Consider the following 72,089-nt stretch of genomic DNA (forward strand, 5'->3'; position numbering starts at 1 on the left):
GGTAAAAATGGCTGTGGGAATTAAGATAGAGAGAGGGAGAGAGAGAAATGTGGTGGTGGAGGTCAGCGATGCGATGGGTGCACCGATAACAGGCAACAAAGAGAGACGTGAAGATAAACATGACACTAAAACAGACCGGCATCGCTGAAACTGAAAGAGCGGGTTAATGAACAGAGAGATGGGAATCGAGCAGAGGAGATGCGGGTGGGATCGAGAGAGTTAATGGGGGATGGAGAGAGAGAGAAAACTCAAAGGATAGAAAAGGAAGAGTGAGGCAAGAATTGTGGATCGTGACGGGAATCGTGGACAAATAGATATACGGAGGAAAAGAAACAAAATAAGAGAGAGGTCAATAAGTAAGTCGTTTTCTCCTCCTTGGGAGTACAAAGATAAACATATGACAATGTGTACTGGATAATTGCGATGTCACCAGATCAAAATTTATTACTAGCTTCATAACTGATATCCCGGGCGTGAAGTGGCTCACAAACCGTCCATCCACTGAGCCCGTCTCATTCATTACAACCTGATTTAAGCTTTTGCCTAAATTGTCTCGGAACCGAAGGAGAAACGAAATTCCGCTAACAGTCGCGGTTACCCGCAGACAGCGTTAAACGCCTCGGGCAGAGCTGCTCTGATCGGTGGAGTTTTGAATGTCTCCCTGCTTTTTTTTTGTTGTTGTTACAGAATCGAGTAACAGATACGTCCAGATGTGCCTCCGGTTGATCTGAGGATGTAAATTAGATACCTAAAGCTGTTCTCCAAATCGAAGAAACAGAGAAATTAATCTGTGCAACTATCAATCATAGACTGTAATAAAGCAACAGACATGGATGAGACAGATGATATGATTAAGGAGCTGTGGTCGTTTTAATTAACTTTTTGCTGTCCTGTAATGATCAAACTGGTCAACAGACCCGGTCAATAAGCATGTTAATATCAAACAAATAAAACTGGGGATGATTAAAAACCTCCTGGTTTATTAAATTTGAAATTCAAATGAAATTTATGCTGCAGGCGCGTGCAGAATGCTAATGTATGCTTTCTTTATTAGAAGGGAACTTGCCTTCTGCTGGAATGATAAGTCTTCTGCCACTAAAAAAATCTGCTTGGAAGTATTTCCTCGTGAATTATTTGCACTCACTGCAATTGGATAAAACACGGAATAACCCCGGATTCTAACTTCCATTTTTTATCAGCTTGTTAAAGGTATTACATGCAAGATTGCGAAAAATAAAACTTTGCTCAAAATGCCTGAATTGCATTCATATGTTTATTTTAAGAAAAGCGCGAGCCATTCGTGTTCTTAACGCTTTATGTAAGAAAATCGTAAAGCAAAAACAAAACATATCGATACGAAGCTTCGGTTTTTAATTTACTTAGTGATTTCTGAATGAAAGGTCGCAGAAATAAAATACTAGATGGAGAAACCACAGGTAAACAAAACTGAGATCGCGAGCGACATAGGTTAGATGGACGGAATTTCCCTCTCATTAACCGCAATTCTATATTCATGATGAATTTGAATGTCAAACACAGTTTGGTTGCCACCCCAACCCCTTTTTTTTGCTAGTGCCCCTTTTTTGTTGTTGTCTGTGGCAGCAACAAATGAAACAGTGGCAAAACCCCGCCGGCAGCTTCAGTGATAAATTCATAAATTGACAACACCTCCAACTTTTCCTAAGTGTTGGATGAGTTAAACATAGTTGGGGCAGGAGGGGCGCGGGGTAGGGGGAGGGGGCGGATACATCACTTCGCAATAAAGCAATGTACAAATTTAAGCGCACTTTGAAAAATAATGTCAATTACAACAAAAGATTTAACAGTACATGTGCGCAAGTAGAAACTGCCACGTAATTCTGCAGTTCGATTGTACGGATCTAGAAAAGTCCAATAAGTTGTTGTACAGTTTATTGCATTTTCTATCTTTCAGTTTGTGCGTGTGCCGTCTGAACACCACCCCCCCCCCCCCCCCGCCCCGCATCCGCTATAAATTTTGCTTGCACCTGTGGTTCAAATGTTCAAAGCTGTAATTATTATATATAATTAGATGTCACACTTATGATATAACGCGTAGAGTTCTATGCCATCGGGAACTTGTTGAAAGGGTCAGACAGGGATAAAGCTTGAGGTGAGAAACAGTTGGAAACAATGCAATCGTTCACCAAAATCGATCACAATCGATTGTTCCGACGAGAAACAATGTTTTAACGACGATTGTATTTTCTCACAACACTCAAGGTTGCGGCTGGCTTGTCACACTGATTTACGGCCACTCAGCTCAATTCTTTGGCAGGAGCGTGCACCTACATTTTTTTGTGTGTGTGTGTGTCTCATGCTTTACATATTTTTTCTCTCTCTTCGCGGACCTGTTTTCGAACAGCTTATGTTGATGTTTTGCTAAGTTGAAAAGGCGGATTCGGCGTCTCCTTTTATTGCTGGTTTACTTGCTGTTTCTGAAAGGTAAGCACGCCGTTTACCCATGTACTTGTCAGCTGTTCTGAAACAAGCTTGAACCACACATGTTTGAGCAAATAAGATCATTGACAGGAGCACGAACGGGAGAAGTAAAACAAATAAGATGGGGCTAATTTAGGGGAAATATCAATTATATACGTTTTAATCCATATATTTATTATATATGTATCATTAAAGAGGTCGGGAAGGCAAAGTTAATTCTTTTATTTGTTAAACGGAGTTCCCTCCTTTTCCCACCCCTTCCTCCTTCTGGGCCGTCCAGTCACGCCTTCTCAACATGCTAAAATCATCACCATCAGCAAGCTCAAATAAACATGGCATTCATTTTCATGAACACGATCGTTTCAACAAAGGCTTAGCAGAGCTTCTTTGAAATATCCAGATATTAAATATTGAAACAGAATCCAAACGCGTTCGGTAAACTGTGAAAACCCAACTTGAAACCGCTTTCTAGAAACGCTTGCGTCCCCGCACACGCTTTGACCTGGGCATCCTTTCGACTTCCTTCATTGTCATTTGTGGATTTTAAGAACAAAAAAATCGGCAGGCGATTGAGTACCTCAGAGAGACTTCAACGGCGGAATTGGTTTAGTGCAGAGCTTTAAAGCGACGCCTGCTTTGCATTTTCGTTTTAACAGGTCGTGGAGAGCGAGGGAGAGAGAGAGAGAGAAACGGTCAAACGAGTCAAAACAAGGAGACCTCACTAAGCGATTACTTCCGTGGAACTTGAAGTCAAGCACCATTTCAGAGAAAGGAGATTTTCTCCAGAGGGGACTCAGGTCAGGATGAGATCAGATTGGTGACGCTCTGACATAATGTTACTGATCTGGTGAAATTTCTGTTTTGTTTTTGGTTTGGAGGTGGGGGAGGCTGCTAAATACTGAAGGGCTCAAAACAACAAGAATAGGAACGAATGAAGCGCCCAAGCACAACAGAAAAGCAACGGCTTTCACTCGGGACAAGTGGCTCAGGTCATATTTATTTAAGGTATATCAGAACAACATTGGAAAGGCAGCGATTTGTTTCGCCTTCAACACACACTCACAAACACGTCTATAAAACACTAACTGGTGAAACGTTTGTAAGAAAGGCTTGCTGCTTTAAGTGGAAAGAAAGGGGAACAAGGAACGAAAGCCCATGGAGGCTTCAAGTGGTGGTGGTTGAGGTAGAAGACAAGCATGAGATCAAGGGCAGCTAGAGGCGCGTTTGGAATACAAGGTGCCGGTGCACTGGGAGCCCGTGTCAGCTGAGCTGGTCTCTGCGCTGCGAGCCCCGGCCGGCGGCACGCCAGCGTTCCGCTGGTGGCCCCGACCGCTGTCAACTTGCCCTTCCCGTCCCACCGTGAAGAACGCCGCGAATCCCCCCCCCCCAAACTGCGCGCTGCCCTGCCCTGCCCCAGCCCCAGCCCCACTCCGCTGTGAGTTACGCCGCGCTCTCCGCTCCTTGCTCCGCTGTGAGCTCCGCTCCTGTTGATGAGCGGAGTGGAAGTGTGGCGCCTGACGTCACAAAGCGCAGTGTCACGGCGCCCGCGACGCTGATTGGCTGCCGGAGGCTTAGCGGTACTTCAAAGGCGAGAGACGCTACAATTGTGGTTGAATGGGCGGAACTGATCATTGTATTGCACACCTAAAAAAAGTGCTCTGATTTATAAATAATAATAAAAAAAAGGGATCCTCTGAGGAGGGCAGTTTTTTTGTGATGGCAACTTCACTTCTGGGGGTGAGTCTAAGGATTTTCTTGCTGGTTTAATTAGCTCTTTGTTGTTGGATCGAGGTGGTTAAAAAAGTCCCAGTCAAGGGAGGACTATCAGTCTCCTGTTGAGTTTTTTTTTATAAAGCAAGAGGTAAAAGAAGGGCCGAGTCACTTTTTAGTTTGGCACCGCTCTGAGGGCATTTGCACCAACTTCCTCTAAACGCGATCCCACGGAGAGGCAAAGGGAGGCCTTTTTTGTACATTTCAGCAGAGTTACCTGTGAATTTTTTTTTAAATTGCCTTCTGATTTATCCTTGCGATCCTGCAGGTTCTACAGGTATGTTAGTTCTATTCTTTCTGATGCAGTTTGTCGAGTTGGATGAGGCCCAATTCTGTGCTAAATCTTGAAGTTTGCCTAATGTTAAGAACGACTAACTTGTTAAAAAAAAACTGCTTTCGTTGGGATCTTCATCAAGTTGCCTTAACGCGTTTAACTGCCACTTTTTTTCGCTTCTAACTTTAAGGACTTGATCGTATTTGAACGAACGGTTGCAACTTTTAAGCCTGGCGGTGTCACGGCTGGCTTTGTAAGATCATTGCTGTGTTGATGTGCTAGTATCCAACCGAGCTTTATCGCAACTGTGTGTATTGTTGTGTTCCCCCCACCACCACCCCCCAACCCCCCGTTTGCAGGAAGAGCCGAGGCTAGGATCAACTCCTCTAGCGATGTTGGCCGCTACGTGCAATAAAATCGGCAGCCCGAGCCCGTCCCCGTCTCTGTCGGACAACGCGTCTTTCGGGAAAGGCTTCCACCCTTGGAAAAGATCCGTCTCCAGTTGCAACAGCGGCTCCAGCCTCTCAGGCTTCGGGGCGAGGAACGGCGCAGGACTGTCCGACTCGTTCAGCGTCAGCTGCTCCTCGGGAGGCGGCGGCGGGAGCGGCGGAGGGGGCGGCGGAGGGCCAGGAGGCAGCAGCGCTTTCTCGCTCACCTCCAACCCGGCTTCCAGCTCGCCGTTTGGCAACGAGTACTCGGTGTTTCCGTCGGCGAGCAGCAGCGGCGGCGGCTCCCAGGACGCCGGGCAGCCGGTCTTCATCTCCAAGGTGCACACCACGGTGGACACGCTGCCCAACAGTCTGCAGGGCATCTACCCGCGGGTGGGCATGGCGCACCCGTACGAGCCCTGGTTCAAGCCGTCGCACCCGGGCATCGCGGGCGAGGTGGGCGGCGGTGCCAGCGCCTGGTGGGACATGCACCCGGGCGCGGCGGGCTGGCTGGATGTGCAGAACCCGAGCGGGCCGCTCGCCTCGCCGCTGGGCGCCTACAACTCGGACTACCCGGCGCTTGGCCACTCGGCCTTCAGCACGGCGGCGGCTATCAGCGGCGGCTCGTCCCACCTGCTGGCGGCCGGGGGCCAGCACCTCATCGCCCAGGAGGGCTTCAAGCCGGTGCTGCCGCCGCCTTCCTCGTACCCGGAGCCCGCCCCGTCGCCGCTGGGCGGCAGCAACCCGGCGCTGGCGGCCGCCCCGGCCGGCTTGGGCTCCGCCGCCCGCGGCTCTTCGGCCCGTCGCTACTCGGGCCGGGCGACCTGCGACTGCCCCAACTGCCAGGAAGCGGAGCGCCTGGGCCCGGCCGGGGCCAGCCTGAGGAGGAAGGGGCTGCACAGCTGCCACATCCCGGGCTGCGGCAAGGTCTACGGCAAGACGTCGCACCTGAAGGCGCATCTCCGCTGGCACACCGGCGAGAGGCCGTTCGTCTGCAACTGGCTGTTCTGCGGCAAGCGCTTCACCCGCTCGGACGAGCTGCAGCGCCACCTCCGCACCCACACCGGCGAGAAGCGCTTCGCCTGCCCGGTCTGCAACAAGCGCTTCATGCGGAGCGACCACCTCAGCAAGCACGTCAAGACGCACCAGGCCAGCGGGCTGCCCGGAGCGGGAGCTGGGCCAGCCGCCACGGGGCCAGCCGGGGCTGCTCCCGCCGCCGCCGGGGCCACCAGCGGCGCCGCCGCCAGCGGCAGCAAGAAAGGCAGCGACACCGACAGCGAGCACAGCGTGCCCGGCTCCCCACGCTGCCCGTCCCCGGCCGAGCTGCTGCAGGCGGCAGCCCAGGGAGGCTCCGCCGCCGCCGCCCTCAACGGCCTGGATTGAAGCTGCGAGCGCACCGCCACAACCACCACCACAACAAAACATAGGGCTTTAACTTTGCAGCAGAGATTGACGTGTAAGTACAACTTCCAAACTTACGGGGAGAGCTCTGTGAGCGGGAAATCAGCGCCGCCGGACTCTGCTTTGCCCCAAGGCTGGGAGGCTGAGGACAGAAATAAAGAAGGCACGCATTTCAAACTCCCCTCCACCCCCCACCCTCCTCCACCTGGTTGTCTTTTCAGTCCCCTTTCCCCCCACCCCCCCCCCCCCCCCCGATTCTGTAAACCCCACTTGCAATGCAGTTTAAAACTTCTGATTTTGTTCACATCTCTGCGCACCCGTTTTCAATTTCCTTTCCAAACCCATTGCCGGGACCGTGCACTGGCATCGATGGTCTCTCACACACAGGCCCATACTGACTAGAAGTGAAGCATGTGTATGGCACGGTATGTTTTCGCCTCTGCACAGCGACTGTTCAATCGGCCACCTTTTTTTTGGTGGGGGGGGGGGGGGTGTCCAAAATCGAATATCTTGACTTCCGCAGTCGGGAAAGATTTCTCTCAATGCTTACCCATTTCCCAAATATCTTTTCATCCGATCAATATTCACTCAGGGTGAGAGGATCCGGGTTCTTTTTGTTTCTGTCCTCAACCGCCTGAAAAAGTTCCAACACTTGTAGCTGCAAGTGCAAATTCTGCTTGTGCAGGAGACGATTTGTATGTATAGTATTTTTTCGCGTGTAAATTCCTTGACGAGTATTTCAACATGTATATTAAGGTACTTATTCCTTTCGTTGTCAAAAACAAGAAATAAAATGACGGACTGATTTCAAATACGATTGACGGCGCCGTGTAGTGAAAATAATACGGATTACAAGTTTGTAAAATATCTGCAAGACTTTGTAAAACTGTGGTCAGAATTAAGAATAGTTAATTATTAAATAATTACTCCACCAGTATCTAGGTGAGAGACGTTATTTGTCCAGGAGACGATTTGTATAGTATTTTCCTGTAAATTCTTCTGAAAAAAAAATTGAACATATATAAGGGTAAATTTAAGGGTTTTTTTTTAGTTGTTGTCAAGATAAGTTACAGTGATATGTCGCTGCAGAATTCAGTGCGATTTTTCTGAACTTATATATCTTCTATATCCAGAACGCACTTTGAGAACTTTATTTCTTCTTTTTATTTTGGAATTGTGTAAAAAGAAAATCTAATAGAATGAAGCAGACGATGTTTGGTAAATGTTGAATGGCTTTTTATTTTATTTAATGGAGCATGTATCGACTTCTTTGCATATACTGGCAGTCAGATAGTTTAAAGGCAAATTTCGCATATATTTCGTAACAAGTGGGTTTTGCAGGAGACCCCGAGTTATAGAATAAATCCTGGAGTAGATCTGACCGGTTGTCTGCGTGGATCTGATTTTTTTTTAAAAAGAAAAAAATATTTAAACGATCATTTAAACTGGAAAATATAGGAGAAGATCTTTAAATAAACCACTCTATGACGACAAAACTTGTAAAGTACAATTAGGTACACCTCTTAGAGTAACCCAGCGCTATTAACAGGTCGAAAGACACAGAGAGTACTATAGGGTTTTGAACTCTGTCATGTTCTGGGCACTTTTGAAGTGTTAAATTCTCTCCACTCGAGAGTAATTGTCCTGAGGCTGTATTTAATACATTTTCTTTGTATCTCGGCACAGACATGGAATTAATTGTACCTGAAATGTGTGTATCAAAATAAAATAATATATGTACAGCAATCCTCAACGATCAAGCGATATTTTAGGCATAATTTTACAAAAGATCATTTTTTTAATATAATGAGACGTGAAATAACCTGCTTGTCTTTTCAGCACCTTTGTGTTTTATTTGAGTGATGTTTGCAGCTCCTGGTTTACAAGCTGTTGGGATGGACTGTATGAAATAATACTACGATCGAAACGCTCCAAGAATGATTTCAATTCAGACCGAAGCTTTGCACTTTGTTTTGGTTCCAATGAGCTATGGGAAGAGACCCGGAATATGGATTGACAGAAGCAAAGCAAATACCTTCAGCAGAAATGCGAAATACATTACTGTACGTTTATTCATCCTATTGTTGTGGTTTAGCAAACATCCCGAAGGGGGAAAAAATCAACTCTGAGTATCGTCTGCACGTCGAGTCAACTTGATTAGAGAAAACAAATCTTCAGAACTAATGCTATAACTTATTTCGACATTCCAGTTAAAATTGTTTTTGTTGTTGTGGGGTGCTGGGGATGGGGGAGTGGGGGGGGGGGGTGGTGGCAGGGAGGGGTTGACTTTGTAAGCAACGCTTTTCCTTTTAATTTGCTGCAGGAAAACTGTATACATTAACATGAGGCATTTGTATGTTAAACGTCCCCAGAGCTATCTCAAATGACGAGGCTGCATTGCAAGCATCACCCGTTGCTATCAAAGGGGGGCTGCTAAGTTCAAAAGCCTTGTGTATGCGTGTGGAACATTTCAAAGGCATGAGACGATGCGCGGAAGTGATTTGACTATCGTTAACTCCCGTTGTAAAAGACTCAAGGAGCGATCGGCGGGCATTACAACGCTCATTGTGCCGTTTAGATAAAGATACTGCCGCAGTAATTGCCAATTAACTAGTAGCGATGGGATTTGGCCTTTAGAGGCTCAGTTATAATCGCACACATTTCATGTCACGATAAATTAAGGACATTTACAGAAAGGTGTAGAAAAGTTGTAAAGTCGGACCAATTTAAATTGTTTCTCGCTCTCACTCTTAGGTGTACGTCTATTTTAATTTTCTAATTAAATGATTATACTGTCCGGGCCACGGTGCAAACAAAGGAATATTCTCTCTGGTCTGGACTTATGCACACGACTCATTACAATAAAAATGAAGAGAATCATAAAATATACCCAGTTCACCTTTTCGTCTTTTGTTCCCACCCAGAATCCCACCGGGGGCCGGGTCGGGTTCCAAACAAATGTAGCCTGTTTGACAATGTTTGTGGTGCCAGACCTCATTGCTGCCCCTTCCTTTTGGAATGTGCCGTTTTCCGAGGCGTTTAATCCCTGTCCAAGTATAAAACATCGATCGTGTTTTTCATTGGTTTTGAGAGTGTTTCAAAGCGACCTCATCGTACAGCATGCCCCTGCAATTATTTTTCTTTCTTATGAATTATTTGAAATTGTTCAGGCTATGTTTTGTGACACGTTCAATCGAATTCAAAGCTCATTATACTGTAATATAAGGTGTGTATAGAGACGGGTGCAGAGATAGTAGAAAGTAAACGGTTTCTTATGTGCTTTGAGACCAAAGGTTGCAGATCACAGCTCACAGATCAAGGCAAGGCTGAGATCACTGTTGGCCTTTGGGTCAACCTGTTGTCCATCAACAAGTAAAGTCCCGACTAGTGGACAATGTACAGCCTTTCTTCTGGAGAGGTCACTTAATGCAAGCACTTTGAAATCGTCCTGTGATTAAAATTACCTCACAAAGCAGCCGTGATAGAGACTTAAAGCATCAATGTAACTGCACAGCCTCAAACTCTACGATTTTCACTGGAGTTTCCCTTCAACTTGTGTAGACTGAACGGCCTGTTTTACGCAGTAAACTTGGCAAAGTTCACTTCACCGTTGTGGCTCCTGATTTCAAAAAAACTGTGAAAGCTGGTTCCACTGAGAGGGGTTAATGATGCAGTTTGCGGGAAGCGACTTGCGACGCTAAGATGTTGTATAGGACAGAGCGAGCCATTTATTGCTGAGGCTAAGAGGGGTGCTGGTGGTGTGGGAGAGTGGCTCGCCTTAAAATAATTGGCACGGTCAACGAAGACGGGCAAAATAGGGCCAAATCTCAGTTTTATTTTTCTTTAAATCGCTAAATATTGGTTTATCTACTCACTGTTTTGCTTGAAAGACGAGTTCCAAATTTAGTTTTTCTTCTCCCCCCTCAATCGACATTTCCTTCATTTGAAACAGTGATTCCCTGTGATATTGAAGTCCCAGGATTGTGTGTTGGGAAAAGGGGTGGGTAGTGTGGATCGTCACACCTTTTGGGAAACTATTGTAATCCAAGTTTTCAAATCGCCGAACAAATTGTAGCAGGTACGATACAAATACGTGTTACATTCAAAAGCCGTTAAGTTTGATCATAAATCTGCGTAATTTTGTAAGGGCAAAAAAAAATCAAAATGGAAAGGTTGCGATTCGATTTATTTCCGACTCTTTCTCTTCCATATCAAGCGAGAGCTTTTGTTTCCCCATTCAAAGTTTCCAATGACAAACTTCAGGTGCAAGTTTCTTTGGGGAAAGTGAAATATTTGCAAAAGTGAACTTGAAGGTGCGGAAACCTATAAAGCAACTTCTGTTAGTTTACAGTTCGAATTGAAATAAGTGGTGTTGAAGCGCTCACATAGACAGAAAGCTTTCTCTTAAATTGAGCCTGTCATTTTATTTTGCCGAGTTTACACAGTAACGTTGATTTTTTTTTAAAAAAGAAAAAACTCAGATTCTTGCGAGATCCGAATTTCCACTTCAATGCTTTTGGCCGGGCATTAGCGTCATCAAAAGGAAAACATCTTCCCCAAAATTAGATGAAAGTGGATACTTGGACGCAAAACAATGGGAATTTGCGCCTTCTTTCGGCAAATGCATCAAACTGATCTCCACTAATTATTTATAATGGTCCAATTTAGTCGAAACGCAAATGGTTTGAAACCATTTTCAGTCATTGCGCCAATCAGTACCAGCAGACTATAAACTGCTCCAGAGAAAGCTTTCGTGCTATTAAGCGTTTATTAGGGCACCAGAAACATACAAAGAACCGCAACGATTTATAGCGAAATAACTGACGCAAAGCTCAAGCAACATGTGCATTTCGATCCTGCACGCTTGGCTTGGGATGCATAAAATTTGAAGAACTGTACTGAATGGGTGATGTTTGTTCAGGTAGGTTTAGCTGGGGAAAATGGCCATATTTCAGTTCTGTTGATTTTTCTCAACAAATAGCAGGTTCGATTTTTGTTCACTCATTGATTTTTTTTCAGCACCTCCAATACGTTAAAAGTTGCGTATAGCTTGTTTCAAGAAAATAAAATGGAGATTGCTTGAAGTTTAACATAAAACGCCTGATGGGTTTGTGCACAGTCATGGTTCTTGTCTCTCTACCCTGGCTGGACAGCGTCACCTCGCGGTTCTATCGGAATCCTACAGCCACACTCTCCCGGGTCTGCGTGCACCTGCCTCCCAGACACCCTGAGTTTGCAGGTTGTGCAGTGATTGTGTATTTTAAGGAACATCGTGTCTGCGTGAACGTTCTGCATTGTTCGAAGTATGTTTAAAAAAAATAACTCGGAAGTTCTGGAGATACTGCCAGGCAGCAGGTCTGACAGTCTCTGTAGAGCGAGAAAATGATTTAAAGTTTCTAGCCTGATAGGACTTCTTCAGTTCCCCCCAAAAAGGGTCAGATCGGAGTCGAAATGTTTCAACCGTTTCTCTCTGCACAGATGTTGCCAGAGCCGTCGAGGTTCTCCAGCACTTGTTTTAAATTTCAGATTTCCAGCGTTTTTCTCTTAACTTCTGCATGGTTTGTTTAAACTTTACAAGAGAAAACAAAATATGTCCCGGGAACATCTGTGTACCCCTTACTTTATCCTTTGAAATGACGGTTTAAGTCTTTCAGTACATGAACAAAAAAAAAGCTTTAATGCGTTTATTTCGGCTGGTTTCCAAAAAAAAATTCATAATTTCAGAGGATGTTGGAATAAAAAGTCGAGATTTGAGGTTTTGGATAGAAGTATTGTCGCAGTATGATAAGATAAAATCTGCTAAATAAAGTTTAATGCATTAAATGACCAGAAAAATGCACACACTACTGGGACACTTCGAAATTTTTTTACCGTTTTGTCAGACTTTTTTTGTTGATTTGCAGGAGTACTGAAAGACCCGGAACAATGCACAAAGATAGACCGATTTGCTCAATTCTTATTGTCTCATTCTTTAAAATGGTATCTTTTCGATAGTGTATGAAAATATTTATATTGCAAAAATGGCAGGTTCGAAATTATTGCTTGTTGTAACTTGTTTGTAAGGACACATGCAAGCTGATTAACAGTGGAGCATTACCCACCCTTGTCGACACATTGTAGGCTGTAGTTATACAACAGACCGAAATATGAAGTGTGTTGACCCAGAGTTTTACTGTTCTTCGGATAATACTTCATGTTGCGGTGATGTTGGTATAGGTGAGTTTGCACCCATGTTGAGACGCATGCACACACATTATAGCTTAGTATAGGCTATTTTTTTAAATTTGAGGCATAGCAGACGAAAGTATTAACTCTCCTCTGATGTAAAAAAAAGATTCGTACAGTGATGCAAATACGTACATGATATCCAAACTGAACTAATTTAAAAATCAGGGTTTGTTTTCCCGTTACTGTTCGTTTGATCGACGTACATTTCGAATCTGATGATTGTCTTTATTCATGCACAGTCAAATATAATTCATATCCACAATTCTACTTCTGAAATTGTACCGCTCACCATCAATCTTTCATACTTGAATCTGAGTTAACATAGCCAGAAAAATGGAAACGAATTGACGGCAAACATTTTAGATGTCAGCAGATTACTGTCCAATGGTTTGATTTAACTGATCCATGATTAAACCTATTATATTTAGGATCATTCTCCCTCAAACTTTGCGAATTTCTGAACTTATAAAGACGAATTGCTAATTAATTATGTTAAAGATTTCAGATCAAATTTAATCTTCTTTGAAAATGCTAATGAATTTTTTTGGAGTTTGTGACTGGTCCAGAATGTCAGAAAAGCAAGTACAATGTTTTTGCATTGTTTTTATCAGACTGTTTTCTTCGTGAATTATATATTTTACAACAGTTTTCGTAAATTACTGCAAAAAATATTAATCCTATTTTCCAGTACAAGTCAAAGCAAAACAAACAGTAAAATTAAAACGATCAATTGTAGAAATCTACATATTAGAATAACTTTCGTTGTTTATGTATTATTATTTGAACTGTTTTAGTCCCATATACTTTCTGCTCTCGTCTATATGTTACACAGTCTTTATCTTTTATTTCTGAAATGCTGTGCCAAATGAGGTAAATGTGAATATAAGAGATAAAGGAAGATGTAGGAATTGAAAATCTAAAATAAGAGCAAAAAACACAAATCACACAGATCTGTCAGAATTTGCCAATATCGTATCATTCAAAGTTAACCATGAAAAATAACTTATATTCTTCCTTCCCTGATGTTATTAGGTCTGCTGACTTCATGAGAGATTTGACAGAAAGAAATATTTTGTGATATGTTTAATTTTTGCTTTCACCGTGAAACTTACTTTGTTTGTAAGAGAAATTGAACTTTAATAATTACTCAATAGTAACTCAGATGTGATTTATACTGATGCAATAAATGTAGACTTACAAAGTTGGCAGATGTTCACCCAAAAATCTGTTAGTTAAGCATAAAACTCAAAGAGAATGTAAGGCAAATCTCAGAAATGTATAAAAATGGGTCAAAGAGTCAAAAAAGTTAGGAGAAATATGTCAGAATGGGATGGAGGTCTGTGTGAGCTGATTTAAGGGTTAATCTTGGGACTGAATCTGTTTTATTGTCAAGAAGTCAAAATCTTGCCATGATTTAATGTCAAGAAGTCAAAATAAATTGGTCAAAATTACAGATTATATCAAACTAGGAAAAAAGTTAGAATTGGAGCAGAAAACTTAAACATTACAGTTCAGCATAATGTATAAGTGGATAGGTTGATGACAATCAAATTTAATACTGAACTTTCGAAAGTACCACCAATTTGAAGGGAAAAGTTGTGATGTATATGCTTTGTAAATGGTTGTGATAGAACTAAAGTTAGAATTGAAAGAGACCTCATGGTTTGGATAAAATTGATGCTGAACATGTAGAATTACATCATTAATTACCAAAGGCAAGAGAACACTATCTTTGATAACTGATCAGCCCATATCTTAAGTATCATGTCTGATCCTGATTGTCCAGTCACAATGAGGACAGTTTAGAACTGGAGGCAGTGTATAGAACAGCAACGGCGCTGATTCCCAGATCCCTCGAGTTAAAATCTTAAGTTTGTGTGTAAGGCTAGAGAAGTATTTTCTTTTCAGCTTGAAAAGTCAGCATTTAAGAGGTGATCACTGAGCATTAAAGATAACAATAGGAATCTGGAAGTTTACTTTAAAGTTCGTAATGAGTAGATAAAGTAGTCTTTAGCAGTAGGACAGAACAAGTGAGGATAAATCAGCAGCCCATTTTAAACCGTACATATTTTTATTTTATTTTCAGTGGCTTTATGGAAAGTAGCAGGGAGTAAGACAGACTGGTGATTTGCTATCACTTTACCCACTGAAATCCAATTTCATGGTCATAGATTTAAATCAGGAAAGACAAATTTAATAGTGATGTCAATAAGTTTATTTTCAAACCAGAAATGATAAACTGGAAGTAGAAACATTGAAATATTTGAAGAAGCAATTAGATGCCGTACTTGTGTGAATTTTGAAACTTTTTCACTTTTTGAGTTAAGATAGGCTAAATTAACTTCCAGGCACATAATAGAAAGAGTACTGATTATAGTCTTGAAACTGTTTAAGCAAAATAAATAGAGACTAAACAACATTTGGAAATATAACTAATTATTCATTGAAAATCAATTACACATTTTTCACTGAAATGTAGGCATTGCTAAATTGAAATCAATCCTGCCATTAACACCATTTTTCATCTTCACCAATATGAATGATGTTCCAGATAATTTTTACAGCGATTACATTTCAGAGTGAAATGAAGATCTGGTGTAAGCATTATTTTTAAAATTCGATTTCTTGAGTCCATGTAAACTTTCCCAAAGAATGTCTAGTCAAGGTACTAAAACCAAGGTACTAGGTCTAAAAGTTATTAAATATACATAAGAACTTACATTTTAGTAATTTTACTTTACTCGAATCTGTATTATTTTTGCAATCATAGCCAAGCATAGAGCCATAGAGATGTACAGTATGGAAACACACCCTTCAGTCCAACCCATCCATGCCAACCAGATATCCCAACCTAATCTAGTCCCACCTCCCATCATCAGCCCATATCCCTCCAAACTCTTCCTATTCATATACCCATCCAAATGCCTCTTAAATTTTGCAATTGTACCAGCCTCCACCACATCCTCTGGCAGCTCATTCCATACCTGTACCACCCTCTGTGTGAAAAAGTTGCCCCGTCGGTCTCATTTATATCTTTCCCCTCTCACCCTAAACCTATGCCCTCTAGTTCTGGACTCCCCGATCACAGGGAAGAGACTTTGTCTATTTATCCTATCCATGCCCCTCATAATTTTGTAAACCTCTATAAGGTCACCCCTCAGCCTCAGACGCTCCAGGGAAAACAGCCCCAGCCAATTCAGCCCCTCCCTAAAGCTCAAATCCTCCAACCCTGGCAACAGCCTTGTAAACCTTTTCTGAACCCTTTCAAGTTTCACAACATCTTTCTGATAGGATCTTTGGAAAGTGGAATGAGGTGCCCAACAGGATATTGGATGCAAGACCTGACTAATTGAATTTTAAGCTTTTCGTACAAATAGAAAATTCAGTGGAAAGCTGCAGAATGCCATCTACTACATTTTTGAAACCTTGATAATGTAATACTTGACATAATTTTGTTATTTTCTTATGCTTAAAATGGTTCACCCTTATACTTATCAATTAACCTCTCACTTTAAATTGTATGGCTTAGTTTCTGCTGGAAAGATTTAAGATGATAAAGTGTTTGCTGACCTTCTTGTTATTGGGAGTGGCGATTAGGTTGGGTTGAATAAAAATCATTTCGGGAGGGCTAATAGAAATAGGAATCATTATATTGATAACATCACAGTGCATGAAGTAATGATGCACTTTTGTGCAATTTTCATTTCACTTCATACACATACTTGAAGATAACTAAAGAACATTAGCTACACACATTTTCATGACTGCCATATCTCTCTAATTAAGACTAACTTCTTTGCATTAATGTATGAGTTATCTAAGTTTCACAGAAGCTGTTACATCATTGTTACTGCTATAGGTACAAATGACACAATATATTTTACAACACAAGTAAATTAAAATAAATTGATAGGCTAAGTAATCATACCTGATTAGCAACTTTAATTTCCATTGTTTTGATTACATATTATGTGCAAACTAGCCCTTACAAGTACATTACTTAATGCTTTGTTTCCTTGCATCATTGCTCTATGTTATGAGTATTATTTTTGTGAGTGTTGTGAGTGATAGCAGAAAGCAAAAAGATATCTAGAAAATTTGATAATTAGGCAGATTTGATTAGGCTTATGGAGCAAGTTATTGACATGTATGTTGAGTGCTGATTTCCTGTGGAACTGGAAGATTGCTGGATCAAGTTTCCAGTTGGGACAATATTTGCACCACACAATAGGTAGGTACAAATAGAAGAGTGACGTTTGACTTGCAATGTGAATTCAAGTTATGTCTCTTCAGATGCTGCCAGATCTGCTAAGCATTTCCAGATTTCAAGTATTCACAGGATTTTGTTTTGATCACTAAAATAATGAAAATAGGTAGTTTTGATCGCCTCGAGGCATTAGAGAGAGATTGTCCAGAATTATCTTCTAATTGGTCTTGGATTTCCTTTTATTTCACCACTCTAAGGTGGTAAATCCTTGAAGGGTAAGGATTTCCTGGACATGATGCATAAGAAATCATTTCTCTATGAGCCAGGCTGGGTTAGTATTTGATCTTATTTAATGTTTTGAATGCTATAAAACCAGTGCTCTACAAATTTGCCAACATTGAATCTACTTAAAATAGACTTCTAGCACACAAATGAAGATGGTTAATTTTATTTTAGCCAAATAACAGCCATATAATGGTGCAAGTGCTGGAGTTCAAGGCCATTGCGATTTTTCAGTTATTTTGTTCTTTAAGGCACTATACTGACTGACTTTAGTTTTGTACCAAGATAAAATTACATTGATGAAAGTGTTTTGGATGAGCTCTTAAATGAAATGATGTCTTGAAGAAGACAGAGAATTCTCCCCAATGACCTGAGCAATATCCCTCTGCCAACATCACTAAAATAGGTTATCTGATCATTAATCCTTTTCTGTTTTTGGAATCCTGCTGTAAGCAAATTGGCCATTGTGCTCCCTACATTGCAAAATAACCTATACTTAAAAGTATTTAATTGGCTATAAAGAGCTTTGGGATGTCTTGAAGTCAGGGAAGATACTATATGCTATATTTAGGGGGATGGTGTCATTGGCACAGTAATCTAGAGGCCCTGGGTAATATTCTGAATCCACAGCTTCAAATTCTACTATGGCTGCTGCTGGACTTTTGATTCAATTATTAATTTGGATGAAAGAAGGAACTGGTTTCTATAACAATGGCCATTGTTGATTGTCATGAAAACCCATCTGGTTCTCTGGTGATCCTTGGTGAGGAAATATGTCATCCTTATCTGGTCTGGTCTACATATGTCTACAGATCCACAGTAATGTGGTTGACTCTTAACTTCCCTCTGAAACGGCCTAGTAGAGAAGTCAATGCAAGGGTAACTAGGGATGGGTGCCAAATACTGGCCTTGCCAATGAGGTCCACATCCTGTGACAGAAAAGAAATGCATGTCCTTTCTTGCTTTTTTTAAATCTTGTAAAATAAAAGAATGCTTCCATGATGTGCTGAAACTATTAAGTGCATTCTGTTCTATATTTTCAGTGCTGTTCAAGCATTGACAGGCTTCCCGGATGTAACATTAACCTTTCAAACATAAATGATTGAAAAAGAAGCATTATAGTTCAGTGGTCCCTCCGTCATCTAAAAACTCAAGTGATCACAAATCGTTCAAGTTTCCATCTATTAAACTTTTGATATTGCTAACAAGTACTCATCTGGACCTGTAACTTTGGCCATATTAAGAATAGCATTCCAACGTGTGATTCTATGTAATGAGAAATGGTTTCTTTAATTCCCAGATGTATTTATTACACATGCTCTAGAATGTATTCACATCATTAGATGGGTTAATCACTGTAATTTCAATTGGTATCGTAAATGGCCATACATTTTCCTGGAACAATAATGTTGACATAAAAAATGCAAGGGGTGGATTACTATGTAATCTGAAAATTTCTTTTAACGGGCTAACACAGTACAAAGTAACACCCTCCTGTGATCACGTTACGTGTTTTACTGGCATAAGATGCAGTCAGACCACATTTTTCCACCTTTGCTGGGGTCTGGTAAGTTAAAAGCACTGAGAGAGAAAGAGAGAGAACATTTCCATTAACAGTAGATATTAAACCAGTCTGATGTTTTGAAGAACTGACAAAACATTTTAGGATTCTACCTATGTTAGAATATTTCTTTAAGCACTATTAAAGAGATCATCAAGTGACTGCACCAGGGGAAAGCATAGGTGAAAAGATAGAAATGGACTTAATCTTCTTGCAGTCATTTTAAAAGCACAAAGGAGGCACATCAAGAGTCCATTCGGCAGCAACATCCTACATTTAAAGTGCACATGAAAGGGAAATGAGCCAATATATCCTGAACCATTTTTTAGGCAACTCTGGCTGCTACTCAAAACACCTTGGGCTTTTTACAAATGTAAGTTATTGGCTAATGCCCAATTTTGTCCTGATCTGAGAAACTGGCTGTCCCAGAGAAGTGTAAGAACCAGCGGCATAAGAACCTTCCTTAGGTTCTCTGAATGACTAGCCATAAGTCACTAAACGTTAATCTTAGAACAAGGTAACACAGCATTATTATTGTGGATTGAGGCAGAGCGGAACTGCTTAATTCCTGATCACTCCTATCTCTATTGTTGCTTTACCCTCTAATCAACATTCTCACACCCATCACCTACTTTTTATATACAGTAGGCAAAGTCCACAGCCTAGTGTTGGTTTTATTCAATTAGTAAACATGCTAAGGAGATATTAAGTGTTGACAGATGACCTAATTAGTAATAATGAGGGCTGACCTTACTTTCTTTGTATCACATTAATTTAAGGTATAGAATCAGGTCAAACAGTATCTAAACTGCATTGGTCAAACTTCATTACAACAAATCTATTTGCAGATTTGGCGTTAGAGAACTTTTTTTTACAGCAGTAGACTTTGCTCTAGTTACTTAATTCAATTCAGACACCGAATGATTGTTAACTTAGTGTTTTCTTGCCATTCAGAGTGTGTGTGTGTGTGTGTGTGTGTGTGCACGTGTGTGTGTGTGTGTGCACGTGCGCGTGCGCGCGCACGTGTGTGTGACTCTGACAATGGAAACCTCACTAGTTAAGGGGATTCCAGCAGCATTGCATCCAAAATTGCTGCTGAAGCCAGGAGGAAGGCGAAGAATGCAAGGAAGATGTGTGTTAGACTACTGCTTGGGTTCTCTGACATTTCCTTGCAGGTGTTGCTGGAGGAAGCGATGGCCCAAAGAGGGTGTTCTATGGAAGTGAGGAAGAGGTTAACTGCACAGACTGAAGAAGTGTGAGTGGCCATTTTGGTTCCTAGTAGAAACAACTATGTGCCCCTAAGGATGTGGATTCCTTGTCACAAAATAGGTCCTCACTAGGTCAGGAAAGGTGATTAACTTTCTGATGTTAACCACCATTCTCCAACACCTTTGGCAGGCTCCACACAGCATTCTTCAAAACAACAACCATTCCGTTCCACACATTCCTCTCTCCCCAGGCACCTCCTGAAATCCCCATCTAAATAACTAATACTGACATTAACCCCCAACATTTAACATCTTACACCTATCCCTCACAGCCACTGTCCACAAAGGTTATCATTCATTCATCTACACTCTCAATTTAGAAGAGAGTGTATAATTTCAGGGAAATTGAATGAAGGTTGTGTAGGGAGAGTATTAGGCATCTTGAGTATTGCTGCATTGACTGCAGTGATGGATGATGTTCTGGAGATCAACGGGGATACAGAGTCCAAGGGCATTGATGGTAGAGAAGTGTCTCTATCTGAAAACTGAATTAGCTTTATAATCCCAGATGGCACATGGAATTCACTCATTTTGTTTTACCATCACTGCAAAGTCATATCAGAGGTATCATTGGATCCTATGGTGTGGAAGCTAAATCTTTCAGCCCATTGAGTTTGCACTGATCCTCTTGAAGAGCATCCCACCCGGACCCAACCCCCCACCCTATCCCCATAACCCTGCATTTCCCATGGCTAATCCACTTCACCTACATATCCCTGGACACTAATGACAGTTTAGCATGGCCAAACCATCTAACCTGCATATCTTTAGGTTGAATGAACATTAATATTGGCACAAAGTGGACTTTATTACCATTTATAAGTTCTAATCTGCATCTTTTATCTCTCACAGGTACTTTGAGAGGATCTGAAATGACAATAGGCTAAGAATTCCTCAGAAGAGGCTGCACATTTTGAAGATGCGTCATCACAGGCCTACATAAGTTCAGATACACATACCCTTGGTGGGAGCTACACCTTCATTATCATATGTTGAATTTCACACCTCATTAACAGGACCAAGTATGGCAGTGGAAAGTCTTCCTCGAAGCATACAGGACCTCCACTTTCTATTCAACCACCCGTAGATGATGATTCTTGGGTCATCTATGAGAAAGGAATTGATGGAGCAGAAATGGGAAACATGTTTTGTTTTTGTCAGCATTTCCATATGTCCCAACAATTGGTTGTTAGGAATATATATCATGTTCTCTCAATTGTCTATAATAAATGGAATACAGAGTATACTCAACCAACCATGCTTCAAAAAACCAGAAACTAATACCTGCTGTTAAATATCATTCCAAAATTGGGTGATAATTACTGAACCATCGTGAGTCGCTAGTAGTTATACTAACAATCAATTTAAGATAGTAGTTAAGCTTGTAATTCATGTAAAATTGCTAGAAATAGCATACCATCAAGCAGAGGGACTGATTCTCAGCAAATGAAAGGGATATGTTCAAGCCTTGTTCCTTTTTGAAATACATGGCAATATGGGCAGCTCATAGCTTTCCAAAGCTTTCTTTATGGCAATGCCTCAAGTAATCAGCATCCATTTTCTCCTGTGATATAAATTTGATATTCTTACATTTGTCCTGATAAATAAAAATGAAAAGCATCTGCAAAATAAGTCTCTTTTCAATGGTATTCAAATGATTGAATGTTAATGGCATTTTGTAAAATTGACAAAAATGCAACAAACACTTTAATTAAATTCTTCATGATCCTATCATCTATTTTGAATTCCAAATGGACAGAGTCTTCGCGAGAATAAAATGACCAGTTTGGAAGCTGAGCCAAAGGGTCTGAAAGCAATGGTTGATCTTTGGCTGTGGGAATGACTTTGTTGGGGGCAGGCCAGGGCAGATAGTTTATGGCAGAATAGCAAATGGCCTCCTACACCCAGATTAGCTGATGCATACCTTACTGAGGTGTTCACGACACTCCTCGGCAGCCAGTCAAGTGGCCACAGGAACCTTGGCCATGCCTGGCTCCTCCGAATTCTCACCTTCCCCGTCCTCATGGATTCACAGACACTTACAGTACAGAGGAGGCCATTCTGCTCACTATGTCCATGTCAGTCATCAAAGACCTCTCTGCATTAATCCCATTTTCCAGCTCTTGGCCAATGGTTCTAGAGGCTATGGCAATGCGAGTGAATATCTCAATACTGTTTAAATTTTATAAGAGTCTCTGATTCAATCGCTCTTTCAGCCAGTGATTTCCAGACGTTAACCACTTTCTGGATGGAAAAACAAACTCCTTTACTCTCCTCTATGCTCTCTGCCTCTTAAAAGTAAGCTTATGCCCTGATTCTGACCCCTACACTAACTTAAAAAGTGCTTTCATATCTGCCTCTTTCTATGCCCTTTATATTCTAATACACCTCTAACAGGGTTCCCTTCTCAACCTTCACTACTCTAAGGGAAAACGCCCCCAGTTGATCCAATCCTTCCTCCGAGCTCAAACCCTCCAGCCTAGGCAGCACCCGGTAAATCTCTTTTGCACCTTCTCCAGTGCAATCATATCCTAGAATGTGGTGACCACAACTACGACCAGAATTTTGTATCATTCCAGCATTCCTTTTCTGTTTGGCTGGAGAATTCCGAGTGGTTAGCAACTCCCTCTTCCTGCAGCTCCATGCCTGTCTTCACTGACATATTGTGAATGGCACAACAAACTGCAAATACTCTGTACATTCTTTCAGCTCCATACTGAAGGGCACTCCTATGTTTGCACAGACATCTGAATCATATCTTTAGGAATTGATGATGTCACTGCCCAGAGGCACAGGCTTATATTTGGTGGGCATAGGTTCAAATCTCACTGAGGAAGGCAATAGGATTTACATTCCATTAATAAATCTGGAATTTAAAGCTAGTCTCAGTATGGCAACTATAAAACTATTGCCAATTTTTGTAAAACACGTCCCACTCAGTAACTAGCCAATGAGTGACATCAGTCGTTATTGTCAAAAAGTGTGGTGCTGGAAAAGCACAGCCGATCAGGCAGCATCTGAGGAGCAAGAGAGACAACGTTTCGAGCATAAGCTCTTCATCAGCAATCATCGAAACATTGGCTTTCCTGCTCCTCAGATGCTGCCTGATAGGCTGTGCTTTTCCAGCATCACACTTGTTGACTCTGATCTCCAGTATCTGCAGTCCTCACTTTCTCCCAGTGAATTACACCAGTCTTACAGCAATGTGGTTGATATTAAATGTCCTCTGATGTGGCTCAGCAAGTTAACCAGTTTCAGGTACAAAGGTAAAGAGGAATGATACTGCAAGAGCCACTCAGCATTGACATAAGAACCAGAATCAAAAATGCTACATTCTTTCCTGTCAACTCTACAAATTTCTCCTTACTAAAATCTGAGGGTTTGTGCTAAAATTGGATGAGCTGTTCCGACGGTTTGCCATAATCATTACCTTTAATCCATACCAAACAGAAAATGTGCCAGATATCAACATCACCTTCGCTGTGTATGTCTTGTCACACTGGCAGGACAGACATATCTGAGGTGGCAGCACAGTTGTACACAGTCAGCAGGGAGTTGTCCTGGAGGCTTCAGTATTGACTCCAGTCATACGTTTCATGGTATCAAGTCAAATATGGGCAAGGAAACTTTCTGCTGAGTACCAACCATCATCCCTTTCAGCTGATGAATCTGTATTCCAGCAACTGGTGCACAGAGGATGGCAAAGACATGGAATGTACTTTGGGCAGGTACTTTAATGTTTACCAACAAGTGCCAAGTGACTTAAAACATTGAACAAGCTAAACAAGGAATTAGAAGATTAGAGCAACAGGGAGAGACTGAATAGGCTGGGTCTGTTTTCCCTGTTGTGTCAGAGGCTGAGGGCTGACCTTATACAGGTTTATAAAATCTTGAGGGGCATGGATAGAGCGAATAGCCAGGGGAGATAAAGTTGCAACTTTTTCCCTGCATAGGGGAGTCCAAAACTAGAGGGCATAGGTTTAAGGTGAGAGGGGAAAGATTTAAAAGAGACATAAGGGGCAACTTCTTCATGCAGAGGGTGGTGCATGTATGGAATGAGCTGCCAGAGGAAGTGGTGGAGGCTGGTACAATTGAGCATTTAAAAGGCATCTGAATGGAAGGATTTGGAGGGATATGGGCCAGGTGCTGGCAAATGGGACTAGATTAATGTAGGATATTTGATTGGTGCAGGTAAAAACAATGCCTGCAGATGCTGGAAACCAGATTTTGGGTTAGTGGTGCTGGAAGAGCACAGCAGTTCAGGCAGCATCCAAGGAGCAGCAAAATCGACGTTTCGATTTTGCTGCTCCTCGGATGCTGCCTGAACTGCTGTGTTCTTCCAGCACCACTAATCCAGTATTTGATTGGTGCAGATGAGTTGGACCAAAGAGCCTGTTTCTGTGCTATATAATGCCCTGACTCTATGACTGTAAGTGCTAAAGGACATTACTGCAACTAAATCTGTGACAGGTAGTGAGAAAACCAACAAAACTCCTCAACAATCTATCTGACACAGGTGTACCTGTAACCACTGCGCAGTCTTTGTTGAGATGAGATCCTGTCTTCAGATTGAGGATGGTATTGTACAATCCTTCTACTGTGCTTTGATGGTACAGATCATGGAACTCAAAACTTGGCATTCACGAGACAATGTGGCACATCAGCAGTATTAGAATTGTATTCAACCACAATCTGTAACCTCTGGCCTGGCATATTCCCACTTTACTATTGTCATCAAGCCAGGGGAACAATCTGATTCAATGAATTCAGAGTGCAGGAAAACTTGCCAGGCAGACCTAAATCTGAGGTGTGAACCTGATAAAGTTGCAACTTGAGGCAATTTGCACACCAGACAGAGGAAGCAGCATGTAATTGACAGAGCCAGGTGATCCCACAGCCTACAGATGAGATCGAAACTCTACCGACCTCCTACAACCAGACATGAATAGTGGGGGGTAATTGAAGAACTCGTCGGAAAAGAATTTCTACTAATATCACCATTGTCAATGATCGGGGAGCTAAACATGTCAATGCAATAGACAAGACCGAAGAATCTGCAAACTTCAGCCAGAAGTGATGAGTGGATGATCCTTCTTGGCCTCTTCCTGAGGTCAGCGTCACTGATATCAGTCTTAAGCTGATTCAATTTAGTCCACGTGATAACAAGAAATGGCTGAAGGCACTGGATACTGCAAAGGTTGAAGTTCCTGACAATAGTACTGAAGACTTATACTCCGTAAATATCCATATCACTAGCTAAGCTACACCTACATCAAGGTCAACTATGCAGCTAAGTAGAAATTTACTTAAGTATGTCCTATCCACAAAAAGAAGGACAAATCCAACCCAACCAAGTAGAGCCCTATTAGTTTACTCCATATCATAATCAAGTTGCTCAACAATAATCAGAAAAGTGACAACAACGTTGGGGTCCACCAGGCTGCTCAACTCCTGATCTCATTATAGCTTTAGTCCAAGCATAGTTAAAAGAACTGATTCCAATAAGAGAAGTGAGAATGATTGCTCTTGACATCCAGACAGCATTTAACTGGGTACAGAGTCAAAGAGCATGGACAAAGCCGAGTGCAATGGGAATCAGTGAGCAAGCTCTCCATTGGTTGGAGACATACCGACCACAAAGGTTGTTAGAGGTCAATAATTTGAGTCCAGGACATTGCTGCAGATGTTTTTCAGGGGTAGTGTTCTAAGCCTTCTTCAGCTTCTTCATTCATGCCCTTCCTTCCATCAAAAGTTTAGAAGTGGGAAAGTTTGCTGATGATTTGCATAACACTTGGTACTGTTCATGAGACATTAATGACACCTCAGACACTGGAGCCATCCATGTCCATGTGCAGCAAACCTGGACCACATTCAGGCTTGAGCTGAAAAGTGGCAAGGAACAGTCACTGTATTTCAGTCTCAGATGTTGACCATCTTATCATATCTAGTGGCATTATCATTGCCTGAATGACCCCACTGCCAATATTTTACGGGTTATCATTGACAGAAAATTAGACCAGCTACATAAATGCTGTGGCTGTAAGAGTAGGTTAAAGGCTGGGAATTCGGTCTTGACTAACTTGACATTGTAACTCACCTGTTAAAGGCTGTCCAGAGTCAATAGTTAAGGAGCATATTGGAATGCTGTCCACTTTCTCAGATAGTTGTAAGTGTAACAACTCTCAGGATGCTTAACATTACTCAGGACAAAGCAGATCCATCACCAAATATTTGCTCCATTACTGATGCAGTCAGTACAGTGCACTACCTGCAAGACACACTGCAATAACTTAATAAGAGGCCTTCAGTAGCTCCTTCTAAATTCACAGCCTATACCAGAAGAAAGACTAGCGTACTGGATGCATGGAAACATTGCTATCTCCAAGTTTCCCTCCAAGCCATTAATCATCTTGACTCAGAACTATATCATTTGTTCCTCAGTGGTGCTGTTTCAGAATCTTGCAATTCTTCCCCTAACAGCAGTGTGAGTGTCCCTACACCAAATAAACTGCTTCACTTCAAGAAGATGACTCAAGACCACTATCTCAAAGATATGATGATTTGGAGATGTCGGTGTTGGACTGGGCTGTACAAAGTTAAAAATCACACAGCACCAGGATAAAGTCCAACAGGTTTATTTGGAAGCACTAGCTTTCAGAGTGTTGCTCCTTCATCAGGTGGTTGTGGAGAATAAGATTGTAAGTCACAGAATTCATAGCAAAAGTTTACAGTGTGATGTAATTGAAATTATATACTGAAAAAAAACTTGGATTGTTTGTTAAGTCTTTCATCTTTTAAAATAACCATGTTGGTTTCAGTTTTTTCATGTGTAAATAGCAAAAAGTTTTAAAAATTACATTCTCAAGTGAACTTTAACAGTTGGTGTCATGTCGGTCCAGATAATGTATTGAAGGTGTAAGCTTCCCTGTGTGAAGCTGTCTGTGCCAAAATGGTCATACTAATTCTAATCTAAAAATCAGATTTCCAAAATCTTACATGGATTCATGCAGTTTTTGGGCAAAGTAAAATCTAATTCTGCAAGTACAAATTCACCCCACAAACGTGTGTGTGTGTGTGTGTGTGTGGGTGTGTGTGTGTGTTGGGAGGGTGGGGTGGGGAGGGGATTATGAGTGTCTGTGAGAGAGTTTGTGTATGTGAGTATAAAGGGGTATAAGTCTGTGAGATGGTGTGTGTGGGAGTGTATTTGTAAGCGTATGAGAGAGGGTCTGTGTGAGTGTGCGTGTCTGTAGGACAGTGTGTGTGTAGAAGTGTGTGTGTGTGTGTGTGTGTGTGCGTGTAGGAGTGTCTGTGTGTGTGTATACTGTAGTGGGGTTACCTGTAGTGTGACATGAACCCAAGGTCCCAGTTGACACGTCCCCATGGTACTGAACTTGGCTATCAGTCTCTCCAAACCCACTTTCCATTGTTGCCTGTCCTAAAGTCTACAATGGAGGACGGTCACCCAAAGGTCGAATGTCTCAGACCTCTGAAGTGTTCTCCAACTGGGAGGGAACACTGCTGTCTGTTGATTGTTGTGCAGTGACCATTTATCCATTGCCGTAGCCTCTGCTCGGTTTCACCAATGTACCATGCCTCAGGGCATCCTTGCCTGCAGCGTATCAAGGATAAATAGCATTGGGCAATAAATAGTGACACCCACATACTGCGACTGAATTTAAAAAATTGTTGGTAATGAATGGAAACAGCTGTATCTGGTATTTCCTTCACCAACGTTAAGAATTGTACACTTTATAGTTACCTGCCAGGAGTAGAGATCCTCATTGTCTCTTATTCTGCATCAAAAGCACTGCACAAATGTAATACTTCTCTTTCAACACTGAGGGACCTGAGTTAGAGCTTTTCTTTTCAGTGATTTTGTGTGCTTGTTTGCCTGAAAAGAGAGAGAGAGATCTGTCTTGGCTTGTTGGCTTTTTGGAGGGTTGTATGTATTTACCCATCTTCCAGTCTGTGTGTTCTGACTCCAGATAGCCAGCCAAAACAAATTAGCCTTATTGGATTCACAATGTAGTGAAATTAAAATATTCAATGATTCTCAAAATTAGCCCAATTGCCTCTAGCTGGATTCTGCAAATGCCAGATCCTTGACATCAAGGTTATAACGTTTGTAGAACAAAGCTAATCTGTTTATTATTTATGACTTAAACCCTATCACCCTTGATCATAACCCACTCACAAAAATGAAGGACTTACAGACAAAGTTAAGTGATAAGTTGAAAAGAGATATAAAAGAATTAAGGCTTGGCAGTTCAATTAAATAGTTTCAAATGATGGATGCCAAGTCTTTATGCGATCCTTAGATACTGAGTTGTTCAAAGGCATGACTTTTTGATGTCACTGGTGAATGCAAACACATTCACTAAACCTCTAGAAGTATTTACTGACTTCTTACAGACTGGGATTCTTTTCTTAGAACATTCAACAATTCTTTCATAGGACAGAGAACTACAGAGAATAAAAAAAAGCAGCCAATCCCAAAGCTTCAGAAAAGAAGTTACTGCACCTGCCTAAACCAGTCAGATCAGGTTTACTCCCTCCTTTTCTTTTCTTAAAATTAATGCTCTCTGTGGTTGGTTAATTAGAATCAGTCCTTTCTTGATTGCCCAACTCAACATTCAACCAGTTGCCAGTGGCAAATCGACCACACTGTTTGTTTTATCTGTAATTAAATGACATTATCTTCAAGGCCAGTCACAAACAGCAATCATCTATGTCTGTTCTCCACCTTTCTTAAAGCACCCAGATGTTGAAAGTTCAATTAACCCCAACCTCAATTCACAGTTCAAACAAAAAAATGAGAAATATCAAAGACAAATAGTGAGGATCTCTCCATGTGACAACCTGTATGCACTTTTATTTTAACCCAAAGACATTTGCCACCAGTGTGTCTCATAGAAACTTCTCCAAAAGTTATGTAACTTTGGATACTACATGATTCCACTTTCTTTGAATTATAAACCAAATCACATACATTCTCTGTACTACAGCAGTACACAAGTTCCATATTCCATGTTTCCAAATAAAATTTATGTAGTTCTTATTTGGGTATGGGATAGAATGGAAGTAGATGGAGATTATGAATGGGTATGGGGGAGGGTATTCTGGTGGGGGATATGAGATGGTCTGGATTGTGGGTGGGTGGCTAGAGGGCCATTTATAAAACTGGCCAAATGTCTTAGAGAACTGAGGCAGACCTTCCAGCTACCTTGCCTTAATACTCATCAATGTCCATGGCCACCTTTGAACATGTCACTGGAGATGGCAGGCCTCACTCAAATATTGCCTCAATCACCTGCAGCAAAGGTCATGTGCATGAAGGAAATTTCCACGGAGACAGGTTTGCTGAGTTGGGAGCTTATTGCCTCCATGACTAAAATCCAGCCCATTCATCTAACATGGCAGTACTGTGACTTGGAATGCTGAAATCACAGTTTGGGAGCATGAATTCACATAGTTCTGGTAATTTCTTATTTATTTCTATCCTTTCTTATGTAATTTTACTTGCATATGCACAAGGGACAGTATACAGTGAAAAAACTTAAGCAAAAGTAAAACAAGAAATCGCATTGAATACAAATTGCTAATATTTGAACATAAACTAACCCTCCCTTTAAATCTAACACGCACTCACACTACATAAAGGAAGGAAACATATTCTTAATCTGGTAGTACTGTTTATATTTTGATACAGTTGGTTCTACACTTTCAGTCAAAAAAATGATAAATCTGAAGTGACAAAAACAAAGTTTCATTTGAATATAATATTTTTCGCTCCAAGAATCTTTCTAGTTGAAATAAAATTTTTTACAGTAAAATTGCTGCAAAATGTCTGTCAATTTTTATAGTGTCTCCTACTGTAATTTGGTTGAAATACTGATTGCGTTGCCAAATTAGATTGTGCTCTGAACACTTGCATCTGACTGGTGTGACAAGAAAATGATAAAGTGTACCTGTTCATGACAGTTTTGTGTAAAAAACTGACAACAGATAAGAACTGACAATAGGAAGTGACATTATTAGAGAGAAATGAATAAGTTTAAAGAAATGTTGCAAATTTGGAGACGATACCAGTGAGTGGCAAATAAAAACATGTGAAGCTATGATAAAGACTGAATATTAAAAGTGATATATCCTTTCATGCCAATCTTCATTTACAACAGGCTGGCTGTAAGACACCTCTTTCATCACATAAAGTCATATGGCTATGAGCCACAACAATACAACAATTGCCATTTAACTACTGTCGGTTTTAAGAAATTTCATTCGCTCAATTATTTCTCAGACATTTTGCCTAGAAATTTTAGTTTTGTTCAATTTTGTTTAAAATTTGTTAAATAAAGGTAACACAACAAGATCCTTAAGGTAGGCATTGTTAAACATTGAAGGAAGAGACAAATACTGAAGGAAGCAAGGAAGTTCACAGTTTGGAGGTGCTAGAAAAAGGTGAGTTAAAGTAACAGGCTTAACTTAAACATAAAGTAATGCAGGGAGGAGGAAGGATGTAGAGAATGGCCCACTTGACATTTAGAGAAAGAAAGCAGTAGTATTCACAAGAGAACTAACTGCTAAAGTATTGATATAAATGATCAGACAGAAGAATGGAGCAAGTTTGAAGCTTAAGTGCATAATAATTTGATTATACAGTTTTTAAATTGTACTATTTATCATGCACATTTGGAACAATAAGGTAAACCAGATTGTAATATGTAAAGACTTCCAATCATGACTTACAACTAATGTGCTAATTGCTCTGCAAGATCATACTACATGAGAAGCGTACTTGTGATTAATTCTTACATTTGGGCCAGATGACCTGCCTTCAAGTCCTACCTCTCCCAGAGATGTGCTATAACTTGTTCAGACAGATTGATTAAAATAATTATAATGGTTCATAATTTCATATCTTGGCTCCTGCTAAATGAACAAATTGTCTTTCAATTTAAAATACCTCAATACCTTAAATCATAACTTTCTAACTCCATCATTATGCAATATCAATATATGTGGTAGTTCCATTGAAGAGATTTCTGAATCCCTCAAAAACCACTATGTCATGGACTTCTGCTTTGTCCTGCTCTTGATATGGAATTGTGTCCCTCAAGCCATTTATTAATTTTTCCTCTCTCATGGATTGAGACACCTATGGTTCCTTGTCAAGAGAACACTTAATTAACTTTCACACCTTCTAAAGTCAGTACATCAAATAGACAAAAATAGTAATAAATTGGTGTCAGTTTCCAAGTTATACTGAGAGAATAAATGGTAAGATGGAAAACAAAAACCATATTGTGTCAGGGTATAAAGGAATGAAATGCTAAGGTATGTATTAAGCATCAACCAATATGATGCTGCTACCTGAAATTCATCAGGTGGGGAGGTGGGGAGTGAGTAAGGACTTCAGTGGTGGGCTAAAAGGAGTAAAACCGAATGTAAAGGTCTCCCTCTACCTGTCAGTCATAATGGGCTGAATTTTACTTTTAATTTGGCTAAGTCAGTTTTGTCAAGTTTCATGGAGGCTTTCTCTGTACTACTTCCAGTTTGATAGAATAGTTCTTGTGTTGCACTAGTAGAGTTATACCTCTGGGCCTGAAAGTCTGGGTTTACACCCCAACTGCCTTTGAGGTATGTCATGGCATATCCAAGTAGATTGTTTTTTTTTCTCTACAGCCTGGTGGAGCTTTTCCAGAATTTAGTGAATTTTAGAAAATTAGCACCAATGTGTCCACTAACTCAGTACAGCTCTCTTTTAAGGCCTTGGATATAATTCAATAGTAATGGGGACTTGTCAGCCCACAGCCCCATTAATTCGCTCAAGTTCCTCTCTCCTACATTTCCTGATGTACGCTTTTATGTCATCTATAGTGAAGACAGAAGGCAAATATTTGTTCATTTCATTTACTATTAATGCCTTATTATGACTCACTAGAGGATCAACACTGAACTTATTTACTTTTTTCCTTTTAAAGTACTATAGAAACATTTGCTAGCGGTTTTTGCATTTTCAGCTTGCTTACTCTCAATTTATATATCTCAATTAATCTTCTAGTAACTGTCTGCCATTCTTTATATTTTATCAAATCATCTTGTCTGGCACTCATCTTTGCATAATTATATGCTTTTTTTTGTAAAATTTGATGCTTTCCTTAACTTTTTTAGTTAGCTGCAGATAGTGGATCCTCCCCTTAGAATTTGTCTTTATAGTAAGAATATTCTTATTCTGAGTATTCTGACATATCCCCTTAAATGTCTGCCATACATTTTTGATTCATCCATCCCTTATCCTAATATCACAGTTCACTTCATCTAGCCCAGCTTTCATGCCCGTAGTTATCTTTATTTGAGTTAAAATGCCAGTCTTAAATCCATTCCTGTCTCTCTCAAACTAGATATAAAATTCAATCATACAGTGGTTTCTGCTATATAGGGTGCTTTTATCTGAGATCATTACTTAATCTTGTCACATTACACAATATAAAATATAGTGTAACTGTCTCCCTATTTGGTTTCAGGATGTGCTGTTCTAAGAAATTATGTCAAAGCATTCTATGAATTTCTTATCAAGACTACCATTGCTGATTTTATTGTTTTCAGTTTTTATGTACTGTAGAAGAAAGTCACCCATGATTACTGCCATCCTTTTGTCATAAGCAGCTAATATTTCTTTCCATATGCTTATAGTGTGGTTACTGCAGGGAGCCTGTAGAACACTCCCAAAGGTGACTAGTTTCCTCTACTATTCCTCTTCTGCATCCAAACTGATTCTATATTCTGTTATCCTGAGACAAGGTCATCTCTAACTATTGCACCAAAGATATGATTAATTAACAGGGTTAACGTATCTGTCTTATCTAGCTTCCTAATTTTCTTGTTTATAATAGACCACTCAATATTCAGGACCCAATTCTGGTTATCATACAACCACATCTCAGTAATGGCTATCAGATCATACTCATTTACTTGAATGTGCACTGACAATTTCTTTACTTTGTTGTGAATTGAGAAACAGGGCCTTCAGTTGTGTTTTTTTTTGTGACCTTTATAATGTCTAGCCTTGACTGTTGGTATGTTTTTAGGTTTATTCCTTCTGTCTCCTCCTAATATTCTTCGACCTTAATTTCTCATTTTATTATATTGTTTACCTGCCTTGACTCTACCCGCCAATTTTCTACATCCAGCAAGCTCAATCTCTCACACTCATTCTTTATTTTAAAACCCTCTCTCATGAAATGGTCATATCATTTTCTAGAACATTACCCACAACAAGTATCAGGAGCATACTGTCCCTCCAGTTTCCCTAATACTGGTGCTAGTACCTCACAAACTGGAATCAACTTCCTCCCGAACTCATCATTCAGTCACATATTGATTTCACTAATTCTCTGTGCCCTCATCCAATTAGCACTTGGTCAAACTAAAAAATGACGGATTATTACTCTTGAGGTTCTGCTCTTCAATCTGATGCCACTTATTTTGTCTAAACAGATCCTCTTTCCTTGTCATACTTATCTTGTGGGGACCTACATAAACCACAACAACTGGATCGTTTCCTTTCTGTTCCATGTTCCTGTCCAACTGAGAGCAGATTTTCAGAATTGTTACACTGGATAGGCAACATAGCCTTCTGGACTCTTGGTTATTCAAAACAATGCATATCCTCCTGGCTTTTCTAGTGACCCCTATTACCACTACATTAGGGGAAATACTTGCGGAGGAAAGTTTTCCTGGTCAGTCCAGTCCTCTTCCCTGCAAAAGTTGGTCTCATCTATGCGCTTTGAATTTGTGAGATAATTGCAAGGTTGAGGCTTCTGCACTACAGTATTTTCTGATTCCTTCTCTGCTTCTTCATGGTGACACCCTTTTGTGCCTTACTACAGATGGAATCGCAACATCTCTATGTTCAGTGATATGACCGCCTATTGGAACAAATAATCCAGACATCTTTCTACCCCTCGCAAATAACTGCAGGGAGAGAATTTGACATCCATCATAGATAAAATTGTGTAAACCTTGATTCAAGCCAACATCATATAGCGTCCAGATAGAAATAAAAGCATAAAAAGATAACTATTCTCTACCTTTGCAGGGGAGAGCTAGGGAACTTCCTGGTTTTCTTCGAGGTTGCAACAAAGAGGTTGATGGCAATATGGCAGTGATATGGTATACTTGACACAAATACACAAACTATTGATAAAGCTTAGCAAGTCTGGCAGCAGCTATGGAGAGAAATCAGAATTAATGTTTCGGGTGCAGTGACCATTCCTCAGAACACAGGTCTTTCAGTTTTTATATGGTACACTTGGATTGCAGTAATGTTTTTCATATTCATCCCCTGAAAATGTTGATACTGAAAATAAAGAAAACTTGTATTAATTAATATCATACAATAGTTTTGTGGTGTGTTAAACAATATAATTCAAAGGGTGTTGGTACAGGGATTGTCATCAGCATCAGAACCTGCCAAAATGGGTGTCATATAGGCATCTCTTTTGGGGCTGTTTTGGTTATCATCATCATTAATTACATGAAGCTAGGATCACAAGCGCATTAGCTGACTTTGAAAACAATATAAAGTTAGTGGAAACCGAAAGAACTGCAGAAACCCAAACTGCAAATCAGAAACAAAAACAAAAATTGCTGGAGAAGCTCAGCAGGTCCGGCAGTATCTGTGGAGAGAAATCAGAGCTAACATTTTGGATCGAGTGACCCTTCCTCAGAATTGATAGTAGCTAGGAAACTGCAGAAGATAGGGTAGGGTAAAAGGGTATGGAGTAAGTGATAGGTGGAGATACAGCTCAAAGAAAGAGGAGTATGGTTGGACAGGCAAAGGAGTGGATAACAATCTGGCTAGGAGGGTGAATAGCTGTTAATGGCAATTGTTCGTGGCTAAACATTACACACTGTTGTGTGTAATGACAGATTATGTGATTACAAGGCCTGGTGCATGAGGTTTGGGGTAAGGACATGGGAGAGCTCAAGCTCTAATTTTGTTGAACTGAATACTGAGTCCAGCAGGCTGCAGGGGCCCCAAGCAGAAAATAAGATGGTGTTCTTCCAGCTTGTCTTGAGCTTCACTGGAGCACTGCAGCAAGCCTGAGACAGAGATTTTGGCCAGGGAACAGCATGACGTATTGAAGTGGCAGGCAACTGGAAGCTCAGAGTCGTTTTTGTGGACAGAGCGTAGGTGTTCGGCGGAGTGGACTCCCAGTCTACATTTCATTTTCCCAGTTTAGAGGAGACCCCACTGTGAGCAGTGAATGTAGTAGACTAGATTGTGTGAAGTGCAGGTGAAAATGCTGCTTCACCTGGAAGGTATGTTCAGGCACTTGGATACTGAGGAGGGAGAAGTTAAATAGATGGTTGCAGGGGAAGATGCCATAGTGCTCTGGGGGTTGTTGAAAGTGATGAAATAGTGGATTAGGGTGTCCTAGAGGGAATGGTCCCTGCAGAAGGCTGACAAAGGAGGGGAGCGGAATATACCTCTGGTGGTGGTATTTTGCTGGTGGAATGGATGCGAATGAATCCAAAGCTGAATAAGGTATGCTGCAGGAGAATTTGAATATGCTGAATTTGCTGGGGAAATTCAGTAACAAAATGCTAATGAATCAACTTTGAAATATCCAGGAAGATAATATTACTTAAATGGAACAAAACATGCATTGAAAATGAAAGAGATCGAAGGCTCCTGTTTGACATTAAACTGCAGTTGTAGTTATTAGCTGAAAGCAACAATATGTTATGGCAGTGAATAGAGCAAATCAGACATTGCATAAAAGGTCAATATTGAACCATAGATAGAAGTTATTCTGAAACACTAGAAATAATTTGTGGGACCAGAATAATTCAGAGAAAGTAAAGATTGCAGATGCTGGAGAGTCAGAGTTGATAAAGTGTGGGACTGGAAAAAGTACAGCAGATCAGGCAGTAAGAGAGGAGCAAGAGAGTTGATGCTTTGGGCATAACCCACCTACTTACCCCCAGCCCACCCCCTCCTGCCCCTGTGTATTTCTCAGTCCCCTTCCCCCTCCCCAGTCCTGAAGAGGGGTTGTGCCCAAAACATCGACTCCCTTGCTCCTCGGATGCTGCCTGACCTGCTGTGCTTTTTCCAGCACCACACTTTGGAAGGATTGAAAGGAATTGAATTATGAGAAGTTAAATAGATCTCTTTCGTTTTCAATGCGTGTTTTGTTCCATTTAAGTAATATCATCTTCCCGGCTATTTCAAAGTTGATTCATTAGCATTTTGTTACTGAATTTCCCCAGCAAATTCAGCATATTCAAATCCTCCTGCAGCATACCTTGTTCAGCTTTGGATTCAATCGCACCTATTCTATCAGCAAAATTGAATTATGAGGCATATTCTCACGAGAACGTGGTTGAGCAGTTATACGATTATTGTCAGAATTCTAAAAGATCAAATAATATAGACTGTAGCCAGTTTTGTAACTTTGTCTCAAATGGTGGAATCAAAAGACATGCCATGCACTTTAAGTGACTAATCAGGACTAATCTTCAACAAGTATTATTTCACTGCACATGCAGCCAATCAGTGGAAGGAGTTCTTAGGGAAATGATGAAAGCAGGAAATTTTAATTAATTCAGATGTAAATGAGACAGTATTCTTTTGAATATATTGTGGGATGGAGTGTATGAATAATTCAAAGCATAACATATTCTTTTGCAAAGTTCTCCATCACTGATTTCTTTTTCTTAATGTCTGGGTCTGTTTTAAATGAGTTGGTAGAAAATGTATGCTTTGAATAATCAACACCATTATTATTAAAATTTAGTGATATGACTACCTTGATAGGAGAAGTTGAGTTGGTTGGAGCATAATCTCTGGACTGTGTGTATGATGGTTTTTAGACAAATTAATTGAGGAACCAACCAGGGAACAGGCTATTCTAGACTGGGTGATGTGCAATGGGAAAAGATTAATTAACAATATTGTTACAGGTAGGGAAGGATTCATTGGGGAAGGGTAACCATAAAATGATGGAAATATTCAGTAAGATGGAGAGGAAAGCAGTTGAATCCAATCCTGAATCTAAATAAACAGAACTATGAGAGTATTGGACATGAATTGGAAAGGCCTGATTGAGGAACCTTACTAAACGGTGGATAGAAAATGGTTCATTGTCTCAATGTGCATGAATTACAACAATTATTCAGGCCTAAATAAAAACTGAAAGAACTGCAGATGCTGGAAATGTAAAACAAAAATAGAAATTGCTGGAAAAACCCAGCAGGTCTTGCAGCAGCTGCAGAAAGGAATCCGAATTAGCATTTCCTCAGAACTTCAATTATTCAGTCCTGTCTGGCATGAACTAAAAGAGGAAAGGAAAAGAAATGAGGGATAGTATTAGAGCCAAATAGGAGACATATCATTTTTACCAGAAAAAGCAACAAGCCTGAGGATTAGGGGAATTCAGTAAAAAGAATTAAGACAGGGAAATAGAGTATGAGAGTAGAATTGCAGGGAACATAGAAATTGTGTTATGGACCGGATGAGACCTCCTCAATATATTTTAAGATGAGAGCCTAGACACTATCTTTTCTTACTCAATAGGTAAATGTGAAGTGCCGTGTTTCAGATGTGATGCGACTGGTCAAACTACTCGATGTTAGGCAGAACACAATTTATTTAAACACCATAGTTAAAATACAAACAAAAGAATGAGGAATTTAGAATAACGTAACTATTGGAAAACTTAACCGAATAATAGATTCAGTAACTACAACTAATTAACCGTTCCAAAATAGTAACATCCCATAAACACACCCCCTGGTAAAAAGGTAGATTCAGACACAGATTCTTACGTGTAGTTCACCAATCCAGGTGGAAAAAGCATCAAGAGAAAATTCAGAGAAGGTAGCAGCTTGGAGACATTCACTGAAGTTTCCAACTCTTTTGAGATCCTGAAAGTTTCTGACGTTACTCAGAAATCCTGATGTATGAGAGCTGACCATATGCATTCAGGCTGTTAAAAAAAAAACCCAAGGCCTCACAAGTTGTTTACATGAGTGGTCTGGTAGCTATCTCCACACCTCTGCCTTGCAACCTCTCTCAAAAAAAAGGAAAAGAAAAATGACTTCTTAATGTGACTTGGAGGTGGCAGTATTGGACTGGTGTGGACAAAGTTAAAAATCACAAAACATCAGGTTATAGTCCAACAGGTTTATTTGGAAGCACGAGCTTTCTTAAAATGACAGCATCATCATAATTGACTGTAAAAGCTTTTATATGTCTATGAAGAGACAAAGATTTGCAAAGACAAATATAGGTCCATTACAGTCAGTAGATGGAAAGTTATAATGGGGAACAAATATTTGGCTGAACAATCAAACATCTACTGTTTTGTCTTTATAAAAGTAGGTGTCAATAACAAACAAATGTTAGAAACCCAAGGGTCTAATGAGAGAGTGGACATGAAGGAAACTAGTATTAGGAAGAAAATGATGCTGGGGAAATTAATAGGGTTAAAGGTTAACAAACAAATCCCTAGGGCCTATAATCTATATCTCAGAGTACTAAAGGAAGTGACTCTGGAAATATTGGATGCATTGGTGATCATCTTTCAAAATTATATTGACTGTAGAACAGTAAGTGGAGAATTGCAAATGTAATTCACAGGCTAAAAAGGGAGGAAGAGGGAAAAGAAAGAATTACTGCCTAACATCAGTAGTGGGGAAAGTGCTAGAGCCCATTATAAAAACATGATAAAATTCATTTAAAAAGCATTAGTCGGATTGAGCAAAGTCAGCATAGATTTATGAAAGGAAAATCATGCTTAATAAATCTACTGGATTTTGTTTTGAGAAAGTAAAACTGGTAAGGGAGAATCAGTGGATGTGGTTGATTTAGATTTTCAGAAGGCTTTTGATTACGCCCCTTACAAGAGGTTAGTTGGAAAATGTAAAGCACGTGGGATAGGGTAACATCATGTCATGGGTCAAGACTTGGTTAACACATAGGAAACAGAGAATGGGAACTAATGGGTCTTTTTCTGAGTGGCAAGTAGTGTCTCATGGAATACTGCAAGGACCACTGCTTGGGCTGCTATTCACAATATCTATAAATGAACTGGACGAAGGAACCAAATGCAATATTTTCAAGTTTTCTGATGACATAAAACTGGGTAAATCGTGAATTGTGAGGAGAATGGAAGGAAGCTTCATAATGATTCAGACTTGTATAGTAAGTGGGCAAAAACCCATGGCAGATGCAGTACATCGTGGCTAAGCGGGAAGTTAAACATGTCAGTGTTAAAAACAGTAACAAAGAATATTAAATAAATTATAATATTTTGGGAAGTATGAATGTACAAAGGAATCCTTGCATACCAATCAATAAAAGCAGACAGACACATGCAGCAAAGAATTTAGGAAATCAAATGGATAATGGTGTTCATTGCAAGAGGACTAAAGTTCTGAATTGGGATGCCTTATTGTAGTAATACAGGGCATTAGTGAGACAATATCTGGAGCACTGTGTGCAGATTTGATCTCAGTACCTAAGGAGGGACATATACGTCTTTGGAGGGTATGTAACGGACCTTCACTGGGTATGGCAGAACAGTCCATCGAGGACAGAGTAATTCACCTGGGCCTGTGTTCTCCAATGTTTAGAAGGATGCTGGAGGATTTGGTTGAAACATAGAAATTTGTAACAGTGATAAATAAAGTAGAAGCAGAGAGGATGTTTTTCCTGATTAAGGAGTCTTGAACCAAGGGACACAATCTCAGGATATGGGATAGACCATTTAGGACTGAACTGAGGAAAGGTTTATTTGTTCACAGAATGATGAACCTGTGGAATTATCCACCACAGAAGGTGGTGGAAGCCAATCACTGAATATATTGGAGCAAAGATCAACATCTTTTTAGATTAAAGGCATCGAGCAGTGTCAGGAGAAAGCGGGAAGATGGCATTGAGATAAAGCGAGCCATGATCATATTGAATGGAAGAGCAGGCAGGAAGGTTTGGACAGGTTACCCTTGCTTCTAGTTTCTATACTTCTATATTATTTATTAATGTGTAAAATTCATCAGGCAGCCCAGGTAGTGGATTGCTGTTTCACTGTTTCTTGGCAATCTTTCACAGGCTGTTTTCCTGTAAAGTCTTTTGCATAATAACAACATCATCCTTTTCCCAACAAACATTTAAACCTAAAGTTATTATTTACACAGATGTTCAATGCAAGCCAAGGTCCAATCCTTTTTGATTACAAACATAATGACAAGGTCCAGAGTATTGAACATATTAAATCCTAGTTCCCATATAATAGTTATATAATTAAAACGATGATATGGTTATAATATATAAGTTATACTAACTAATATATAAGTTATAATAACAATTATAAGGATAAACCTAATAACTGCAGGCCAGTCAGTTTAATATTGGTGATAAGAAAGCTTTTGTGAAAAATAATCTGGGACAAAATTACAATCGCTCCACACAAGGATGGATTGATTAGAAAAAGTCAAAATTGGCAAATTGTGTTTAAGCAAATTAGAGTCATACAGTCATAGAGCTGTACAACATGGAAACAGACCCTTCAGTCCAACTTGGCAATGCTGACCAGATTAATCCTTTTTGCCAGCACCCAGCCCATATCCCTCTAAACCCTTCCTATTCACATACTAATCCAGATGCCTTTTAAATGTTGCAATTGTACCAGCCTCCACCAGTTCAGCTGGCAGCTCTTTCTATACACATATTATCTTTTGCATGAAAAAGTTAACCTGAAGTCCCTTTGAAATCTTTCCCCTCTCACCTTAAACCTATGCCCTCTAGTTCTGGATTCCCCCAACCCAGGGAAAAGACCCTGTCTATTTTCCCTATCCATGGCCCGCATGATATTCTAAACCTTTATAAGGTCACCTCTCAAACTCCGATGCTCCAGCGAAACCAGCTCCAGCCTATTCAGCCTCTCCCTATAGCTCAAACCTTCCAAATCTGGTAACATCCTTGTAAATCTTTTCTGAACCCTTTCAAGTTTCACAATATCCTTCCAGTAGCAGGGAGACCAGAACTGAACGCAGTATTCCAAATTAGCCTAACCAATGTCCTGTACAGCCAACATCACCTCCCAACTCCAATACACAATGCTCTGACCAATAAAGAAAAGCACACCAAATGCCTTCACTATCCTATCTACCTGCAACTCTATGTTCAAGGATCTATGAATCTACAATCCAAGGTCTCCTTGTTCAGCAACACTCCTCAGGACCTTACAGTAAGTATGTAAGTCCTGCCCTGATTCACCCTTTCCAAAATGCAGCGCCTCACATTTATCTAAATTAAACTCCATCTGCCATTCCTTAGGCTATTGGCCCTTAATTGAATATTTTGGTAAGGTAACAAAGAGGTCTGAGGAAGATAATACAGGTGATGTCATGTGCAGACACTGCCAAAGGGCACGTCATAAAGTTCAACATGGTTGGACCGACAGCACAGTTGATGTCCACATCAAAAAAGAAACAGTGGCATCATGTTGACTGAGTGACAGGAAACAGAGTATCAAAGTAAACGTTTGTTTCTTGGCTTCGCAGAAGATGTGTTTCCCAGATCCCTATTAGGATAATTTTTTTCTTTATATTATGAGAAAATTTGTATGCTTTGCGGACTCTATGGGAGCTGACGTTAACACAAGTGTAGAGATACGAAGGATACAATTGATGGTCTAGAAATAATGACCACAGGACTGAGGAATGGCATGAAAACAAGATCATGTGGCAGGTGAATCAAGAATTGGAGTGCTGTTGTTATTTCGGTGTGACTGGGGCTCAGAGAAATTTGTGGGGTAACAGGATGCTGAGGAGCCCAGCAGTAAGTGATAGCTTTGTGCTGTTAAAAAGTTGGGCTGAGGGAGGCCAGAAGAAATAGTTACTCAGCTCAGCTGGGAGTTGGAGTATAAAAAGTTCATGGTGTAGAATGTCAGCTTTAGTGAAACTGATCTGTTTGCTTGCTCCACAACATCGGAGAAATGTCGATGACAGTGCCTATATTTTGTTGCTGGAGTGCAGACTGATTGACATAGTGTGACACAGTCATAGAATAGATCAGCTCAACTGGAAACAAAAATCAAAATGGATGGATCTGGCAGCAGATGTGAGAGTGATCTGGAATGCCGATGATTCACAGAATGCTAGTCTCACTAATGCTTTGAAATGTAAATCTCATGCTGATCTTATTCAGATGATGCCGAATGACCAGTGCAGGTCAGAGAGTTCCCATTTTCATTTTTTGCTGTAAATCTACCTCACAAATTGGTCTTCCCTTTCATATGCTTTCCGGAGGACATATTTTCTCCCACCATCAGGGAGAATTAATCCAGTACCCAATGATATTGCCCTGTCTATAAAAGGTAAGATTAAAGAGTCTTTTGCTGGTTCTCCACATTTACACAAAACATTGTTTGAGAAGAACCCCAAAATAACAATGCAAATTAACCATTGGAATTAATGCCCCAAGCAATCAATTATTTCAAGATTTTCAATGCTTTATGAACTTTCTACACTTGGATATGCCTACCATTGTATTTTACTGTGCAGGTATGGCAGCATCTGTGGAGAGAGAAACAAATTTAGCATTTTAGATTGATGAACTTTCACCAGAATTGCTAACATTTTAGATAGCCCCTGCCTAATTATCAATGTTTGGTGTAACTTGCAATTCATATGCAACTGACTATATATAAATTAGAGTTCATTAGTTCATATGATTTAGTGTGATGGAAGTGGAATTTAATGCAAACGTTTCTGTGGTGAATTGTTTCAGTTTTATCCAGTTTTGTCCTGTATTTGGCCAAAACAAGACTTTGATGGGATGTGTGTTGTGTTTGTTTTCAATATAAATAGATGACAAGCATTATGTCTTGTGTGGAAGGTTTCTTTTATATCATGACAATCAAATTTCAATCTGAAATAGGTTACCTCTAGGATACAGGGCAAGTTTTTTTTAAGGATAAATATTCTTTAAACATTTGATACGTGTGAACCAGCGCTTCCTCTTTAATGCTCTGACATGGTATTTGACTCGGCACCCAATGACAGATTGAATTAATTCCATCAGAAAACTGCAGGTTGCACTTTTATTATTATTACGACATGGGTTATTTGTTGGAAGAGATCCAACCTCTGTGACTTTTAATATTTTGAACTTTTATATTCACTTGGTCTTTTTCTAATAGATGTGCAAGATTATATGTAGTGATAAAGAACATTTCTGTGAGGTAAACATTCTAAAACCCACATTATTAATAAGAAATGAATACAAGTGTCCATTTTAATTGTCAGCAGATTTCAGATGAAAAGAGAAGAGTTGGGATGCAAGATTGTGCTACGAGACCTGGAACCTTGATTTAAATGGTGATCTAAATGGAGTTTGAGTGTGATTTATTGTTGTCATATGTACCGAGATACAGTGAAAAGTGCTGTTGTGCATGATTTACAGGCAGATCATACCATACAAAGTGCATCAGGGTTGTAGGGCAGAGTGCAGAATGCAGTGTTATAATCACAGAGGAAGTGCAAGTTGAAAGATCAGAATTAATATTTGAGACATCCATCCAAAAGTCTGATAACAGAAGCTATTCTCGAAATTGTTTATACGTGTATTCAAACTTTTAGATCTTCTGCCAGACAGAAGAGGGTGGAGGAGAATACAACCGGGGTGCGAGGGGTCTTTGACTATGATAGTTGCCTTCCTGAGGAAGTATAGATGGAGTCAGTGGATGGAAGGCTGGTTTGCTGGATGGTCTGGGCTGTGGACATGATTCACTACAGTTTCTTATGGTCTCGGGAAGAGCAGTTGCTATACCACACTGTGATGCATCCAGAGAGGGTGCTTTCTATGGTGCATCTATAAAAATTGGTAAGAGTCTTGGTGACATTGCTGAATTTACATAGCCTCCTGAGGCAGTAGAGTTGGTGTGCTTTCTTGACTGTTGTGTCAATGTGTATGGATCAGGACAGATTTTTAGTGATAATCACTCCCAGGAACTTGATGGCCTCAACCATCTCCCCCTCAGTACCATTGATGCAGACAGGGCCATGCCCTCCATTCCACTTCCTGAAGTCAATGACCAGCTCCTTCATTTTGATGATGTTGATGGAGAGATTGTTGTCTTCACATTGTGCAGCTAAATAATCAATCTCTTTCCTGTATTCGGTCTCGTCATTATTTGAAATCTGACCTATATCCTGTAGGTCATGATGTCATCAATAAATGGTAAATGGAATTGAGACAGAATTTGGCCATATAGTTGTGGGTATATAAGGAGTATAGTAAGGGGATGTGTACGTAGCCTTGTGAGGCACTGGTGTTGAGGATTATGGTGGAGGAGGCATTGTCGCTTATTCTTACTGGTTGCAATATACAGGTCAGAAAGTTGAGGATCCACTTATAGAGCAGGGAGCCAATACCTGGGTCTTGGAGTTTAGAGATGAGTTTGTTTGGAATTATGGTGTTGAAGATGGAGTGGTACCCAGTAATTATGAGTCTGATGTAGGTATCCTTGTTATCCAGATGTACCAAGGTTGAGTGTAGGGCCAGGGAGATGCCATCTGCTGTGGACTTGTTGCACTGGGAGGCGAATTGCAAAAGATCAAGGCAGTTTGATAGGCTGGATGTGAGCCATGACTAATCTCTCAAAGCACTTCATAATTATGGAGATCAGAGCCATCGGGCAGTAGTCATTGAGACACGCTGCATGACGCTTTTTTGGCACCGGGATGATGATGATCGTCTTGAAGCAGATGGGGGCTTCAAATTGTAATAAGTAGAGGTTAAAGATGTCTGCGAATACTCCCACCAGCTGGTCCACACAGGATCTGAGTGCACAGCCAGGGACTCCATCTGGTCCAGTCATGGCTTCACTCTCAAGAAGGCCGATCTAATATCTGCAGTGGTGGCCATGGGTATAGTTCCATTTGAGGCTATTGGGTAAATGATATGGCTTCACTGATCTTCTTTTCAAAGTGAGCATAGAGTGTATTGAGCTGACCAGGGCCGGATGTACTGTTGCATGCGATTCTGCTGGCTTTCACTTTGTGGCCCATTATGTTATGCAAGACCTGCCACAAATGATGGGTATCCGTGTGGTTAGTCTGGGTCACAAGCTTAGTTTGTTATTGCCTTTTGGCATCTCTGATGGCCTTATGAAGGTTGTCCCTGGATTTCCTGTACAGGTCAGAGTCATCCGACTTGAACGCCTCAGACTGGGACTTCTGTTGGGGAACATTCGGATTACCGTCTTCAGCATACTGTCTTCTAACAATTACCAATGAAGTCTGTAATGGTAATGGCATCCTCATTTAGGTTGGCTGCTGAGTTCTTGAATATGGACCAGACCACCAACTCTAAGCAGCCCCATAGAAGCCCTTCTATTGCCTCAGACCAACGCTGCACTACACTTTGCATTAGGTATTCATGCATCATCTTTTGTTTGTGAGCTGGGAGGAGAAGCACCGCATTGTGATCTGATTTTCTAAAGTGGGACAGGAGGTGGAGCGGTTGGCATCTTTCATGGTTGGATAGCAATGGTCAAGGATGTTCAGACCTCTGGTGGGACAGGAGATCGGTTGATGGCATTTTGGTGACACATTCTTGAGATTGATCTGGTTGAAGTCACCAGCTACCATGAAGAAGGTCTTGGGGTATTCCATTTCAAGACTGTTTGTAATGTTTTATACACCATCAAGTGCGTGCTTCACTTCACCATGCTATGGCATGAAGACCGCTGTCAGGTCATGATTCCAAAATTTCAGGTTGGATCCCATTTGGTGACCTGACACCCCCACTTTGGGAAGCCCTCCATTAGAGCATTGAATCATCTTGAGTTTAGTAAGGTATTGCCAGGTTTCTCCAGTCACTAAAGAACCTCCCTTAAGATTTTGTATTGCAATGTTAATTCAATCCATACTTAATACAAGACCTTTTCATCATAAAACAGTTAAAGTACACTAGGAATAGCCAGAGCATGTTTCAGGGCTGATTGCCCCTTAATTAAATTATCTGCTGGACCCCATTAAAGTGGATGTACAGCAGTTTGGATGTTCTTTAACTCGTGCCTTATACTAGCTCCAATTAGGTAAATGGGAGTGAACCAATCAGTGATGAGGTGTTTGAGCTGTACTTTAAAACCATTTTCAGCCTTCCCTGTTTATCAAGGTATTGACGACAATTTTCGAGACAAAGCAGCAGGCTTTGTGGGACACCTTGTTAACACATTAATGCCCCACAACATTTCTTATACAAATTCACGGATGGCCTCACTTCAACAACTAACTAGCCACCTTAAAGGCGAAATGAGGTGTTCAGTTATGTTCATTATACAAGGGCACTCCTTATTGTAGAGGTGGGACAGAAGGAGAATATGAGGACAAGCAAATCAGCATCAGTTGCCACATGACTGATGGATAGGATTGCGGAATGACAAGGTGATCTCATGACCCTATGGATACATGGCCTCCTCCTTTGGATCTTTCCATAGGAGCTCCAGTGCTGCATTTGAAAACATGTGTGCCCACTTCCTCAATTCCTGTGCCATACTGAAACCTGTTGTAGTGCATCAACAGATGCATTCCTTCATTGAAAGTGGTTGTATGCAGTCCATGTAGAATGCTTAACAAAAATGGCTTCTGATCAGAGCTTGAGTGTTAAAGCTATGGATATCTGTTGTGGTGCCTCTAGGCAAACAGCAATTAGGCAGAAGATTCTTTCTTTAACTGTACCTTTAAAAAGGCACAGCATTTGCTTAACATCTGTTCTTATCCTTTCAGCGAAGTCACCTCTTAAAGTACGCAGAAACAAAAGTAATATCCTTGCCAGTGAATGGAGGTTAGGTACGACCTTGCCTGTCTATCAACACTGATAGCCATCAGTTCTATTCTTTCAGCAAATGAACTGATCCACAATTCGATGAAGGAAGCTATCACACTTTTGTGGTTCAAGAGTACACCCTAGTGGCAGCTATGGGGCAATTGCAAGAAAACTACAGCCATCAGAAAAAAAATGTGGTTTAGGAAAAGGAAAGTAAAAAAAATGAGAAGGAATGAAAGAAGGTTCCATATCTTTGCTGGTTTTTAATGCCCGAGACAGCAGGAATGCTGCAGATAGCAATCTCAAATGCATATTAATTTGCAGCCATCCATGTATCCTATTCTTGATTTTAGGAGAGGGTTGGAGAGAGAGAGAGATCCTTCCAGCTGGTAAATTTAAAAGGTCTTAAAGCTTGAGTGAGAGCAGCTGTGCTTTCAAACCATCTAGAAATTAATCTGCTTATAGCTGATTTTCTAATGCCAGATGCCTTTGCTGGTGCTGTAAGCTCCTGGTATATGTGGCAACTCAAAAGGAAAATGAATGTTTTCCCAGCCACCAGCTTTAGTGAATCTGGCAAATTTTGCTTGAGGTTGTATGAGAACAGCATTGGGAGCTGCCAGCACTTGCACAGCCCTTAATCTTGTATAAAAAAACAGCTTGTCTTTATAATGTACTTAAGGCCTATAGAACCATAGACATTTACAACACTAACGCAGTCTACACCAAAAGATTGTGTCTAAGCTGGTACTTTACTGAACTATTCTAAAACTAATTACATTGTCTTTCTTTTTTCCCCATGACTTTGTATCTTTATCTCTCCAAGTGCTCATCCATTCTCCTTTTAAAGGTGTAATAGTCTCTGTCTCAAACATTTCCTGTGGCAACGCATTCTTTGCTCTAACAATACTCTCTATAAAGAAATTTCTCTTGATTTCTCACTCAGTTAGCAACAGATCTAAATTTATGACCAATCTCCACTGATTTATGATGCAGAAGTAATAACTTTTCCCTAATTACCTTATCAAACTCTTATTATTTTTAAACAGGCTATTAAATTTCTTTTTTAACTTAACATGTTCAAGCAGAAACTATCCCAATAATTCAAGTCTCTCTTCAGAACTATGATTCTTCATACCAGTATCATCCTGGTGAATCTATGCTGTATGCACTCTCTATTTTAATGTTCTTACCTTGATGAATGTTCTAAACTGCCACACTAATCTAATTAATTTCACCATTGTTTTGTGCAGATTTATTATTACATGCTTGACATTGTACTGATAGTCTTGATTTATTAAATACTGTTAACTTTTTATAATTTATGTAATTGCAGTTAGAGATGGTTGGTAGTGATTTGTTAATTGCATTATTAAGGATAAGGATACGAGGGAGGAAGTGGGGCTCTTGTGGTACAGTGGCAATGCCTCTATCTCTGGTCCAGGAGGCCTGAGTTCAATTTCCATGACATATCTGAACAAGATGATTTAAAAAAATCTAGACATGAAGAGTATTGATTAAGAACTCTCAGCACATAAATAGGAGTTGCTGGCCTGTCATGATTTAAAGTTTTTCTTGAAGTTTTGCTTTCTTGGAACAAAACTCCTTTAAGGAGCTATTTTGTTCACATGTTCTGCTCAAAAGAGTGTAAAGGAAGACTGGAAGATCAAGTTACTAAATTACTGGTACTCAAGCGTCTTGTACCACAATGTTAGCTCTCACAGTGGATATCATCAGCCCTAGGGCTATTATGAAAATTATTGCATTTCTGCAAAAGGTTTGGTTTTAGTTATCGTGTCAATTTAAGAAATTGCTACTTTGGTATTTTGTTTGATAGTTTTACACCTATAGTTTCTCTGACCTTGGGGAGTCCAATTGCCCTGATTGTATGGATTGTGTGAGGATGCAGCATCTCTTCCATTCTCTGATGAAGCTCCTCCACATCTTGTGGTTATACTTCTGTTCCTTCGGCTGCCCAGTTTGAGGGAGATCGGAGGACCTTGTAGGCAATGCAAGGTAGCCATTGATAGGTTCAGACAATGGGTAGACTAGGATTTCAACCCTGCTTCTTGCCTCCCCTGTGGTTATGTGTGTGTTGGAGTTTCCCTTGGGATGGAGTAATCTGTGTTCGCTGGCAGATTTGATTCTTTCAATGAAGTGACCTGCAAGCACCACAGGGGCCAAGGTAACATCTCTTCCTAAAAGGACATGAGGTTTAATTTGATAAGTTTAACTGGGCAGCATGATCTGGACCAGAAGCCACCTGCTAGCTGGAAGAGAAAGAGCTGGCTTGACAATGGAACAGCTTCCTAGGATTCTGAGAGATAAGGTATTTGTGCATGGAAAGATTGGGTTTCATTAGGAGGGGTCAGATGGCTTTGTATGAGAGAGATCATGCCTCACAAATTTGTTAGATTTCTTTGATGAAGTGACCAGGAAGGTTGATAAGGGCAGTGCAATTGACATAGTCTCCATGGATTTCAATAAGGCCTGAGGTAAACCCTCATTCCTGATGAAGGGCTTTTGCCAGAAATGTCGATTTTCCTGCTCCTCAGATGCTGCCTGACCTGCTATGCTTTTCCAACACCACTTTAATTTTGACTCTAATCTCCAGCATCTCCACTTCTGCCTTTGATAAAGTTCCACATGGTAGGCCGCTCCAGAAGGTTAGATTGCATGGAATCCAGGGCGAGCTGGCAAATTGGATACAAAATTGACTTGATGGTAGGCAGCAGAGGGCAATAGTGGTAGGATGCTTGTTGGACTGGAGTCCTGTGACTAGTGTTGTTCCTCAGGGGTTGGTACTGGCCCCATTGCTGTTTACTTTCTATTTTAATGATTTGGATGAGAATGTACAAGGCATGATTAGTAAGTTTGCAGATGACACTAAAATAGGCAGTATTGTGGACAGTGAGGAAGCTTGCTATCAGAAATTGCAGCAGGACCTTGACCAGTTGGGGAAATGGGCTGAGAAATGGCAAATACAGTTTAATATAGATAAGCGTGGGGTCTTACATTTTGGAATGTCCAAATCAAGGTCGGAGATTCATGGTGAATGGCAGGGCCTTAAGGAATGCAGTGAAACAGAGGGACCTTGGAGTTCAGATGCACAGTTCTCTGAAAGTGGAGACAGGGCAGTGAAGCATGCTTTTGGTACACTGGCCTTCATTAGTCAGGGCATTGAGTGTAGAAGTTGGGAAGTTATGTTACAGTTGTACAGGATGTTGGTGAGACTACACTTGGAGTATTGTGTTCAGTATTGGTCATCTTGCTATAGGAAGTATGTTATTAAACTGGAAAGAGTGCAGAAGAAATTTACAAGAATGTTGCCAGGACTCAAGGGATTGGGTTATGGGGAGTGGTTGGACAAGCTAGGACTTTTTTCTTTACAGCGTAGGTGAGTGAGAGGGGGATCTTATAGAACTCTTTAAGATCATAAGAGGCATGGATAGGGTGAGTGCACTTAGTCTTTTTCCCAGGATTGGGGAATTGAGGACGAGAGGGAACTGTTTAAGGTTAGAGAGGAAAGAATAAAAGGGAAACTGTGGGGCAACTTTTTTACACAGAGGGTGGTGAGCGTATGGAATGAGTTACCAATGCAAGTTGTTGAGGTAGGTAATATGAAAACATTTAAACGGCATTTGGTCAAAGACATAGATAGGAAAGGTTTATACGGATATGGGCCAAGCGCAGGGAAATGGGGATAGCGTGGATGGATATTTTGGCCAGCATGGACCAGTTGGGGCTGAAGGGCCTGTCTCCATGCTGTAGGACTCTATGACACTGTGATTTCAAAGGCCGAGTGCTCAACATTAGCCCGAAGGTAAAAAGGGACTGAGGTGGTTGTTTAAAAATCAGAAGGGAATTATATTAATTTTTTTTAATCCACTTGTACCTTTCCTCAATCAGGGAAATTTTGGAATATTATAACCAATGTATTCATTATCTCTGCTGCCACTTCTTTTGAGACCAAAAGATGTAACCATCCTGCTCTGTGGACATGCCTGGCTTTAATCCCAATAGTTTTCTCAGTGTGCTCTCCCTAGTGATGGTGATTGTTTTAACATTCTTCATTTCTATAATCTCTGCATTACCTGTCACTATTGGGATGGCTTCAGTGTCACCCACCATGAAAACTGAGGCAAACTATTGATTTTGTTTCATCGACATTTCTGTATTTTACATTAGCCACCCACTTTCATCCTCTAAGGCCACCATTCACTTTAGCGACTGTCTTCCTTTCAATATACTTACAGGACGTTTTGCTATCTGTCTATATTTTGCACTAGTTTCCATTTTAAAATAACCTCTGCTCTTTTTGTTTTTTTCTTCGTAACTCTTGTTGGACTTTAAACATCTCCCAATCCTCCAACCCACTACTGGCCTTTGCAATATGATATCACTTGGTTTCTCCACTTATGAACTTATGATATTTTTAACCTCCTTGCTTAGCCATGGATGTTATTTCCTTTCTTACAGTCTTTCTTCTTCTCTGGAATATACTTCAGTTGATAAGAATCAAATTTCTTCTTAAGTGTCTGCCATTCTTGATCAACCGCCCAATGTTTTAATGTATCTATCCAGTCTAATAGGGCCAAATCTATCCTTGTGTCTATCCAATTACCTTTGCTTTACATCAAAACAATTGTGTAGGACTCAAATTTCTTATCCTCAAACTGAATTTGAAATTCCAACATACTTATTAATGGTGCATTTTCTGGGGTTCAGTATAGGCACCCTGTCTTTTCCTGATCCATGTTCATTATCTGGACTTTGGAGTGTAAAAGACAATTTCAAAGTTGTGGATGATAGAAAACATATAAGCATTGTAAGCTGTAAGGAGGACAACATAGGACCTCAAAGAACGATAGTGGAGTCTATAGTTGGGTAACAGACGACATTCAAAGCAAAGAAGTGGGAAATGATACATTTTGGTAGAAGGAACATGGAGAGATGGGATAAAATAAAGTGTACTACTCTAAAGTATATGCAGGGACCTGGGTGTATATGTGCATGAGTCTATAAAGGTAGCAAAGATTGACCGAGTGGTTAATAAAGCATAACAATCTGAGGCTTTATTAACAAGGCATTGAATAGAAGAGAAGGGAAGTTATGCTGAACCTGTATATGTTGCTAGTTAGACCTCAGCTGAAGCATAGTGTACTGTTCTGTCTGATACTGTTTATTAAGGAAGTGAGCACATTGGAGTGAGGTGCAGAAGAGCCTGGAGACATTAGGCCTGTTTTCTCTGGAGAGGAGAAAATGTTGAGGAATTTTGATTGAAGTTTTAAGAAGTGTGAGAAGACGGGACAGGGTAGAAAGGGAGAAAATTGTCCCCATGCATAAATGGATCTAGAATAAGAAAGCATGGATGTAAAGTGCTTTATAAAGAAGTTAATATGATGTGGGAAAAATTTCTTTTATGCAGTGTCAATTTGGTCTGGAATGCACTTTCTGGATGCAGACTCAATTGAGGTCGATAAGATTGCATGGGATGACTATTTCAATAGAAATAATGTGCATGCTATGGGGAAAGGGCTGGAAGATAACTCTGAGACATAATGCTCATTTAAAGAGCCAGTATAGACACAATGGACCGAATGATCTTCTAAAGTACTGTAACAATTATGTAATTCTGTAATTTCATTGTATATACTGTACTTTACAGTGTGGTCTGTATATGCTTCAAGTGGTTTGCTGGGTTAACTCAGCCACGTTCCAATTTCACAACATGAATCTTCCTGGTCACTAAGCTTCACACTCTGCTGTAGAATTCAATACACGGTTTATGTGAACACTATTTTGAACAGCATAAGTCACAATGGACATCAAGGAAATTTCAAGCCACTATGTTATACATGAGGAAGGTTCCTTTTGGGAAGTCAGTTGCAGACTGGCAATTTGAGAAACTAATAGAGATGAGCTAACATTTATTTTTAGAAAATGAGTGGTAGCTTTTCATTAGACCAGATGCAAAAACAATATTATGTGATATTGCATTTAGTCATGGAGTCACAGTCATAGAGATGTACAGCACAGAAACAGACCCTTCGGTCCAACTTGTCCATGCTGACCAGATATCCCAACCCAATCTAGTCCCACTTGCCAGCACCCGGCCCATATTCCTCCAAACCCTTCCTATTCATATTTCCATCCAGATGCCTTTTAAATATTTCCAATTGTGCTCGCCTCCACCACTCCCCCTCGCAGCTCGTTCCTAGACATGCACCACTCTCTGCATGAAAAACATTGCCCCTTATGTCTCTTTTATACCTTTCTCCTCTCACCCTAAACCTATGCCTTCTAGTCCTGGACTCCCTCACCCCAGGGAAAAGACTTTGTCTGTTTATCCTATCAGTGCCTCTCATGATTTTATAAACCTGTATAAAGTCACACCTCAGCCTCCATTTGTTGAGTAGCGAACTTAAGCAGCTAACGAGGATCTGAATTAATTGTTTTGTTTGTGTGTGTAAGCACTAGGAAACCCCGTTCATCAAATGCAGAAGACCTCATCAGGCTGAGGGATACGCTAACAAAGAAACAGTTAAGAGTTGTTGGGAATCTTGAAATTGAAATTATGATGGACCCAAACTATTAATTATATAGTGCAATCATTTAATCTTCTTATGCCATACTGTCTAGACCTATTTCTATTTTTAGAATATAGCCCATCGTACTGAAAATGGAAAGTGTACATTTTTCTGCAAATTGATTTTAACAGTAGCCAGTCTAACTTGCTATCACACAACAAATTAAACATGGAGAAAGAAAATGGAGAGATTAAACTGAGTAGACACTGATCAGTGGTTGTAGACGTTTTGATGGTAAGAATTATGGAAAGATAGAATTTAACCTGCATTATTTTTTATAGAAGTAAGAAGCTTACATCTAATAACATTTTACATCTCCATAAATTGATTCTGTGCAGACACATGCAGAAATTTGGTGACATCGATTTTTTGGTATGCGGAATGTGCAGTTACATTTTTGCCTTTGCAATTGGTGAAGCCTAAGAGGTCCCTGTTCTTGGGTCACATGTCTAATTATAATGCAATCATTGGAGACTCAGGAGAAAATCCAGTTGCTACTAGCATGATTGTGAGGTAAGTGGGTCTTAAAGTCGGGGAATTCGGGTGGGCCAGGAAGTCTGAAGTGCTAGAAACGCACAGCCGGTCAGGCAGCATCTGAGGAGCAGGAGAGTCGACGTTTTGAGCCTAAGCTCTTCATCAGCCATTCCTGATGACTGGCTGTGCTTTTCCAGCACCACACCTTTTGACTCTGATCTCCAGCATCTACAGTCCTCACTTTCTCTCAGGAAGTGTGAGTCCAGCGCCCTGGGAGGCTGAATTAATCAGAGAAGAATGAGGGTCAAACCAGGGACAAGAGAGATTAGTGTTAGGGTTGGCACGGGGAGATATTGTAGGTCAGGGCAATAAGATATGGATGCTTTAATATAGGATTAGAAACAACGGGGAATCCAAAGGAATTGTGATGAAGAAAGGAAGAACAAGTACATAGTAAGGATGTTAAACACCACCAGCTTGTTATCACAGGCAAGGAGCGAAAGAGAAAGGTCTGCTAGTTATCACTTCTTTTACATTGGGAAAACAATACAGGTTGGGCCTCCCTGCATCCTTTTGACACATTTCTGTTGTCCAATTTGGAATGGGTTAGCTGAGGAAATTTGCCTCACAATCTAGGACTATCTTTCATGATGATCACATTTGAAGTATTACTGGTACACATGAACTGACAATCCAGCAAAAGTCATTACCTGGAACCATTTGAGAAATTTGAAAGGGACATGCCTTCAGAAAATTTGGCAAAGAATGCAAGATTGAAAACCTGTGTGCAGTAGGGCACTCTGCATTCATGTTAATCTGCCAGGAATTTCAATCTAAGAAACCAGATCATTACAAGACTTTGTATCGCAACTTCAGTATAACGTTGTGAATCTCCCTTCAGTGACTAGTTTATAAATATAGCCTGTGATAAATCAACACTTCCACAATACTTTGCAATACACTTCCATTTTCACACTTCAAAATTAGTGTAACCTCACAAAACACAATAAAACACAATGATAAAGCAATATAATAGCATTCTTGTACACTATTAAAGTTCACATATATCAGATCAGCACATAACATATTTTATAAATATGAGAATCTGTGATGAAAATTCCAGATCCTCAGTGAATGGGCTGCCACTGGTCCCTAAATCTGTGTCTGCCTCCAGTGCCATTGCTTCAAGATCTATTTAACAGCTATCGTTACATCATATCATGCCTCATCGGAGACCCCACAAAGAAAACGTTGATGTCAGGAGTTTGTATTATGGTTGATCACTTCCCACTGCCAGGACAACACAAAAGAATGAAAGATTAGGGTGACCTGATCTTTTGCGAGCCCTTGCTATCTTTCTATGACTCCAATTGTGGTTTCAGCCCACTGTCTGGGAACCGCTGTGCTGAACATATCACAAAGTATTTTGCAGGCAGAAAAGGCTTTTTTGCAGTGCATGAAGGTGACAAATCTTCTCCAGGAAATGTAAAGAATGTAAAGAAACACGTTGCGTAATTTTCGGTTTTATTGAACATCTCATGTTGAAAACTACTTGGTCTCCAAAAAAACTGTTCATTAGGTTATTAATTAGCAAATCCCAGTATAAATCAGAAATTGGGTTTATTCAAATAAAAGCAAAGTACTACAGGTGAAGGACATCTGTATTAAAAACAGAAAGTGTTGGAGAAACTTAGTAAACCTTTCAGCTTCAATAGAAAGAGAAACTATGTTAATGTTTTGCATACAATATTACTTTTCTGAAGAAGACTTCTGTTTTTCTTTGGGATTATTCAAAATTGACAAAACCAAATTAATATTTATTTCTTATTCCCCTGCAATGTTGAAGGTGATCATTTCTCTGCTCGGGACAAAGAACGTTCAATTGATTAATCAAATTGATTGCAAGAAAGAATTGGAGAGGACCCCACTTGTAAGATTTGCGACCTGCAAAAACATTAAGAAGGTTCTATCACGCAGCAAGTCTTCCGTCATAATTTATTCCATTTCACAACCTCCTGTTGTCAGAGGAGAGAAATGAGAATCAAAGTCTCAGAACACCTTATGGTGGTAGTGTCCAAGAAATGAAACTGTGTTATAGTTGAACTGTGTTTTAACTTCTCAGAGAATCAATATCTAAATTGGCACAGCTTCTCATCAGATGGATTCATGTCACTGCTTCAGAACACATTTGATTTCTACACGACTTGAGTATAACTATTTAAAACATTTAATGTTACAAATAAACCCTTCAGTTTGATTTTCATTCATAAGCACGTCTTACAGAATTTCCACTCTTGGATGATCATGGGGTGAAAGGGAAGTACTGGTCATGATATGAGTTTCAAATGGTCATGTACTGACTATTGTGAAGTGTTTATTTCCCAAAAGCATGAGATGGAGGAAGAGAAGGACACTTTCCTTCATTTCCTATTTTCTCTCTCATTTTAGCAGCGGTTGGGAAAGTAATACCCCAGAGCAGCACGAGAGGGAGTGAGTCCTGGTGCAGTACGAGGGGAAGTGAGTCCTGGTGCAGCGCGAGGGGAAGTGAGTCCTGGTGCAGCGCGAGGGGAAGTGAGTCGTGGTGCAGCACGAAGGGAAGTGAATATTGGTGCAGCGCGAGGGGAAGTGAGTCCTGGTGCAGCGCGAGGGGAAGTGAGTCGTGGTGCAGCACGAAGGGAAGTGAATATTGGTGCAGCGCGAGGGGAAGTGAGTCGTGGTGCAGCACGAGGGGAAGTGAATATTGGTGCAACGCGAGGGGAAGTGAGTCGTGGTGCAGCGCGAGGGGAAGTGAATATTGGTGCAGCGCGAGGGGAAGTGAGTCCTGGTGCAGCGCGAGGGGAAGTGAGTCGTGGTGCAGCACGAAGGGAAGTGAGTCGTGGTGCAGTACGAGAGGAAGTGAGCATTGGTGCAGCACGAAGGTGAGTGAGCCCTGTTGCAGGGCGAGGGGAAGTGAGACTTGGTGCAGCGTGAGGGAGGGTGAGTCCTTAGGCTGCGCGAGAGGAAGTGAGCCCTGGTGCAGCACGAGGGGAAGTGAGCCCTGGTGCAGCACGAAGGGGAGTGAGCCCTGGTGCAGCGCCAGGGGAAGTGAGTCCTGATGCAGCACGAAGGGGAAGTGAGTCCTGGTGCAGCACGAAGGGTAGTGAGCCCTGGTGCGGCATGAGGGGAAGTGAGTCCTGGTGCGGCATGAGGGGAAGTGAGCCCTGGTGCGGCACGAGGGGAAGTGAGCCCTGGTGCGGCACGAGGGGAAGTGAGCCCTGGTGCCGCATGGGAGGAAGTGAGTCCTGGTGCAGGGCGAGGGAGGGTGAGTCCTGATGCAGCGCGAGGGTGAGTGAGTCCTGGTGCAGTACGAGAGGAAGTGAGTCCTGTTGCAGTATGAGAGGAAGTAAGCCCTGGTGCGGCACGAGGGGAAGTGAGCCCGAGTGCGGCACCATGGGAAGTGAGCCCTGGTGCAGTATGAGGGGAAGTGAGTCCTGGTGCCGCACGGGGGGAAGTGAGTCCTGGTGCAGGGTGAGGGGAATTGAGCCTTGGTGCAGTGCGAGGGAGGGTGAGTCCTGATGCAGCGCGAGGGGAAGTGAGCCCTGGTGCAGCGCGAGGGGATGTGAGCCCTGGTGCAGTATGAGAGGAAGTGAGTATTGATGCAGCAGGAAGGGGAAGTGAGCCCTGGTGCAGTGTGAGGAGAAGTGAGTCCTGGTGCAGCGCAAGGGGAAGTGAGTCCTGGTGCAGCATGAGGAGAAGTGAGTCCTGGTGCAGAGCGAGGGGAACTGAGTCCTGGTGCAGAGCGAGGGGAACTGAGTCCTGGTGCAGTGCGAGAGGAAGTGAGTCCTGGTGCAATGGGAGTGAAAGTGAGTCCTGGTGCAGCACGAGGGGAAGTGAGTCCTGGTGCAGCACGAGGGGAAGTGAGTCCTGGTGCAGCGCCAGGGGAAGTGAGTCCTGGTGCAGCACGAAGGGAAGTGAGCTCTGGTGCAGTGCGAGGGGAAGTGAGTCCTGGTGCAGCGCGAGGGGAACTGAGTCCTGGTGCAGCACGAAGGGAAGTGAGCCCTGATGCAATACAAGGGGAAGTGAGTCCTGGTGCAGAGCGAGGGGAAGTGAGTCGTGATGAAGGGCGAGAGGAAGTGAGTCCTGGTGCAGCGCGAGGGGAAGTGAGTCCCGGTGCAGCGTGAGGGGAAGTGAGAACTAGTGCAGCGCGAGGGGAAGTGAGTCCTGGTGCAGTACAAGGAGAATTGAGCCCTGGTGTAGCGCAAGGGGAAGTGAGTCCTGGTGCAGGGCGAGGGGAAGTCAGCCCTGGTGCAGCGCGAGGGGAAGTGAGTCCTGGTGCAGCACGAGAGTAAGTGAGTCCTGGTGCAGCACCAGGGTAAGTGAGCCCTGGTGCAGCGTGAGGGGAAGTGAGTCCTGGTGCAGCGCGAGGGGAAGTGAGTCCTGGTGCAGCACGAGGGTAAGTGAGCCCTGGTGCAGCGTGAGGGGAAGTGAGTCCTGGTGCAGCATGAGAGGTAGTGAGTCCTGGTGCAGAGCAAGGGGAACTGAGTCCTGGTGCAGCGCGAGGAGAAGTGAGCCCTGGTGCAGAGCAAGGGGAACTGAGTCCTGGTGCAGAGCGAGGGGAAGTGAGCCCTGGTGCAGTGCGAGGAGAAGTGAGTCCTGGTGCAGCACAAGGGGAAGTGAGTCCTGGTGCAGGGCAAGAAGCAGTGAGCTCTGGTACCTGTAAACAGGAAAGTGGCTTGAAGTGTGTATACTTCAATGCAAGAAGTATACGAAATAAGGTAGGTGAACTTGCAGTGTGGGTTGGTACCTGGGATTTCGATGTTGTGGCTATTATGGAGACATGGGTAGAACAGGGACAGGATTGGCTGTTGCAGGTTCCAGCGTTTAAATGTTTTAGTAGGGTCAGAGGTGGGGGGGTAAAAGAAGGGGAGGTGTGGCATTGCTTGTCAAAGATAGTATTACAGCGGTGGAAAGGACGATGGATGAAGACTCGCCATCTGAGGTAGTTTGGGCTGAGGTTAGGAATAGGAAAGGTGAGGTCACCCTGTTAGGAGTTTTCTACAGGCCTCCGAATAGTCCGAGAGATGTAGAAGAAAGGATTGCGAGGATGATTCAGGAGAAGAGTGAAAGTAGTAGGGTGGTTGTTATGGGGGCTTTAACTTTCCTGATATTGACTGGGAAAGCTATAGCTCGAGTTCGTTAGATGGGTCGGTGTTTGTCTAATGTGTGCAGGAGGGTTTCCTGACACAATATGTAGACAGGCCAACAAGAGGTGAGGCCGTACTGGATTTGGTTCTAGGTGTTAGAACTGGAGGTAGGTGAGCACTTTAGGGACAGTGACCACAATTCGGTGACTTTTACTCTAGTGATGGAGAGGGATAAGTGTGCATTGCAGGGCAAGAGTTATAGCTGGGAGCAGGGAAATTATGATGCGGTGAGGCACGACTTAGGATGCGTGGCTTGGAAAAGTAGGCTTCAAGGCAAGGGCGTAATTGATATGTGGAGGTTGTTCAAGGAGCAACTATTGAGTGTCCTTGAAAAGTATGTACCTGTCAGGCAGGGAGGAAAGGGTCGTGTGAGGGAGCCGTGGTTTAATAAGGAATTGGAATCCCTTGTTAAATGGAAGAGGGCGGCCTATGTAAAGATGAGGCGTGAAGGTTCAATTGGGGCGATTGAGAGTTATAAGGTAGCTAGGAAGGATCTGAAGAGAGAGCTAAGAGCAGCAAGGAGGGGACATGAAAAGTCCTTAGGTGGTAGGATTAGGGAAAACCCAAAGGCTTTCTATAGGTATGTCAGGAATAAAAGAATGACTAGGGTAGGAATAGGTCCAGTCAAGGATAGTAGTGGGAAATTGCGTGTGGAGGCTGAAGAGATTGGGGAGACACTGAATGAATACTTTTTGTCAGTATTCACTCAGGAACAGGACATTGTTGCCGATGTGAATACTGAGTCACAATAAATTAGAATGGACGGCTTTGAGGTATGTAGGGAAGAGGTGTTGGAAATTCTGGAAAGGGTGAAAATAGATAAGTCCCCTGGGCCTGATGGCATTTATCCTAGGATTCTCTAGGAAGCAAGGGAGGAGATTGCAGAGCCATTGGCCTTGATTTTTATGTCCTCGTTGTCTACAGGAATAGTGCCAGAAGACTGGAGGATAGCAAATGTGGTTCCCTTGTTCAAGAAGGCGAGTAGGGAAAACCCTAGTAACTATAGGCCGGCGAGTCTCACTTCTGTTGTGGGCAAAGTCTTAGAGAGAATTGTAAGGGATAGGATTTATGAACATCTGGATAGGAATAATGTGATCAAGGATAGTCAGCATGGTTTTGTGAAGGGCACATCCTATGCCTACCATATGCCTACCCAAAGCCAGTTTAAATGCCCATAAAGAGGGAGAGTCCACTACTGCTACTGGCAGGGCATTCCATGAACTCACAACCCGCTGAGTAAAAAATCTATCCCTAACATCTGTCCTATACCTACCACCCCTTAATTTAAACCTATGCCCCCTTATTGAATTCTTTGAGAAGGTGACTAAGCAGGTGGACGACGGTAAAGCGGTAGATGTGGTGTATATTGATTTTAGTAATGCGTTTGATAAGGTTCCCCATGGTAGGCTACTTCAAAAAATACGGAGGTATGGCATTGAGGGTGAGTTGGAAGTTTGGATTAGGAATTGGCTGGCTGGAAGAAGACAGAGGGTAGTAGTTGATGGTAAAGGTTCATCTTGGAGTGCAGTTACTAGCGGTGTTCCGCAAGGATCTGTTTTGGGACCATTGCTGTTTGTCATTTTTATAAATGACTGGAGGAGGGGCTAGAAGGTTGGGTGAGCAAGTTTGCGGATGATACGAAAGTCGGTGGAGTTGTTGACTGTGAGGAAGGATGTGTCAGGTTACAGCGGAATATAGATATGCTCAGAGCTGGGCAGAAAGGTGGCAAATGGAGTTCAATGTGAGTAAGTGTGAGGTGATTCACTTTGGTATGAGTAACAAAAAGATGGGGTACTGGGCTAATGGTCGGATATTTGGTAGTGTGGATGAGCAGAGGGATCTTGGTGTCCATGTACACAGATCTCTGAAAGTTGTCACCCAGGTAAAAAGTGCGGGGAAGAAGGCATATGGCGTACTGGCTTTTATTGGTAGAGGAATTGAGTTCCAGAGTCCTGAGGTCATGTTGCAGTTGTTTTAGACTCTGGTGCGGCCGCAACTGGAGTATTGTGTGCAGTTTTGGTCGCCATACTATAGGAAGGATGTGGAGGCACTGGAACGGGTGCAGAGGAGGTTTACCAGGATGTTGCCTGGTATAGTAGGAAGATCGTATGAGGAAAGGCTGAGGCACTTGGGGTTGTTTTCATTGGAGAAAAGAAGGTTTAGGGGTGACTTGATGGATGTGTACAAGATGATTAGGGGTTTTGATAGGGTTGACCATGAGAACCTTTTTCCACGTATGGCGTCAGCTATTACAAGGGGGCATAGGTTTAAATTAAGGGGTGGTAGGTATAGGACAGATGTTAGGGGTAGATTCTTTACTCAGCAAGTCGTGAGTTCATGGAATGCCCTGCCAGTAGCAGTAGTGGACTCTCCCTCTTTATGGGCATTTAAACGGGCATTGGGTAGGCATATGGAGGATAGTGGGCTAGTGTAGGTTAGGTGGGCTTGGATCGGCGCAACATCGAGGGCCAAAGGGCCTGTACTGCGCTGTATTTTTCTATGTTCTATGAGTCCTGAAGCAGCACGTGAGGAAGTGAGCCCTGGCGCAGCGCGAGAGGAAGTGAGTCCTGGTGCAGCGCGAGGGGAAGTGAGTCCTGGTGCCATGCGAGGGGCACTGAGTCCTGGTGCAGCACGAGAGGAAGTGAGGCCTGGTGCAGCATGAGAGGAAGTGAGGCCTGGTGCAGCACAAGAGGAAGTGAGTCCGGGTGCTGCATGAGAGGAAGTGAGTCCTGGTGCAGCACGAGGAGAAGTAAGTCCTGGTGCAGGGCAAAGGGCAGTGAGCTCTGGTGCAGTGCGAGGGGATGTCAGTCCTGATGCAGCACTAGGGGACATGAGTCCTGGTGCAGCGCGAGGGGCACTAAGTCCTGGTGCAGCACGAGAGGAAGTGAGTCCTGGTGCAGGGCGAGGGGAAGTGAGTCCTGGTGCAGCGCGATGGGAATTGAGTCCTGGTGCAGCACGAGAGGAAGTAAGGCCTGGTGCAGCACGATGGGAAGTCAGTCCTGGTGCAGGGCGATGGGAAGTGAGTCCTGGCGCTGCATGAGGGGAAGTGAGTCCTGGTGCAGCGCAATGGGAAGTGAGTCCTGGTGCAGTGTGAGGGGAAGAGACCCCTGGTGGAGGGCGAGGGGAAGTGAGTCCTTGCGCAGGGTGAGGGCAAGTGAGCCCCGGCGCAGGATGAGGGCAAGTGAGCCCCGGCACAGGGTGAGGGGAAGTGAGTCCCGGCGGAGGCCGAGGGGAAGTGAGTCCTTGCGCCGGGTGAGGGGAAGGGAGCCCCGGCGCAGGGCAATGGCAAGTGAGCCCAGATTTATTTTGGTTTAAAGCCAGTCCCTTTGTAGTGCAAAAGCTAGCGAGTCTTGGTGTAGTTTGAGTGGAAGCAAATCCCATTGTAGTTCGAGGGGAAGCGAGTCCTGGTGCAGCGCAAAGGAAATGAGCCCTGGATGTCTGTGAGAGGGGGAAGCGTGTCCTGGAGCAGCCAGGTGGGCACGAACCCTGGAGATCTGCAAGCGGAGAATCGAGTCCCAGAGCAGCACAACTTACCTTGATGCTTCTGAGTGTCTGGTGGTGAGGAGTGGAGGCTTGGAGCAGATTAGGCATGTTGGCATGGGCCCTGGCACGGGTGGTCAGACTATGTCCTCACTGAGCTGCTGCAATATAATATCCAGCTGAAGTCTTTTACCGAACTGTAATGTGAATCCTTTAACTATGTTATGACTACCTTACTTCTAGCTTATTTTTTAGATGCTAAGCAATGCTGCTTTTATTTTACTTTCCTTTTATTCCTCTTTTGTATCCAAGATTTGGGGCAGCATGGTGGCTCAGTGGTTAACACTGCTGCCCTCACAGCACCAGGGACCCAGGTTTGATTCCAGCCTCGGGCGACTGACTGTGTGGGGTTTGCACGTTCTCTCTGTGTCTGCGTGGGTTTCCTCCAGGTGCTCCGGTTTCCTCCCACAATCCAAAGATGTGCAGGTCAGGTGAGTTGGCCATGCTAAATTGCCTGTAGTGTTAAACAGGCAAATGGGTCTGGGTGGGTTGCTCTTCGGAGGGTTGTTGTGGACTGGTTGGGCTGAAGGGCCTGTTTCCACACTGTAGTGAATCTAATCTAATCTAATACTTGCCGTTATAGGCAGCCATTGTAAAAGTGTTTCTCTGTACTGGAGTACACGTGATTCCCTACTGTGTGGGAACAGTCCACTTACCCCAACAAGTCCACACTGACCCTCTGAAGAGTAACCCACCCAGACCCACTTCCCTTCCTTATATCTACACCTGACTAATGTACTTAACACTATGGGCAATTTAACATGACCAATTCACCTGATCTGCACATCTTTGTACTGTGGGAGGGAACTGGAGCACCCGGAGGCAACCCACGCAGACACGGGGAGATTGTGCAAACTCCACACAGACAGTCACCTGAGTTAGGAGTCCAACCTGGGGTGCTGTGAGGCAGCAGTGCTATCCACTGAGGCACCACGCTACCCGATATTCTATTCCGAGGACTTTACTGACATTACAACTGTATTAGCCTTACGCAGCATTGCAGCTAGAAGATGTGACAACATTTGTGGAGAGAGAAAAACCAAGTTAAAGTTTCAAGTCCAATTGGATCTTTTTCAGAAGAATCATGTTAAAAAAGTGACGTTAGACTTGAAACATTAACTGTGATTCTTTTGCCACTAATGTTGCTCGAACTATTGAATTCCTCCAGCCGTTCCTCAATATCCCAGAAGGCACAAACAGGAACACTGAATGAAGACAAGACCAGTTGAAATGTGGCTTTGGTACTGTCATTGCATCAGTGACACAGCTCCTGAATACTGGTCATGTCAGCAGGGACACTGGTCCTTAATACTGGTAATGTCAGCAAGTGACACTGGTCCTGAATACTGGTCATGGCACAAGTGACACTGGTCCTGAATACAGGTCATCGCATCAGTGACACTGGTCCTGAATACTGGTAAGGTCAGCAGTGACACTGGTCCTGAATACTGGTCATCGCACAAGTGACACTGGTCCTGAATACAGGTCATCGCATCAGTGACACTGGTCCTGAATACTGGTCATCGCATCAGTGACACTGGTCCTGAATACTGGTCATCGCATCAGTGACACTGCTACTCAATACTGGTCATCGCACAAGTGACACTAGTCCTGAATACTGGCCATCGCGCCAGTGACACTGCTCCAGAATACTGGTCATTGCATCAGTGACACTGATCAGGAATAGTAGTCATATCAGCAGTGACACTGGTCCTAAATACTGGTCATGTCAGCAGTGACACTGGTCCTGAATACTGGTCATCGCACCAGTTACACTGCTCCTGAATACTGTTCATCGTATCAGTGATACTGGCACTGATCCTGTAGGTCATTGCACTGGTCCTGGATACTGGTAAACGCACCAGTGACACTGGTCCTGGTCCTGGATACCGGTCATGGCACCAGTGACGCTGGTCTTGAATACTGGTTATTGCTCCAGTGACACTGGTCCTGAATACTGGTCATCGCAGCAGTGACACTGGTCCTGAATACTGGTCATGGCACCAGTGACACTGGTCCTGAATACTGGTCATTGCACCAGTGAAACTGCTCCTGAATGCAGGTCATCGCACCAGTGACACCGGTCCTGAATACCGGTCATCGCACCAGTGACACTGGTCCTGAATACTGATCATCGCACCAGTGACACTGCTCCTGGATACTGGTCAATGCACCAGTGACACTGCTCCTGAATACTGGTCAATGCACCAGTGACACTGGTCCTGAATACTGGTCATCGCACCAGTGACACGGGTCCTGTATACTGGTCAACGCACCAGTGACACTGCTCCTGAATGCAGGTCATTGCACCAGTGACACCGGTCCTGAATACTGGTCATCGCACAAGTGACACTGCTCCTCAATACTGGTCATCGCACAAGTGACACTGGTCCTGAATACTGGCCATCGCGCAAGTGACACTGCTCCAGAATACTGGTCATTGCATCAGTGACACTGATCAGGAATAGTAGTCACGTCAGCAGTGACACTGGTCCTAAATACTGGTCATGTCAGCAGTGACATTGGTCCTGAATTCTGGTCATCGCACCCGTGACACTGGTCCTGAATACAGGTCATCGCACCAGTGACACTGCTCCTGAATACTGTTCATCGTATCAGTGACACTGGCACTGATCCTGTAGGTCATTGCACTGGTCCTGAATTCTGGTCATCGCAACAGTGTCACTGGTCCTGAATACAGGTCTTCGCTCAAATGACACTGGTCCTGAATACTGGTCGTCACACCAGTGATACTGGTCCTGAATACTGATCATCGCACCAGTGACACTGCTCCTGGATACTGGTAAACGCACCAGTGACACTGGTCCTGGATACCGGTGATGGCACCAGTGACGCTGGTCCTGAATAGTCGTCATTGCACCAGTGACACTGGTCCTGAATACTGGTCATCGCACCAGTGACACTGGTCCTGAAAACTGGTCATCACAGCAGTGACATTGGTCCTGAATACTGGTCATCGCACCAGTGACACTGGTCCTGAATACTGGTCATCGCACCAGTGAAACTGCTCCTGAATGCAGGTCATCGCACCAGTGACACTGGTCCTGGACAGTGGTAAACGCACCAGTGACACTGGTCCTGGATACCGGTCATGGCACCAGTGACGCTGGTCCTGAATACTGGTCATTGCACCAGTGACACTGGTCCTGAATACAGGTCATCGCACCAGTGACACTGCTCTCGAATACTGGTCATTGCATCAGTGAAACTGGTCCGGAATAGTGGTCATGTCGGCAGTGACACTGGTCCTAAACACAGGCCATGCCAGCAGTGACACTGGTCATCGCACCAGTGACACTGGTCATGAATACAGGTCATCGCACCAGTGACTATGGTCCAGAATACTGGTCATCGCACCAGTGACACTGGTCCTGAATACTGGTTATCGTATCAGTGACACTGGCACTGGTCCTGTAGGTCATTGCACTGGTCCTGAATACAGGTCATCGCACCAGTGGCACTGGTCCTGAATACAGGTCTTCGCACAAATGACACTGGTCCTGAATACTGGTCATCGCACCATTGACACTGGTCCTGAATACTGGTCATTGCACCAGTGACATTTGTCCTGAATACTGGTCATCAAACCAGTAACGCTGATCCTGAATACTGGTCATCGCACACGTGACACTGCTCCTGAATACAGGTCATCACACCAGTGACACTGCTCCAGAATAGTGGTCATCGCATCGTCGAAACTGGTCCAGAATACTGGTCATCGCACCAGTGACACTGGTCCTGAATACTGGTCATCGCATCGTCGACACTGGTCCTGAATACTGGTCATCGCACCAGTGACACTGCTCCTGAATACTGGTCAATGCACCAGTGACACTGGTCATGAATACAGGTCATCGCACCTGTGACACTGCTGCTGAATACAGGTCATCGCACCAGTGACGCTGTTCCAGAATACTGGTCATCGCATCGTCGTCACTGGTCCTGAATACTGGTCATCGCACCAGTGACACTGGTCCTGAATACTGGTCACCGCACCAGTGACACTGGTCATGAATGCAGGTCATCGCACCAGTGACACTGCTCCTGGATACTGGTCAATGCACCAGTGACACTGGTCCTGAATACTGGTCATCGCACCAGTGAAACTGCTCCTGAATACAGGTCATCGCACCAGTGACGCTGTTCCAGAATACTGGTCATCGCATCGTCGTCACTGGTCCTGAATACTGGTCACCGCACCAGTGACACTGGTCATGAATGCAGGTCATCGCACTAGTGATGCTGGTCCTGAATACTGGTCATCACACCAGTGACACTGCTCCTGAATACTGGTCACCGCACCAGTGACACTGCTCCTGAATACTGGTCATCGCAACAGTGACACGGGTACTGAATACTGGTCATCGCACCAGTGACACTGCTCCTGAATGCAGGACATCGCACCAGTGACACCGGTCCTGAATACCAGTCATCGCACCAGTGACACTGGTCCTGAATACTGGCCATCGCGCCAGTGACACTGCTCCAGAATACTGGTCATCGCATCAGTGACACTGATCAGGAATAGTAGCCATGTCAGCAGTGACACCGGTCCTAAATACTGGTCATGTCAGCAGTGACACTGGTCCTGAATACTGGTCATCGCACCGGTTACACTGCTCCAGAATACTGGTCATTGCATCAGTGACACTGGCACTGATCCTGTTGGTCATTGCACTGGTCCTGAATACAGGTCATCACAACAGTGTCACTGGTCCTGAATACAGGTCTTTGCACAACTGACACTGGTCCTGAATACTAGTCGTCACACCAGTGACACTGGTCCTGAATACTGGTCACCGCACCAGTGACACTGCTCCTGAATGCAGGTCATCGCACCAGTGACAGTGGTCCTGAACATTGGTCATCGCACCAGTGACACTGGTCCTGAATACAGGTCATCGCGCCAGTGACACTGCTCCTGAATGCAGGTCATCGCACCAGTGACACCGGTCCTGAATACCGGTCATCGCACCAGTGACACTGGTCCTGAATACTGGTCATCGCACCAGTGACACTGCTACTCAATACTGGTCATCGCACAAGTGACACTAGTCCTGAATACTGGCCATCGCGCCAGTGACACTGTTCCAGAATACTGGTCATCGCATCAGTGACACTGATCAGGAATAGTAGTCATATCAGCAGTGACACTGGTCCTAAATACTGGTCATGTCAGCAGTGACACTGGTCCTGAATACTGGTCATCGCACCAGTTACACTGCTCCTGAATACTGGTCATTGCATCAGTGACACTGGCACTGATCCTGTTGGTCATTGCACTGGTCCTGAATACAGGTCATCACAACAGTGTCACTGGTCCTGAATACAGGTCTTTGCACAACTGACACTGGTCCTGAATACTAGTTGTCACACCAGTGACACTGGTCCTGAATACTGATCATCGCACCAGTGACACTGCTCCTGGATACTGGTAAACGCACCAGTGACACTGGTCCTGGATACCGGTCATGGCACCAGTGACGCTGGTCTTGAATACTGGTTATTGCTCCAGTGACACTGGTCCTGAATACTGGTCATCGCAGCAGTGACACTGGTCCTGAATACTGGTCTTGGCACCAGTGACACTGGTCCTGAATACTGGTCATCGCACCAGTGAAACTGCTCCTGAATACTGGTCATCGCACCGGTTACACTGCTCCTGAATACTGGTCATTCCATCAGTGACACTGGCACTGATCCTGTTGGTCATTGCACTGGTCCTGAATACAGGTCATCACAACAGTGTCACTGGTCCTGAGTACAGGTCTTCGCACAAATGACACTGGTCCTGAATACTAGTCGTCACACCAGTGACACTGGTCCTGAATACTGATCATCTCACCGGTGACACTGCTCCTGGATATTGGTAAACGCACCAGTGACACTGGTCCTAGATACCGGTCATGGCACCAGTGACGCTGGTCTTGAATACTGGTTATTGCTCCAGTGACACTGGTCCTGAATACTGGTCATCGCACCAGTGACACTGGTCCTGAAAACTGGTCATCGCAGCAGTGACACTGGTCCTGAATACTGATCATCGCACCAGTGACACTGCTCCTGGATACTGGTCAATGCACCAGTGACACTGGTCCTGAATATTGGTCAACGCATCAGTGACATTGGTCTTGAACACTGGTCATTGCACCAGTGTCACTGGTCCTGAATACTGGTCATCGCACCAGTGACATTGCTCCTGAATACTGGTCATCGCACCAGTGACACTAGTCCTGAATACAGGTCATCGCACCAATGACACTGCTCCTGAATACTGGTCATCGTATCAGTGACACTGGCACTGATCCTGTAGGTCATTGCACTGGTCCTGAATACAGGTCATCACAACAGTGTCACTGGTCCTGAATACAGGTCTTCACACAACTGATACTGGTCCTGAATACTGGTCATCACACCAGTGACACTGGTCCTGAATACTGATCATCACACCAGTGACACTGCTCCTGAATACTGGTCATCGCACCAGTGACACTGGTCCTGAATACCGGTCATGTCACCAGTGACGCTGGTCCTGAATAATGGTCATTGCACCAGTGACACTGGTCCTGAACACTGGTCATCGCACCAGTGACACTGGTCCTGAAAACTGGTCATCGCAGCAGTGACACTGGTCCTGAATACTGGTCATGGCACCGGTGACACAGGCCCTGATTACTGGTCATCACACCAGTGAAACTGCTCCTGAATGCAGGTCATCGCACCAGTGACACCGGTCCTGAATACCGATCATCGCACCAGTGACACTGTTCCTGAATACTGGTCATCGCACCATTGACACTGCTCCAGAATACTGGTCATTGCATCATCGACACTGGTCCTGAATACTGGTCATCGCACCAGTGACACAGGTCCTGAATACTGGTCACCGCACCACAGACACTGGTCATGAATACTGGTCATCGCACCCGTGACACGGCTCCTGAATACAGGTCATCGCACCAGTGACACTGTTCCAGAATACTGGTCATCGCGTCATCGACTCTATTCCTGAATACTGGTCATCGCACCAGTGACACTGTTCCAGAATACTGGTCATTGCACAAATGACACTGCCCCTGAATACTGGTCATTGTATCAGTGACTGTGCTTCTGAATACTGGTCATCGCATCAGTGACACTGCTCCTGAATACTGGTCAATGCACCAGTGAGACTGGTCTTGAATACTGGTCAATGCACCATTGACACTGGTCCTGAATACTGGTCATTGCACAAATGACACTGGTCCTGAATACTGGTCATCGCACCAGTGACACTGTTCCAGAATACTGGTCATTGCACAAATAACACTGCCCCTGAATACTGGTCATTGTATCAGTGACTGTGCTTCTGAATACTGGTCATCGCACCAGTGACACTGCTCCTGAATACTGGTCAATGCACCAGTGAGACTGGTCTTGAATACTGGTCAATGCACCATTGACACTGGTCCTGAATACTGGTCATCGCAGCAGTGACACTGGTCCTGAATACTGGTCATGGCACCAGTGACACAGGCCCTGATTACTGGTCATCACACCAGTGAAACTGCTCCTGAATGCAGGTCATTGCACCAGTGACAGTGCTCCTGAATACAGGTCATCGCACCAGTGACACTGCTCCTGAATACTGGTCAATGCACCAGTGACACTGGTCATGAATACTGGTCATCGCACCCGTGACACTGCTGCTGAAAACAGGTCATCGCACCAGTGACACTGTTCCAGAATACTGGTCATCGCATCGTCGACCCTGGTCCTGAATACTGGTCATCGCACCAGTGACACTGGTCCTGAATACTGGTCACCGCACCAGTGACACTGCTCCTGAATGCAGGTCATCGCACCAGTGACACTGGTCATGAATACTGGTCATCGCACCAGTGACGCTGCTCCTGAATACTGGTCAATGCACCAGTGACAGTGGTCCTGAACATTGGTCATCGCACCAGTGACACTGGTCCTGAATACAGGTCATCGCGCCAGTGACACTGCTCCTGAATGCAGGTCATCGCACCAGTGACACCGGTCCTGAATACCGGTCATCGCACCAGTGACACTGGTCCTGAATACTGGTCATCGCACCAGTGACACTTTTACTCAATACTGGTCATCACACAAGTGACACTAGTCCTGAATACTGGCCATCGCGCCAGTGACACTGCTCCAGAATACTGGTCATCGCATCAGTGACACTGATCAGGAATAGTAGTCATATCAGCAGTGACACTGGTCCTAAATACTGGTCATGTCAGCAGTGACACTGGTCCTGAATACTGGTCATCGCACCAGTTGCACTGCTCCTGAATACTGGTCATCATATCAGTGACACTGGCACTGATCCTGTTGGTCATTGCACTTGTCCTGAATACAGGTCATCACAACAGTGTCACTGGTCCTGAATACAGGTCTTCGCACAAATGACGCTGGTCCTGAATACTGGTCGTCACACCAGTGACACTGGTCCTGAATACTGATCATCGCACCAGTGACACTGCTCCTGGATACTGGTAAACGCACCAGTGACACTGCTCCTGTATACCGGTCATGGCACCAGTGACGCTGGTCTTGAATACTGGTTATTGCTCCAGTGACACTGGTCCTGAATACTGGTCATCGCACCAGTGAAACTGCTCCTGAATGCAGGTCATCACACCAGTGACACCGGTCCTGAATACCGGTCATCGCACCAGTGACACTGGTCCTGAATACTGGTCATCGCACCAGTGACACTGCTCCTGAATACTGGTCAATGCACCAGTGACACTGGTCCTGAATATTGGTCATCGCATCAGTGACATTGGTCTTGAACACTGGTCATTGCACCAGTGTCACTGGTCCTGAATACAGGTCATTGCACCAGTGACACTGGTCCTGAATACTGGTCATCGCACCAGTGACACTGCTCCTGAATACTGGTCATCGCACCAGTGATACTGGTCCTGAATACAGGTCATCGCACCAATGACACTGCTCCTGAATACTGGTCATCGTATCAGTGACACTGGCACTGATCCTGTAGGTCATTGCACTGGTCCTGAATACAGGTCATCACAACAGTGTCACTGGTCCTGAATACAGGTCTTCACACAACTGATACTGGTCCTGAATACTGGTCATCACACCAGTGACACTGGTCCTGAATACTGATCACCACACCAGTGACACTGCTCCTGGATACTGGTAAACGCACCAGTGACACTGGTCCTGAATACTGGTCATCGCACCAGTGGCACTGGTCCTGAAAACTGGTCATCGCAGCAGTGACACTGGTCTTGAATACTGGTCATGGCACCAGTGACACAGGCCCTGATTACTGGTCATCACACCAGTGAAACTGCTCCTGAATGCAGGTCATCGCACCAGTGACACCGGTCCTGAATACCGATCATCGCACCAGTGACACTGTTCCTGAATACTGGTCATCGCTCCAGTGACACTGCTCCAGAATACTGGTCATTGCATCATCGACACTGGTCCTGAATACTGGTCATCGCACCAGTGACACAGGTCCTGAATACTGGTCACCGCACCACAGACACTGGTCATGAATACTGGTCATC

General features: G+C 42.9%; 1 protein-coding gene across 5 annotated transcripts; it reads left to right on the plus strand.

Annotated features, from left to right (window-relative positions):
• The first annotated feature begins 2,114 nt into the window (after nucleotides 1–2,114).
• Nucleotides 2,115–21,492, plus strand: LOC140480455 (transcription factor Sp8-like). Of its 5 annotated transcripts, XR_011961299.1 has the most exons (4): nucleotides 4,069–4,197; nucleotides 4,864–6,388; nucleotides 19,787–19,866; nucleotides 20,732–21,492. XR_011961299.1 is itself a non-coding variant. In XM_072575329.1 (3 exons), the coding sequence occupies exon 3, from the start codon at nucleotides 4,897–4,899 to the stop codon at nucleotides 6,313–6,315; it is 1,419 nt and encodes a 472-aa protein (XP_072431430.1). In that variant the 5' UTR covers nucleotides 2,115–2,463; nucleotides 3,117–3,257; nucleotides 4,864–4,896; the 3' UTR covers nucleotides 6,316–8,079. The 5 variants fall into 5 exon arrangements, 3 of the variants coding, with proteins under 3 accessions (XP_072431430.1, XP_072431427.1, XP_072431429.1); XM_072575329.1 differs by lacking the exons at nucleotides 4,069–4,197; nucleotides 19,787–19,866; nucleotides 20,732–21,492 and adding exons at nucleotides 2,115–2,463; nucleotides 3,117–3,257 and having other exon boundaries at nucleotides 4,864–8,079; XR_011961300.1 differs by lacking the exons at nucleotides 19,787–19,866; nucleotides 20,732–21,492 and adding an exon at nucleotides 8,173–8,577.
• The last annotated feature ends 50,597 nt before the right edge of the window (nucleotides 21,493–72,089 follow it).

The sequence above is a fragment of the Chiloscyllium punctatum genome, chromosome 8, assembly GCF_047496795.1.
Source record: "Chiloscyllium punctatum isolate Juve2018m chromosome 8, sChiPun1.3, whole genome shotgun sequence".
NCBI classification, from domain to species: Eukaryota; Metazoa; Chordata; class Chondrichthyes; order Orectolobiformes; family Hemiscylliidae; genus Chiloscyllium; species Chiloscyllium punctatum.

Excerpts from the sequence above, each read along its gene's own strand:
- LOC140480455 (XM_072575326.1), top strand. The coding sequence starts at position 4,177 with ATGGCAACTTCACTTCTGGGG. Across the intron at positions 4,198-4,863 it reads TGGCAACTTCACTTCTGGGG|GAAGAGCCGAGGCTAGGATC; the intron begins GTGAGTCTAAGG and ends CCCCGTTTGCAG.